Source organism: Lemur catta, chromosome 9, assembly GCF_020740605.2.
Source record: "Lemur catta isolate mLemCat1 chromosome 9, mLemCat1.pri, whole genome shotgun sequence".
Lineage (NCBI taxonomy): Eukaryota > Metazoa > Chordata > Mammalia > Primates > Lemuridae > Lemur > Lemur catta.
The window spans coordinates 81,817,500-81,889,588 of record NC_059136.1 but is presented as its reverse complement, the minus strand read 5'-3'; the positions used below and the strand labels follow the sequence as shown (position 1 = coordinate 81,889,588).

Below are 72,089 nucleotides of genomic sequence, written 5' to 3'. Positions count from 1 at the left end.
CTCTTAAGAGGATTTAGTATTCTAACTTGTTTTTACCATATTCTTCCATATTTTTATTTTCAAATAATGAATATTTTAACATTAATACATTAAGTTACTTGTTACAGAATGAATGTAATGATCTTTTAAAATATTTATTCAATTATCAAGCTAGTATATCTTTAGAAGTCACCATTCTATAATAACTATTTCAAATTCTGTTAGGACAACATATTTTTATCTGTTCTTACTCAGTTTACTCCTAAGTAAGAACAAAACATACACTGCCCTGAAACTATTTTTAGTTTAGTAAAAGTGAATTTTCCACTTGTAGAGTGAATTATTACAAAGCAATTTATGAAGCATTATTTTAATATTTAGTAGTCACTGTCCTCTTTTTTACTGTGGTAAAATATTAATGTATAGAACATAAAATTTACCATTTTAACCACTTTTTTAAGAGACAAGTTCTCTCTATGTTGCCCAAGTTGGCCTTGGACTCCTGGGTTCAAGTGATCCTCCCACCTCAGCCTCCTGAGTTAGTTGGGACTACAAGGTGTGCACCACCATGGTGGGCTCATTTTAACTATTTTTAAGTGTATAATTCAGTGGCATTAAGTACATTCACAGTTATACAACTGTCACCACTATTCATTTCCTGAACTTTTTTTTTTTATCATTCCAAACAGAAACTGTGTACCCATTAAACCCAGTAACTTCCTGTTCCCTTTTCTCCCAGCCCCTTGTAACCTCTGTTCTACTTTCTGTCTCTATGAATTTGACTACTTTGGGTACCTCATATAAGTGGAATCATACAGTATTTGTCCTTTTTGTGTCTGGCTTATTTCACTTACAATGTTTTCAAGGTTCATCCATCTTGCAGTATGTATCAGAATTTCACTCCTTTTTATGGCTAATATTGCACTGAAGGTATATACCACATTTTGTTTACCCATTAATCTGTTGATGGACACTTGGGTTATTTACACCTTTTGGCTATTGTGAATAATGCTGATATGAATATTTGTGTACAGATATCAGTTCAAGTAACTGCTTTCAATTCTTTTAGAGTAGAATTATTGGATTATATGGCAATTCTGTGTTTAACTTTTTTAGGAACCTCACTATCCCTTTTAAAACTTTATTAAAAGTATCATTCCTTTTGTTCAGTATTAGAGTCATCCCAAGTCATGATATTTTTAAAAAAGTGTTAATATATAAACAGGTTATGTTCAGATGTTCACATCAATAAGTATTTAAAGACAACTAACTGTGTTCCAGATACAGTGCTAACCATTGATGTCATAAAGGTAAATAAGATAAGATCCCTAATTTTAAGGGACTCTTATAGTTCCTAAATCTAAGGAAAATTCAGTCATTAGTAATAGTCTCAAGTCTGCTGTAAAACTTGATGAACTTTATTTGAGTTAAGAAGCAGAAATAAGTTTTTCCATACTTTTGTTATCCTTTTAACAAAAATATGGAGACACTATTGAAATTATGAACTTTATGTTGCATACTTTTGGTTGATCTCATCTTGTAATCAGATCCTGAATAATTTTGTGATTAGAGGATGTAAAAAGGGATTTAATTGTATAGTAATTCCTGCCATTTACATGATCTGAATAAAAAGGAATCTCAGCCTGTGATCTCTGGAAATAGGTTAGAAGAGGGAAAAATTGTAGGCTATAAGGTAAACTAAGGGGTTCCTGCTGGGATAGTCTCTGCCTAGAATTTCAGTGAGAGCCCAATACATCTAGGGGTAGAACAAGGTTTGCCACTTCCTTAGACACATGATGATTAATTTTGAAAAATGTCCTGAGCCAGTGGCCTTGCTTACTTTGTGCACATGTTTATGGGCCCTTCTGGGCTTTTGCAAGACAGGGCAGGGATCCCTGCTAACATTCTTTAAGATAACTCCAGGGTATATGTGAGTTCATATTCTGTTGCTTTCAGCATTTCTACAGAGTTGGGCATGATGTCAAGACCCCCCTATAGGCTTCACCTGAAATAGAATTTGAAAAGTTATGGGTGGCTGCTCTGGCCCTTGGGAGGTCTCAGTAATGTTATTCTTCTATTTATAATACATCATTTTCATAAATAATACACATATTCAATTTATAGGTGTTTGAATTTTTTTCTCCATTTGCTGGTGATGTTCAGAATAAGTGTTTCAACTTTCTGATCTAAAAGGAAATTTCAGATTAAAAAGCAGATGTAGAACTCATTTCTGAAAGAAAAATTCTTTTATTCCTTGTCATGATAGATATAAGAACAGTGAATTGTCTCTGTCCCCAATTTGAAGTAGAAATGCAAACGGTGGTGTTGCCCCTATTCAAATTAATATTCAAGTATATTGGAGGAGGGGGACTTATACCCTGGCCTTGTGCTGGTCCTTGGGTATTACTCACTCATAACTGGTGAGCTAGATTTAGTGGACTCCATCCCTTGGCAATATATTGACATTTGCTCCTGGAGTCTGCAAATGATGTAATTACTGACAGAACTGTAGACTCAGAATTTTTAGGACCTGGTGGTCCAACTTGTCTGGCATGGCTTTACCTTGACTCCCACTGATGCTGCATCTGTGCCAAGTCTCCACCATATACTGCAGAAGGCACTGGGTCCTATAGCCTATATGAGTTCTCCTTGCTCCTCATGATAAAAGGCCCTGTGTTATGACTGCCGTCTTGGTACCTTCTCATTCTTTCCTCCGGGTCATGTGGAAAACTTTGAGTTTACTCTATCAAATGAGAGATTAAGAATGATAATTAGGCCCTCTTTCTGTTTGGCTATCTTTTTCTGTCCTCTTTACTCTTCTAGGGTTATACCATATTAGCACAGGTTTGCCTTGTACAGCAGTTTTGTTCTTGAGTCCTAATAGGCAAAAAAAGCCCTTCTATTCTCAACATTCCTTTCATCTTATCTAAAAGTTTCATCTTTCTGGGACTTCAGCTTGGAATGGGTAGATCAGGAAATGTACTTGTTTCCTTTGCGGTTTCCCCTCTCTGTCTTCCTTTCTCTCCCCAAAATTCACCAGCAAAGGAAGGAATAGCCACTTCTTGCTGTCTTGTCTGGACCTGTTCCATATAAAAATCTGTGATCAAGTTGGCCACATCTGTCTCTTCATTCGTTAAAGATGGAGATAAAGGAATTTAGAAAATCCTTTCCTCTTATACAAAGGCCAACATTGAAGACTATTTTCTATTCCAGTTGACTTGAAAATTTTACTTTGTGGTCCAAGTGATTACTAACTTTTATTTCTCTTTATATTAATATGGTAACAATCCTTATCTCTTCACCTCACTTCCTAAGGAAGGTGGATACCTTAGGATGTCTATAAAGAATGTAAAAGAGGAAAGCTTATTAATATACTTTAAAAAATTATGCTTGTTACCTATAGATCAAGTGACTGTTTTAGTCAACCTGGCTTGTGTATGATATTGATTGAAGAAAGGGTTGGTCTAGTTCAGATGAAAATGTGGCCTATGCTCTTTGCTAGCGTTGTAATAGCTGAAATGTTTCTTACCTCTGTCCACTAATGATCTCTTGTGGATTGACCTTTCGAGAACCCATTCTCACTTGTCAAGCCCTGTTTCTTGCAATCTGGGTAAAGCAGTTGGTCTGATCCTGTTGTAGTATGAATCTGCCAGGGGGTGGCAAAAAAAGAATTATAGATATTGACAAGATCTTTATAAGAATTACTTTTGAAAAATTAATTAAAATTGGTTTATTAAAAAAACCCGTGAAGATTTTCTACTTGAGATTTAGATAAATAAAACATATAAAAGAAAAACGTTTTGTCTGTCATGTATAATGCACTGTATTTTTATAGCTAGACCTTATATAATAAGGTGGTCCAGCCAAGTACCAAATTTATATTTCACATGAGAAATTAATACCATAACACCATGAGAATTTCTTATCTTCACATAATTAAAATGTGTTTTCTCTACAAGACAATAAACAACTTGAGACCAGGATTGTGTCTTACTCACTTTTGTATCTGGAATCTAACATGATAATTGGAACATTGTAAATGCTTAAAATATGTTTGCTATCTGTCTAGATATTTGCTGATCTCTGAACAGATTTATGAAAGAGAACACAAAGGAAATGATGTACATCTCTTTTTAGTGTTGTATGCTTGGGATAATACTTTATGACAAAGGAGCCTAATGATTTGAATTTCAACTTGTGTTTACCCTACAATGATTTTGAATGGCCCAATTAAATAATAGACAGGGACAGCTGGGAGAGAAACAGATTTCTTGGCAATCCAATCTAGTTTAAAACACCATGAAATGCCTTGGTTATTACATCTTCCACTAGTTAACAAGCCAGGAATCTTATAACATTGTGACACTGACAAGAGTTGAAAAATGTATGCTGTGCAAGGTTTCATTTTGATGCACTGTAGTACTCTTGACTGTGATATCTCATAGTCATATAATTATACTGAAATAACATGGCAACTTTTTTATTATTACTGTTATGTACAAATGTTAAAAAATTTAAAAAGACCCTTTGAGAAGATGAACAGCAAAATCAGTCCTTTGATTTCTAGTTTTCTGGTGATTTCTAGTTATGGGTTGTAAGTCTTTGCTTTTTAGGTCTTGAAAATGTTTCAGCCTTCCCAATTTTCTAACCAGGCATAAAGTAAAGGGGAGTGTTTGGTATAAAAGTTTAAAGGATTTTAATGGCAAAGATAAAATGTTATTGGTTTCAGTTGAATAGTGTTTTGAAAATTATTATTTTTAAATGCTATTTTCCATTGGCTTAAAGAGAAATCAATATATCATGAAAATATTAAACTAAAAGGTTATTTGTGCATGTAATAGAAATGTATATTTGTGATAAACATACTACGTAGTCATTGTACTATAACATGAGTCTTATTACTTTGTAAAAGGCCCCAATATTATGATTACTAAGTGCTCAGAAATGTTCTTTCAGTGATTATAAACAGATCTGACCAATAGATATAGTGAGGTAAGTAGTTTATAAGTGTCTTTGAGGGATTTTTAGCTTGGGTTGCCCAACCAAAAGAGGACATTTGGCATGTTTATTGATGTGGGTGTGTAGGGCAGCAGGGCTATGGCCTAATTCAGTTGGAGGATGTGCATTAACAAATTGGCTCTGTCAATGATGGATTATGCCTGAAAGAAGTTAGTTTGAATGCAGTCTGCTGGCCATGGTCATAGAGCAGCACAGCTTTTTTTCTTCCTCCCATCAGGCTGACTTTTCTCTTGGCTGAGCACATAACAAGCTCCACATGCAAAATTGGATGATCCTGGTTGTTGTAAAGTGGCCTCAACTTGTGTATTTTGGGAAAGGGGAGAAGCCCTTGGATTAATGTTTTTGTGTTAATTTTTTGGAATGTGTGGATCAGACTCGGGGAAGGAAATTGATAGCATCATGGTGAAATGTTGGCATACCATTTCTAAATTCCATTTGTCAGTTAAAAAGGGGAAGTGTTCAAGGTCAAAAACAGTGTTTTATTTGCTACCTACAATAGAAATGAATCAACAAAATGAGTATGTCATTGTAATATTTGGAATCGAAGCCCAGTGTGAAGTAAGGGCATTTAATTTGTTCTGAAACCACTTGGTTGCAATGGACTCCTCATTTTTGTAATCTTTGTTAGGTTAAGTAAGAAGTCAGAGCTTGCCTGTTAGAATAGGGATATTTTCATGTAGAGTAAAAGTATGGAGATTTAAAATCTAGAGCACTGATCCCTAGAAATGGTTTTATAACATTCTCTTTAATATAATAATACTTTTATGTGATAATACTTCTTGATTTTTCTTTGCACAAGTCACCTTTAACAGAACATTTCTTCATTACTGTTATACCTCTAATTTCATGCATGATGGAAAATTCTCAACTGATGATTTGCTAGATTTCACTTTTAGTACCAATAAGACCTTATGTTTCTAAGAGAAATAGCATATGAACTGTGTGATCAATGCATTTATTACTGAATGGGCTAAAATATGCTTCGGTAATAAAGAATGCCTAAATCTCAGTGACTTAACATGACAAAGGCTTAATTTTTACTCACACTACATGTCCAAAAATGATTAGCAGGACCTCTGTCATATACACCCAGGGGCACTGGTCAACAGAGATTCTATTTTGATAGATACTTTCTTATTAATAATCCTGTGGAAAAGGGAACATGTTAAATTATGCACTGGCTCTTAAAACTTCTACCCTGCAGTAATACACTTCATTCACATTTTATTGGAATGTGAATGAAGCAAGTCAACATTTGCCTACCCTTGGGTCTTAAAGGTTTTCTCTTTTGTTTTCTTCTGGAAGCTCTATAATTTTAACTTTTAGGTCTATGAACCATTTTGGGTGATTTTTTTTTTTTTTTTGTGTGTGTGTGTAATAAGACATAAGGGTTTAGTTTCATTTTTTCCTGTATGGATTGCTAGTTGTTTCAGCACAATTTGTTAAAAGGACTCTCCTTTCCCCCATTGAATTACCTTGATACCTTTGTAAAAAAAGGATTGGCCCTATATGCATGGGTCCATTACTGGGTTGTCTATTTTTTTGTTTGTTTGTTTTATGGGTGGTCTATTCTGTTCTTTTTTTTCTACCTATTTTTCCTTAGGCCAATGTATACTGTTCTGATTAATGTAGCTATATTGAAATAAATAGTGTAAGTTCTGTAACTTTGTTATTTTTCTAAATTGTTTTCACTGTTTTATGTCTTTTATATTTCATTACAAATATGATAATCAACTTGTCAGCCTTTAAAAAAAGCCCGAAGGGATTTTGATTAGGAAGGCTTTGAATCTTTGGATCCATTTTGAGAGGGGAGAGTTTACACCTTAACACTGTTGAGTTTCCCAGTATCTCCTCATTTATATAGATCTTTAATTTTTCTTAGCCATGTTTTATAGTTTTCAATGTATGTATTTTATTAAATTTATCCTTATTTTATGCTATTGTAAAATTTCCAAATTTTCTAAATTTCATCTTCTAATTGTTCATGTGAGGAGATATAAATACAACTGAGTTTTATATATTGATCTTCTATTCTGCAAAATTCCTGAATTCACTTCTTAATTCTAGTAGCTTTTTTGTAGATTTCTTGGTATTTTCTAATTTAGTTTTTTTAATTGATAATGGGGCTATTCATATTTTTTCTCTCTTCTAGAATAAGTTTTGGTGATGTCTTTCAAGGAATTTACTCATGCCATTTAAATAATCAAAAACATTTTAAAAATAGTCTCTTCTTTTACATGCCTATAGAATCTTAGTGATTTTTCTTTTTTTAATCATAATACTAATAATTGTCTTATCTGTCTCTTTTTGAGCTAGAGTTTTTTTTTTAATTTTATTGAATTTTCAAAGACCTGGCTTATACTTCATTGATTTGTCTCCTATTTGTCTCTATTTTATGGCATTCCACTTTCATCTTTATTATTTTTTTCTACTGCTTATTAATACTTTGGATTTAATTTTCTCTTTTTTCCTAGTTCCTTAGGTTAGATGAGTAGATAATACACTTTTTAACCTTTCTTCTTTTCTAATATAAGCATTTAAAGGTATAAATTTCCCTCTAAACATTGCTTTGGGTGATCCAACCAATTTTGACATGTTGTGTTCTCATTTTTCTTTAATAAAATATTTCCTAAATTCCTTGTGATTTTTTAAAATTTTTAATTATTATGGGTATATAATAGTTGTATATCTTTATAGGGTACATGTGATGTTTTGATATAGGCATACAAAGTGAATTAATCAAATCAGGGTAATTGGGGTATCCATCACCTCAGGCATTTAACATTTCTTTGTGATAGGAACATTCCAATTCCACTCTTTTTGTTATTTTTAAACTATACCCTATTTTATTGCTGATGATATTCACTTTGCTGTGCTATCAAATATTGTTCATTTTATCTAACCATATTTTTGCACCCATTAACCACCCCCACTTTATCCCTCTCTCCATTCTGTCCTTCCTAGCCTCTTGGTAACCATCATTTTGTTCTATGTCCCAGTAAGATCAATTGTTTTTAATATTTAGCTCCCACATATGAATGAGAACATGCAAGATTTGTCTTTCTGAGCTTGGCTTATTTCACTTAACATAATATCCTCTAGTTCCATCCATGTTGTTTCAAATGGCATGATTTCATTCTTTTTTTGTAGCTATATAATATTCAGTTGTGTATATGTACCAAAATTAGCAGCAAGGTTTAATGTTACTATTCCAGCAATATTGGATCATTTGAGGCAAATTGGCAAGGTAAAGAAGCTGGATAGATGGGTTCCACATAATTTAAAGGAGCGTCAGAAGAGAATTGGTCCAGAAGCTTGCCTTTCTTTGTTGTCACAACATAAAGGTGAACACTTTCTATACCATACTGTTACATGTGATAAAAAATGGATTCTTTTTGACAATTACAAGCATTCAGCACGATGGTTGAATGAAGATGAAGTGCTGAAACACAGTTCAAAACTGAATAAATTTGTTTATTCCTGTAGTGTAAAAATCCATGCTTCTGGATTCAGCGAACTCTTGGAAAGCATTTTCTACATGTTGCTGGTTGTGGAAGCATTTTCCCTGCAAAAAGTTTATTGAGATGCTTGAAGAAGTGGTAGTCGGTTGGTGAGAGGTCAGGTGAATATGGTGGATGAGGTAAACCTTCATAGCCCAGTTCAACTTTTGAAGCATTGGTTGTGTGATGTGCAGTTGGGTGTTGTTCATGAAGAATTGGGCCCTTTCTCTTGATTGATGGCGGCTGCAGATGTTGTAGTTTTTGGTGCATCTCATTGATTTGCTGAGCATACTTCTTAGATGTAATGTTTTCACCAGGATTCAGAAAGCTATAGTAGATCAGACTGGCAGCAGACCACCAAATGGTGACCATGACCTTTTTTTGGGTGCAAGTTTAGCTTTGGGAAGTGCTTCGCAGTGTCTTCTCAGTCCAGCCACAGCTGGTTGTGGCTGGTTGTCACATAAAATCCACTTTTTGTTGCACATCACAGTCCGATTGAGAAATGGCTCATTGCGTACAAGAAGAGAAGATGACACTTCAAAACGACAATTTTTTTGATTTTTGGTTAGCTCATTAGGCACCCACTTATCGAGTTTTTTCACCTTTCCAATTTGCTTCAAATGCCGAATGACTGTGCAATGGTCGACCTTGAGTTCTTCGGTAACTTCTTGTGTAATTATAAGAGGGTCAGCTTCAATGATTGCTCTCAGTTGGTCATTGTCAACTACCGATGGCCAGCCACTGCGCTCCTCATCTTCAAGGCTCTCCTCTCCTTTGCAAAACTTTTTGAAACACCACTGCATTATAGGTTCATTAGCTGTTACTGGGCCAAATGCATTGTTAATGTTGAGAGTTGTCTCCGCTGCTTTATGACCCATTTTGAACTCGAATAAGAAAGTCACTCAGATTTGCTTTTTGTCTAACATCATTTCCGTAGTCTAAAATAAATATAATATAAACAGCAAGTAATAAGTCATTCATTAGCACAAAAAATACCATAAGAAATGTGCATTAAAATTATGTATAACATAGCCACATTTATTCAAGAATATATTCCATTATCAAACAGCAAATTTCAACAATGCTAAAGCTGCAATTACTTTTGCACCAACCTGATGCAACATAGATCTCTTACTTATCACAGGATACCTTGAAATAATGTTATGCTCCTTCTTGGATAATATAAAAATCTTACAAAAGTATAATTCCATTTTTCATTTCCATCCATTGAATTATTATTTCCATTCATTTTAGTTTTACATGATTACAAATCCTAAAATACATTATTATTTTTGCCTTAAATGGTCAATTATCTTTAAAGAACTTAAATAAGAAAACTCCTTTTATATTTACCCCAATATTTATCAGTTCCAGGGATCTCCATTATTATGTGTTCATCTATGTTTTTGTCTCTTATTGTTTTCCTTTTTTCCAAAGAATTTTCTTTAATATATCTTGTATTGCAGGTCTTTCTCCAAGCTGTTCCCTTCATTTAAAAATACCCAGACTTCCAGTTCCAAAATGACACTGTAGAAGCAAGCTGGCTTCATTCCCACCTTCCAGAAAACCCCAAAGAAATACTGTCACCAGAAATACTCCAGAACTCAAATATGAGGACGAGACAGTTCTGAGAGCCACAGGAAAGTGAAAAAGACTCCAAGAAGACTATAAGAGAATTGGACTTCCACATCTGTGAAACCCCTCCTCCCATTCTGTCCAGCACCAAGCACATGGAAAATTTCTCCCCAACTCACTGTTTCTATACTGGAAAAAGTGAGCTTGAGGTGTACAACCAGTTTCTCCACCATATTGGGTTCTCTGGCAGGAGACCTATCCCTGTATTAACTTATGGGAAGCATTGTGAGTGTCTGAAGGGAGAAATATCCCTGAGGACAGGTAGAGACTAAGCGGGGAGGCAGAACTACTATCCCCAGCTCTGGAAACTCTGCTCTATGACTCAGACAAAGGAGACACCAAATAACAGTGGCTATTTAGCAGCACCATGCTGTAGGAGGTTCATCTCAGAGGTCCCCTGGGCACAAACCTCTAGCCAGACTTCCCACACTGCTGGGATATCCCAGAAAACAATCCTTAAAAGAAATAAAGAAAACAATATGTTTTACAATAGCTACAAAGAGTATAAAATACCTAGGACTTAATTTAACCAAAGAAGTAAAAGATCTATACAAGGAAAACTATAAAACATTGATGAAAGAAATTGAAGAGGACACACACACACACAAAATGGAGAGATATTCCATGCTCATGGATTGGAAGAACTAATATTGTTAAAATGACAATATTACCCAAAGCAATTTATGGATTCAATTCAATCCTATCAAACTCCTAATGACATTCTTCACAGGAATAGAAAAAAATCCTAAAATTTATATGGAACCACAAAAGACCCCAAATAACCAAAGTAGTCCAGAACAAAGAGAACAAAGCTGGAGGCATCACACTAGCTGACTACAAAATTTACTGCAAAGCTATAGTAAACAAATCAGCATGGTACTGGTATAAACACACACACATAGATCAATGGAACAGAATAGAGAACCCAGATATAAATCCATGCATTTACAGCCAACTAATCTTCAACAAAGGTGCCAAGAATATACAATGGGGAAAGGACAGTCTTTTCAAAAAATGGTGCTGGGAAAACTGGATAACTATATACAGAAGAATAAAACTAGGTCCCTATCTCTCACCATACATAAAAATAAAATCAAAATGGATAATAAATTTAAATATATGATGCCAAACTATAAAACTACTAGAAGAAAACATTAGGGAAGCACTTCTGGACATTTGTTTGGAAAAACATTTTTTTTTTTTTTTTGGTAAGAACGGAAAAGCACAGGCAACCAAAGCAAAAATAGACAACTGGGATCACATCAAGCTAAAAAGCCTGCACAGCAAAGGAAACAAACAACAAAGTGAAGAGACAGCCCACAGAAAAGGAGAAAATACTTACAAACTATCTATCTGACAAGGGATTAATAACCAGAACATATAAGGAGCTCAAACAGCTCAATAGAAAACAAAACAAATAATCTGATTAAAAATGGGCAGAAGATCTGAACAGACATTTCTTAAAACGAGACATACAAATAGCTAGCAGGTATATGAAAAAATGTTCAATATCACTAATCATCAGGGAAACACAAATCAAAACCACAATGAGATATCATCTCACTCCAGTTAGAATACCTATTAGCCATAGTTGTGACAGAGACCATATGTGGTGATCTCATTGCTTCCCACTACTGTTTAGTGTACTAAAAAATGCAGTGATGCAGTTATAACTTGATAGCATTTTGCTTACCGCGTATCACTGTACATTACATTATATTTACTTTTTTATTACCAGTGCATTCCTGTCATGTCAAAGCAAGAAAAGAGGAGAAAAAGTGGGCCTTGAATATCATGCTTTTAAGGTTCAGTGGAGTTTAGATTATTTTGTTAACAAATTAGATGGTAAAGCATTGTGTTTATTATACAATCACATTATAACTGTGCTGAAAGAATGCATCATACATTGACATTATCAGATTATTCATCACAATATTCCAAATACATAGGAAAGCAACTGTGAGAAAAATTAGAAAATTCAATATGGAATATCTTATTACAGCAAAATTTCTTTCCAAAAGTAAAAAATGAGACTGTAGCCAAAGTAAGTTTCTGAGAGGTTCATTTGTTAGCCAAACAAGGATTACTGATGGCAAATTAATTAAATCATGTTTGATTGCAGCAACTAAAGACATGTGTTCTTTTCGTGAATTGAAGACATTGGGAGCAACACCAGTAGTCAATAAAAAAATAAGATAAATGATTTCAAGTGGTTTTCCTTGGCTTTTGATGAGTCGAGACATACTACTGATATTGCTTAATTGCTGATATTCCAAATTGTTGAAGAATTAATATTAAGTTTGAAATTATAAAGTATTAGCCCCATGAATAATCTGCCTACAACAACTACAGGTGAGAATACCTTCAAATAAGTTGAGACAACACTATCAGTACAATCTGAAGCGGTATCTTCTAAAATGTGTTATAATTGATGGCGATGAAAAATGTGTGGAGCAGGAAAGTCTTGGTTGAACAAATTAACCAAGCTTTTGAAAATGAAAAGTGTTTAAAGCTTTGGTTATTCAGCAGGTACTTGGCAGAGAATATTTGAATTGATGATGTGTTATTGAAATAGTAGTATAACAGTTGAGTTCATTCACTCTTGTGGACTTAACCATTGTCAGTTCTGTGAACTTTTGTCGGAAACAGAATGTCCTAACTTGTCCTTCCACACAGCAGTTCAATGACTTAGTGGTGGTAACATTTTAATGTCATTTTTTGAGTTCAGGGCCAAGATTGGATTTCAAGAGAAGAACCTCCTTGAATCGCTACTATTAAACATCAAATGACTTTGGAAATTAGCTTTAGCTACACCTTAACAAAGTTTCTTAATGAATTCAACCTAAAATTACAAGGAAAACAGCATTTACATGAGAAACTTATACTGACGCAAAGTCATTTTGATTTTTGTTGTTTATTTTATTTTATTTTTTTAAAATTTTGGTTATATTTCTTTTTTTTTATTTCAGCTTATTATGGGGGTACAAAAACTCAGGTTATATATATTACCCATGTCCGGCCCATCCCCCTGAATCAGAGCCTCAAGTATGTCCATTCCCCAGACACTGCACCTGGTACTCACCATGTAGTCATACCTCCATCCCCTCCCCCCACCTCCCACCTCCCTGAGTCAGCACCCTCAAACATGGCCATTCCCCAGACAGTGCGCAACGCACTCATCATGTAGGCCTACACCCATCCCCTCCCCCACCCTCCTCCTCAGTCTGATATCCAGTTGGCATCATTCCCCAATGTGCATTTAGGTGATGATCAGGGAAACCAATTTTCTGGTGAGTACATGTGATGCTTGTTTTTCCATTCTTGGGATACTTCACTTAATATAATGGGTTCCAACTCTCTCCAGGAGAACCAAAGAGATGTCATATCACCGTTATTTCTTATAGCTGAGTAATACTCCATGGTATACATATGCCACAATTTACTAATCCATTCATGAATTGATGGGCATTTGGGTTGTTTCCACATCTTTGCTATTGTGAATTGTGCTGCTATAAACATTCAGGTGCAGGTGTCTTTTTTATAGAATGACTTTTGTTCTTCTGGGTAGATGCCCAATAATGGGATTTCTGGATCGAATGGTAGGTCTACTTGAATCTGTTTAAGGTATCTCCATATTGTTTTCCATAGGGGTTGCACTAGTTTACAGTCCCACCAGCAGTGTATGAGTGTTCCTGTCTCTCCGCATCCACGCCAACATGTATTGTTTTGGGACTTTTTGATAAAGGCCGTTCTCACTGGGGTTAAGTGGTATCTCATTGTGGTTTTGATTTGCATTTCCCTGATGATTAGAGATGTTGAACATTTTTTCATATGTTTGTTAGCCATTTTTATATCTTCTTTTGAAAAATTTCTATTCATGTCCTTTGCCCACTTTTTGATAGGATTGTTCAATTTTTTCTTACTGATTTTCCTGAGTTCTAAATATATTCTTGTTATCAGTCATTTATCTGATGTGTAGTATGTGAAAATTTTTTCCCATTCTGTAGGTTGTCTGTTTACTCTCATGACTGTTTCTTTGGCTGTGCAGAAGCTTTTTAATTTGATCAGGTCCCATTTATTTATTTTTGTTGTTCCTGTGATTACCTTAGGGGTCTTCTTCATAAATTCTTTGCCTAGGCCAATGTCTATAAGAGTCTTTACTACATTTTCTTCTAGGATTCTAATGGTTTCCCACCTAATGTTTAAGTCTGTTATCCACCGTGATTTGATTTTTGTGAGAGGTGAAATCTGTGGGTCCTGTTTTAGTCTTCTACATGTGGCTATCCAGTTTTCCCAGCACCATTTGTTAAATAAGGAATCTTTTCCCCAGAGTATGTTTTTGTCTGCTTTGTCAAAGATTAGATGGCTATATGAGGATGGTTTTATATTTGGATTTTCTGTTCTGTTCCACTGGTCTGTGTCCCTGCACTTGTGCCAATACCAAGCAGTTTTAATAATCACAGCTTTGTAGTATAGTTTGAAGTCTGGCAAATTAATACCTCCCATTTTGATTTTGTTGCTTAAAATTGCTTTTGCTAAACGGGGTCTTCTCTGGTTCCATACAAAGTGTAAAATTATTCTTTCTATATCTGTGAAAAATGATGTCGGTAATTTAATAGGGATTGCATTGAATCTGTAGATAACTTTGGGCAGTATAGACATTTTAACAATGTTGATTCTTCTGATCCACGAGCATGGTATGGTTTTCCACCTATTTACATGTTCTGTGATTTCCTTCCTCAGTGTTTCATAGTTCTCCCTATAGAGGTCCTTTACCTCCTTAGTTAAATATATTCCTAGGTATTTTATTTTCTTTGTTGCTATTTTGAAGGGTATTGAGTCCTTAATTTGGTTCTCCTTTTGACTGTTATTGGCATATATGAATGCCTCTGATTTGTGTGCATTGATTTTGTATCCTGAGACTTTACTGAATTCATTGATCAATTCCAGAAGTCTCTTCGTTGAATCTTTGGGGTTTTCTAGATATAACATCATATCATCAGCAAAGAGTGAGAGTTTGATCTCTTCTTTCCCTATTTGGACTCCCTTGATTCTGCTCTCTTGCCTGATAGCTCTCGCAAGGACTTCCAATACTATGTTGAAAAGTAATGGGGACAGTGGGCAGCCTTGTCTGGTTCCAGTTCGAAGTGGGAATGCTTTCAATTTTTCCCCATTCAGTATGATGTTGGCTGTGGGTTTGTCATGTATGGCTTGTATCATTTTTAGATAGGCCCCATCTATGCCTATTTTGTTAAGTGTTCTTATCATAAAAGGGTGTTGAATTTTGTCAAATGCTTTTCTGCATCTATTGAGAGGATCATATGATCTTTATTTTTGCTTCTATTTATGTGGTGAATTACATTTATAGATTTGCATATGTTAAACCATCCCTGCATCTCTGGGATGAAGCCCACTTGGTCATGATGGATTATTTTTTTGATAAGCACTTGGATTCGATTTGCTAGGATTTTATTGAGAATTTTTGCATCTATATTCATAAGGGATATTGGTCTGTAGTTTTCTTTTTTTGTTGCATCCTTTCCTGGTTTTGGTATTAAAATTATGTTGGCTCGGTAAAATGTGTTGGGGAGAATTCCATCCTTCTCGATATTGGAGAATAGTTTATGTAGGATGGGCACCCGTTCTTCTTTGTAGGTATGGTAAAATTCAGGTATGAACCTATCTGGTCCAGGGCTTTTCTTTTTGGGAAGGTTTTTTATTGCTGTTTTGATTTCAGATCTAGATATTAGTCTATTCAGGAATTCTATTTCTTCCTGGTTGAGTCTGGGAAGGCTGTGTGTTTCTAAAAATTTGTCCATTTCCTCCCCATTTTCCAATTTGTGTGCATAAAGATTTTTGTAAAATTCATAGATGATGTCATATATGTCTGTGGCATCGGTCGTGATTTCTCCTTTCATGTTCCTGATGGAGGTTATTAGAGTTTTTTCTTTTCTGCTCTTGGTTAGCCTAGCCAGAGGTGTTTCAATCTTGTTTATTCTTTCAAAGAACCAACTTTTTGTTTTATTAATTTCCCTTATGGTTTGTTTGTTGTCCTTTTCATTCAGTTCTGATTTGATCTTAATAATTTCTCTCCTTCTGCTGGGTTTGGGGTCAGTCTGTTCTTCCTTCTCCAGCTCTTTCAGTCTATTCATTAGATTGTCTATTTGTAAGTTTTCTGTCTTTTTGATATAGGCATTTATGGAAATAAATTTTCCTCTCAGGACTGCTTTAGCTGTGTCCCACAGATTTTGATAAGTTGTGTCTCCTTTGTCGTTTAATTCAAAGAATCTTTTGATTTCCATCTTGATTTCTTCATTTATAAAATATTCATTCAGGAGAAGGTTGTTTAGCTTCCATGACTTTGAGTAGGAATGAGAATTTCTGTTAGGGTTCATTATTACTTTTATTCCGCTGTGATCTGAGAAGATGCATGATATAATTTCTATTTTTTAAAATTTTTTAAGACATGCTTAATGTCCTAGAATATGGTCAATCTTGGAGAATGTCCCATGAGCTGATGAGAAGAAATTATATTCAGTGGATTTTGGGTAGAATGTCCTGTAGATGTCAGTCAGGCCCATTTGTTCTAGCATTCTTTTTAAGTCCATTATTTCTTTGTTTATTTTTTTGTTTGGAGGATCTGTCCTGTACCATCAGCGGCGTGTTAAAGTCTCCGACTATTAACGTGTTGTTATCTATCATTTTGTTCAAATCAAGTAGGGTTTGCTTTATGAATCTGGGTGCACCTAAGTTGGGTGCATATATATTAAGTATAGTTATGTCTTCTTGTTGTATTGTAACCTTCACCAGTATATAGTAACCATCTTTGTCTTTCATTACTTTTATTGATTTAAAAACTAAGTTATCGGAGATTAAAACTACCACGCCAGGTTTCTTTTGGCTTCCATTTGCTTGAAATATCGATTTCCACCCTTTTATTTTCAGTCTAAATGCATTCTTGCAGGTTAGATGAGTTTCCTGAAGACAGCAGATACTTGGCTTGTATTTTTTTAATCATTGGGCCAGTCTGTCTCTTGAGTGGGGAATTCAATCCATTCACATTTAATGAGAGAATTGATAAGTGAGACTGATTTCTGTTCCTTATGTTGGGTTGAATTTCTTTATTCTGTTTTCTCACTTGAGCCATTGTGATAACTGGGTTTTCGTCTTCTCTTGAGTAGTTTTATATTCGTGGGTCTTTCTTGTGCTGATCCGTGTATAGCTCTGTTTTGAGTACTTTTTGGAAAGCTGGTCTTGTCTTGGTGAATTCTCTGAGTTTTTGTTTATCTGAGAATGTCTTAATTTCACCTTCATATATAAAGCTGAGCTTAGCTGGGTATAGGATTCTAGGCTGGGCATTATTCTGTTTCAGAAGGATGAGAATGGGGCCCCAGTCTATTCTTGCTTGTAAGGTTTCAGTTGAGAAATCTGGCATAATTTGGATGGATTTTCCTTTGTATGTTACTTGTTTCTTTCTCCTTACAGCTTGAAGGAGGGCCTCTTTAGTGGAAATTTTGGTCAGTTGGATAACTGCATGACGTGGTGTCTTCCTCTTTGGTATGAATCTCCCAGGGGTTCTTTGAGCTTCTTGAACCTGTATATCTAGAGTTTTGTCAAGGCCTGGGAAATTTTCCTCAATTATGTCTTCAAATAGCTCATCCAACCCTTGCTTATTGTCTTCTTCAGGAATGCCAATAACTCTCACATTAGGCTTCTTCACATAATCCCACATTTCTTGTAGACTCTGGTCTTTTCTCTTATTTCTTTGCTCCATCTCTGTGACTGACTTATTTAATTGGAAAGTGTTATCTTTGATCTCTGGGATTCTTTCTTCTGTTTGATCTACCCTGCTCTTGAGACTTTCCACTGTGTTTTGTAGCTCCCTGAATAAATTCTTCATTTCCAGGAGTTCAGTTTGATTTTTCTTCAATATTTCGATTTCTTTAGTGAATTTTTCTTCCAAGTCCTGGATCCTTTTTGTGGTTTCTTTGTGTTGGTTATCCATTTTTTCTTGCATAATATTCAGCTTATTTATGATCCATGTTTGTAATTCTTCCTGTGACATGTTGCTATTTCGAGTCTGGTTTGTGTCAATTGGTAGAGAACTAGTAATCCTCTTTGAAGGCAAGGTTTCAGTTTGATTCTTTATACTCCCAGAGATCTTTTGCTGAGCCCTTCCCATCTGGATCAATCCTTAGGTCCCTTCTTTCTGCTTTAGCCTGAATATAGGCATGCCGTGCGCGCTGATCTTGGGCTGTGCAGCAGCCCAGGTAAGCTGCCTCCTCTGTGGCTAGGGGGAGCCCTTCGCATATTGTTCAGGATGTTGCTATCTCAGCTGAGGGGCTGCCCCTGTTGGGTCCAGCCCCAGAGAATTAATTTGACCCCAAACCGGTTTGAGAGTCCTGTCACTGGGCTGTTCTAATTGCAGACAGAAAGCGACTTTTTCCTTGCCTCTTCCTCTCCCGAGGTGATTTCTGCCTCTCTCTGCACGAAAGACAGTGGCTAGGGGGAGGGGGAAATTCCCTTGTTCGCCCAGTGCCCCGGCTGCTGCAGCTCCCGGGGGTGATGTTCCGCCCCACCCCAATGTCCACAAGGTCCACGCTCCACTCCCTTGTGACTGGGGAAGCACTCAGTGTTCACGCAAAGGCGGAGTTCCTAGTGGGGGTCCACAGACTAGGGGATGGAGCTGCCCAGGGAGCTGCCCGGTTCCCAATTGCTCCGCAGCGGCTAGGCTGTGGACCCTGACAATGGCGGCTGCCCACTTGCCGGTCGCTGGTGCTGGGGGCGAATGTTCAGGGTCCGGCAGGGACAGGGGGAGCCAGGATTGAGGGAGCCCAGCCGCCTGCATAAAGGAGACAGTTCTGTGTCCCCCAGGTGTCTTTCACTGCAGCCCAGCCAAACCCTCTCCCGCCAGTTGCAGTCCTCCCACAGGGCTCCGGGGTCCAAAATGCCTCCTGCTATTGTCTCCTCTCCACAGAGCCCCGCGTCTCCCATGGTGATTCCGCACCGGCTTCAGGCAGATCCCTAATTGAGTGGGAGTGGAGGTCAGTGGGGAAATAGGCCACTTTCCTGTGGGGCTGAACCCCCCTCACTCGCTGGTAAGGCGGGTACAGCCGTCCCACGTTCCCCTCTCTATTGTCCGTCCAGCACTCTCCAGATTTTCACGATCTGATTTCCCGCTCACCTCAGTCTTTTCTTGCTCTCTGTGTCCCACGCTGATTCTCCGTGGATTCACACCGCTGTTCTTGCGGGGGAGCGATCCTCTAGCGTTGTGGCAGACTGAGATCCCTGCCTTCCTCTCCGGGAGCACGAATCCAGGAGGTCACCACCACTCCCCCATCTTTCTCTCCAATTTCGATTTTTGTTGTTTGAATTGCAAGTAATGTCAAACTGCCTTGTACTTTTCCTGAGATGCGTAAGTTAAAACTAAAATATCTTCATTCCTACAGAAATTTGTAGCAGATTTATTTTCCAGGATTTTTTGGAACATGATGCAAATGCAAAGGAGATTCCCTATTTCAAAATCCATTTAACCGTGCAACTGAGGAGCTTCCACCTTAGCTTCACATGGAAGTAATTACTCTGTGATGTAATGATATGCTAAAAAGAAAACATTGAAAGAACCTAAAAGAATTTTATAAATGGCTTCCAAGTGATAAATATACTCAATTAAAATCATATGATTGTGGATTGATATCAATCAGTATTTGGCAATGCTTATTTGTGTGAAAAGACATTTTCAGTGATAAAATCTATAAAATCTCATCACAGATCAGCATTAACAGATGTACATTTGCAATTAATCTTTTAAAATTTATTTTTTTGTATTGAGATATAATTCACATATAACATTCATCATTTTAAAGTGTAAAATTCAGTGTTTTTACTATTTTCACAAGGTTATACAACCCTCACCACTATCTAATTCCAGAACATTACATCGGATCCAAAAGAAACCCCATACCTGTTATCAATCACTAATTTTCCCCTTTCCCTATACACTGGCAACCATTAATCTACTTTGTATCTCTGTGGATTTGTTTATTCTGAACATTTTAAATAATTGGAATCATATACTATGTGGCCTTTTGTGTCTGGCTTTTCATTTATTATGTTTTCAAGGTTCATCCATGGTATGGAATGTATCAGTACTTCATTCCTTCTTACTATTGGATAACTTTCCATTGTATGGATGTACCGTATTTTGTTTATCCATTCATCAGTTGATGGAAATTTGAGTTGTTTCCACATTTTACTATTATGAATAATGTCCCTATAAACATTCATGTACAAGGTTTTTGTATGAACACCTATTTTCAATTCTTTTTTTTTTTTTTTTTTTTTTTTGAGACAGAGTCTTGCTCTGTTACCTGGGCTAGAGTGCCATGGTGTCAGCCTAGCTCACAGCAACCGCAAACTCCTGGGCCCAAGTGATCCCCTGCCTCAGCCTCCTGAGTAGCAGGGACTACAGGTGCACACCACGACGCTGGCTAATTTTTCTATTTTTAGTAGAGATGGAGTTTTGTTCTTTCTTAGGCTGGTCCCAAACTCCTGATCCTTGGCCTCCCAGACTGCTAGGATTACAGGCATGAGACACCATGCTGGGTCCTATTTTCAATTCTTTTGGGTATGTGGAGTGGAATTGCTGGGTGCTAAAAAAATTATAGCCATCCTAGTTGGCATAAAGTAGTATCTCATTGCAGTTTTGATTTGCATTTCTTCAACAACTAAAGATGTTCAGCACCTTTTCATGTGCTTATTTGCCACTTGTATATCTTTTTTTTGGAAAAATACCGTTTGAATCCTTTCTACATTTTAAATTGGGTTATTTGTCTTTTTATTGTTGAGTTGTGAGTGAAAAATACACACTCCCTACCACTGGCTTTTAATGTTTACCAGAACAGGTGTCTTTTGAACTTAGTGACATAGATAAAAACAAGCTGAAAGAAATACAAAGTACAAAGGGTATTCTTAAGAAACTTCTTTTGTGTAGATGGTCATAAGTCTTAAAACCAGTTTAAACTGTTTTAAGCTGCCTTAGATGCCTTTAGTACCCTTTAGTTAATTGTAATACTAAAAAATCCCCACCTAATGGCAAGTATTGCATATGCTTAGCCTGTATGGTATGTAAATATGTGATTTAAGAAAGGAAATTAAGGGTTGCCAGAAAGGAATTTAAGGCTCCTTAAGTAGGTAGTCAGTGTAGATTTTACTCTCTGAACTCTTGCTGCCACCCAGGAGTCAGTGCCAGGAGGATTCCTATCTCAACTAGGAATGAGAGCCCTGTGTAAGTAACCTCTAATAAACTCATCTAACCTGCCAAACTGGATTTGTCTCAGTCATTTCTTTGGTCTCTCTGGCACCATCTCAGTTTGGAGGGCAGTTTTTCTTCACTGTCCTGGGATTTTCTGGAAACAAGTTTTAAAGGTTTATTATGCATTCTGGATACTAGACCCTTATCGGATATATGACTTGCAATATTTTCTTCCATTTTGTGGATAGTCTCTTCACTTTCTTTTTTTTTCCTTTTTAGTTGACATGTATTAGTAATAATTGTACATATTTATGGGATTCAGAGTGATATTTTCATACATGTATACAATGTGTAATGGTCAAATTGGGGTATTTAGCATATCCACCACCTCAAACATTTATCATTTCTTTGTATTGGTGATCTAAATAATGTGTACACATGGGCATAGAATGTGAAATGACAGACATTGGAAACTCAGAAGGGTAGGACAGCAGGAGGAGGGTGGGTGAGGAGAAATTACTTAATGGGTACAATGTACATTATTTGGGTGATGGATACACTAAAAGCCCAGACTTCACCGCTATGCAATATGCCCATATAACAAAATTGTACTTATACCTGTTAAATTTATACTAATAAAAAAGAGGAAAATATTGCTCTTCTAGCTATTTGAGAATGTACAATAAATTGTTGTTACTTATAGTTACCCCATAGTGCTATAGAACAGTAGAACTTATTCCTCCTATCTAGCTGTACTTTTGTATTTGTTAACCAACTTCTGGCTATCCCATTCTTCCCCCATCCTTCCTTACTTCTAGTAACTACTATTCTACTCTCTACTTCTATGAGAGCAACTTTTTTTAGCTTCCAGATATGCGTGAGAACATGTTGTATTTTTATTACTGTGCCTAGCTTATTTGGCTCTACATAACATCCTCTAGCTCACCGATGTTGCCAAGAATGACAGAATTTTGTTCTTTTTAATGGTTTAAATAGTATTCCACTGTGTGTATATACCTCATTTTCTTCATTCATTCATCTACTGATGAATACTTAGGCCGATTCATATCTTGGAAATTGTGAATAGTGCTTCAATAAACATGGGTGTGCAGTTATCTCTTTGATATAGTGATTCCCTTTCCTTTGGATATATACCCAGTAGTTGGGTTGCTGGATCATATGGTAGTTCTATTTTTAGTTTTTTGAGGAACCTCCATACTGTTTTTTATAATGGCTATACTAATTTACATTCTCACCAACAGTGAATCAGAGTAACCTTTTTTCCCAATCCTTGCCAGCATTTGTTATTTTTTTCTTTTTGATCATAGCTATTCTAATGGGGGTGAGATGATATCTCATTGTGGTTTTGATTTGTGTTTCCCTGATGATTAGTAATGTTGAGCATTTTTTAATATACATGTTGGCCATTTGTATGTGTTCTTTTGGGAGTTGTCTAATCAGCTCATTTGCCAGAAGAGTACACTCTTGATAATCATTTAGAATAATCTTTCCCCAAAAGTATGTTCTGCCAAAAAATGATTAGTTCCTTATAATATTTATGAGGGTTACTGGGGAAAATTGGTCATAACCAAATAAATCAAGGGAGCATTGGGTTAAACAAACTTAAAGGTATTTTATTGCAGGATCATTCAGTCCTTTGTATGCAAATGTGCTTCCTGGTACATCAAGAATGTTGGCAATGGGGATATAATATGCGGTATTACCCACCTCATTTGACTGTGGAATTTTCTTTTCATTGAATTACTTACAGCAGTTGTGTTCTACAACATACACTATTGGTTTAGGAAAATTTAAAAAAAGCCCTTGGTATGTAGTTTAAATTTTATAAGACACACTTACACACACAAGTATGATTGTAAATTATAAGCTTTAGATTCCTGCTTCCAAATACCTTGAGGAAAGTCTGTCTTTACTGGCTTCAGGTCCTGAAGAAGCTGTCACTATTACCTGGACTCAGGTTGAACTTAGAAGCCTGATGGAAAGCATGTAGGATTGAACCAGGACAGCTCCAATCGTAGACTCTTTGAGTGACCTTGAATTACTTGCTTTGCCATTCTGGGGTCTTTGCCTCTGCAGAATGCCTTCTTGCCTACATTTTACTTTTATTGTATTTAGTTTTGAATTATAAATTGACAATTTATAATTGTATGAGTTAATGGGTACAAAGTGATGTTATAACTTATGAATATAATGTGGAATAATTTAATCAAGCTAGTTAACATATCCATCACCTCAAATATTTAACATTTTTTGTGATGAGAACATTTGAAATTTACTCTTAGTTTTGAAATGTACAATACTCTATTATTTACTATATTCAGCATACTGTGCAATAGAACTAAAAAAATATTCCTTCTGTCTGAGATTTTGTACACTTTGTCTGTCATCTCCCCATCCCTCCCCCTCCCCCTCCCCCCAGCTTCTGTAACCACCACTCTACTCTCTGATTCTATGAGTTCAATTTTTTTAGATTCCATGCATAAGTGTGTATATGAAGTATTTGTCTTTCTGTGCTTGGCTTATTTCACTTAGCATAATGTTCTCCAATTCCATCCATGTTGTCGTGAATGATAGAATTGCCTTCTTTTTATTAAGACTGACTAGTATTCCATTGTGTACGCATACCACATTTTCTTTATCAATTTATCTGTTGATGGATGCTTGGATGGAGTCCATAACTTGGTTATTGTGAGTAGTGCCGCAATGAACACAGGGGTGCAGACATCTTTTTGACAAATTGACTTCAAATCTTTTGGGTAAATACCCAAGAGTGGGACTGCTGTATCACATTGTAATTATATTTTTAGCTTTCTGAGTATCTCTATAGAGTTTTCGATAACGGCTATACTAATTTACATTCCCACCAACAGTGGAATGTTGAAACACCAAGGGTTCCCTTTTCTTCACAACCTTGCCAACATTTGCAATCTTTCATCTTTTTTATAATAGCCATTCTGACAGGTATGAGATGATATCTTATTGTCCTTTTAATTTGCATTTTATTAGTGATATTGAGCATTTAAAATAAATCGGTTAGACATTTATATGCCTTGTTTTGAGAAATGTCTACTTATGTCCCTTGCCCATTTTTTAATTGAGTTTTTTGTTTTCTTGTTACTGAGTTCTTTGAGCTCTTTGTATATTTTAGATATGAACTCCTTACTGATTGCATGGCTTGCAAATATTTTCTCCCAATTTGTAGGTTGTCTCTGCACACTGTTAATTGTTTTCTTGGCTGTGCAGAAACTTTTTATTTTAATGTAATCTCATTTGTCTGTTTTTGCTTTTCTTGTCTGTGCTTTTTGGGTCAAATCCAAAAAATCATTGCTCAGACCATTTTTGTGTAGTTTTTCTCCTATGTTTTCTTCTGCTACTTTTATAGTCTAACATAATTCTTTAATCCATTTTGAGTTGAGTTTTGTATATGGTGTGAGATAAGTGTCCAGTTTCATCCATCTGCATGTGACTATCCAGTATTCTCAGCACTGTCATTTTCCCATTATGTATTCTTGGTACTTTTGAAAATCAATTGACTGTACATGCATGGTTCATCTCTCAATTTCTTATTCTGTTCCATTGGTTGATGGATCTATTTTTTTTTTTGCCAATATCATACTGTTTTAATTACTATATAGCTTTGTGGTATAGTTTGAAATCAGATCGTATGATACCTCAGGCTTTGTTCTTCTTGCTCATGATTGCCTTGGCTATTTGAGGATTTTTGTGGTTCCATATGAATTTTAGGATTGTTTTTTCTATTTCTATGAAAAATGACATTGAAGTTTTGATAGGGATTGCATTGAATCTGTAGATCACTGGATAGTATGAACATTTTAATAATATTAATGTTTTCAATCCAGGAATATGGTATATCTTTTATTTGTCATCTTTAATTGTTTTCATCAATGTCTTATTGTTTTTAGTGTACAGATCTTTTACCCTTTTGGTTAAAATTATTCCTAAGTATTTTACTTTTTCTTGTAGCTTTGTAAGAGGGATTGTTCTCTTGATTTCTTTTTCAGATAGCTCATTGTTAGTGCCACTGCTTTTTGTGTGTTAATTTTGTATCCTGCAACTTTACTATATTTGTTTATTAGTTCTAAACATTTTTTGTTGGAATCTTTAGGGTTTTCTATATATAAGATCATGTTGTCAACACACAGTGACAATTTTGCTTTTTCTTTTTCTATTTGGATGCATTTTATTCCTTTCTTTTGCTCTGGAAAGGACTTCCAATACTATGTGACTAGAGGTGGTAAGAATGGGCATCTTGTTTTGTTCCATCCAGATCTTAGAGGAAGGGCTTTTAATTTTTCACCATTGAGTATAATGTTAGCTGTGGGATTCTCATATATGGCCTTTATTGTGTTGAGGTAAATTCTTCTATACTTAATTTGGTAAAAATTTTTATTATGAAAGGATATTAAATTTTGTCAAATGCTTTTTGTGCATCTAATGAGATGATCATATGATTTTTGTGCTTCATTCTGTTAATGTGATGTGTCACATTTATTGATTAGTGTATGTTGAACCATCCTTGCATACCAGGGATAAATCCTGCCTGATCATGGTGGATGATTCTTTTAATGTGTTGTTGAATTTGGTTTGCTAGTATTTTGTTGAAGATTTTTGCATCTGTTTTCAACAAGGATATTGGCCTGTAAATTTTTCCTTGTAATGTCTTTGTCTGGCTTTGGTATCACAGTAATACTGGATTCATAAAGAGTTTGGTAGTATTCCCTCCACTTTGATTTTTTGGTAGAGTTTGAGAATAATTGATTTTTTTTTCTTTAAATGTTTGGTAGAATTTGGCAGTGAAGCCATTAGGTCCTGGGTTTTTCTTTGATGAGAGACTTTTTATTACTGATTCAATCTCTTTACTCATTGATCTGTTCAGTTGCCGTTTCTTCATGATTCATTCCTGGTAGGTGATATGTGTCTAAGAATTTATCTATTTCTTGTAGGTTATCCAATTTGTTGATATATAATTTTTATACCCTCTTATGATCCTTTGTATTTCTGTGGTATCAATTGTAATGTCTCTTCTTTTACATCTGATTTTATTCATTGAAGTCTCTTTTTTTTCTTAGTCTAGCTAGGGTTCATCAATTTTGTTTATCTTTTAAAAATAAACTTTTAGTTTTGTCAATTCTTTTTTAAAAATTGCTTTTCTAGTCTGTATTTCATTTATTAATATTTCTTCTCTGATCTTTATTATTTCCTTCCTTCTGTTCACTTCAGGCTTAGTTTTTTTCCCCTTGTTCCTTAAGGTATAATGTTAGGTTGTTTATTTGAGATCTTTCTTCTTTTTAATGTTATTATTTATTGCCACAATCTTTCCTCTTAGAACTGCTTATTTTGTATCCCAGAAGTTTTGGTATGTTGTATATCTATGCCTTTTATTTTTTAGTCTGAAGACATTTTTAATTTCCCTTTTAATTTCTTCATTACTCAATAGTTGTTTAGGAGCATGTTGTTTAATTTTCATGTATTTATAAATTTTCCAAAATTCCTCTTGGTATTGATTTCTAGTTTCATACCATTGTAGTCAGAAAAAAATGCTTGATATAAGTTCAGTCTTACATTTGCTGAGACTTTTTTTGTGCTCCAATATTTGATCTATCCTGGAGCATATTCCATGTGTACTTCAGAAGAATGTGTATTCTGCTGTGGTTGGATGGAATATTTTATATATGTTTGTTAGGTCGTTTTGGTGTAAAGTGTTGTTCAAGCCCAATATTCCTTATTAATTTTCTGTCTGGATGATCTGTTCATTATTAAAAGTGGGATATTGAAGTCCCCTATTATTATTGTACTATATCTCTCCCTTCAAATCTTTTAATATTTATTTTATATATTAATATTAGGTTCTCTGATGTTGGATGCATATTTATTTATAATTGTTATTCTCTTTTTAATGAACTGAACTCTTTATTATCATATAAATCCTTTGTCTCTTTTTACAGTTTTTCACTTGAAGTTTATTATATCTGATATAAGTGTAGCTATCTCTGCTCTCTTTTGGTTTCCATTTGCATGGAATATCTTTTTCTACTTCTTCACTTTCAGTCTACTTGTGTCTTAAAAGTAATTCTCTTACAGGCAGCATATAGTTGGGTCTTTTTTATTTTAATGCATTCAGTCACTCTGTGTCTTTTTACTAGAGATTTTAATCCATTTACATTCAGGGTAATTATTGATAGATAAGAAATTGCTATTGCCATTTTATTAGTTGTTTGTTGGTTGTTTTGTAGGAATTTTATTTCTTTCTTCCAGTCTGACTGTTTTCCTTCATGGTTTGATAGTTTTCTGTAGTGGTATGCTTTGAATCATCCCTATTTTTGTTCTTTGCTTCTACTAAAGATTTTTGCTTTGTGGTTACCATGATGCCTGCATTGTAGAATATGGTTGGAATATTCTGAAACAAAGGTATTAACTATATTCTTAAAAAATTAAGCAATCTTGGAAATCTTTTAAGTTTATAACTAATCCTGAAGTAAAGTTTGTGTAGGTAAGGAAATAGGAGAGAGAAATTTAATGCTGCACAGGTGATTACTATTAGCCTGATGACATCTTTTATCTCCATGGTGCTGCCAAATGTTTTCACTGAAAACTAGTTCTGCTACTTATCTACATATAGGCAACAATAAAATTTTTTTTAAAGAAATAATAATGATGATACTAATTACCTATTTGAATCTTCAAATGAGTGGCTCTAAAAGTAACCATGGAGAAATTTTTAGGGAATAATGCTGAAACATATGTTTTTCCCAAAAGACTACCCTAAATGTGGTGGGAGATTCAGTTAAGAAGAATTATTTACTTTAAAATTTAAGCACAAGACAGGTGTAGAAATTTCAAAGTAGATACTAGTTAAGTGTTGGGAGGAGGAATTACGACTAGAAACCTAGGACCTGAGGAGAGTGAGTGAGATTTTAATATCTATGTGCTTTATGACAGCCCTGAGTATACAGCCCAATACACTACAATAACATGAGAGGCAAGAACATAAGCTCATAATAATAATAGTGTTTTGTTTCTCTAGTTGCTGAGCACTTTAAAAAAGCTATTAGACATTTACAGAAGGCAACAAACCATGGCTCAGCTCCATTTTGTGCAAACAGCAGAGAACTCAGTATTTACAAAGATAAACCAGGTTTATGGTTTTATCTAAGCACAATTTGCTTTACAAAATGTAGCACTAGGTATCTAAGTGATACATATTGACCAACTTTATTCAATACTATTTGGGAAAAGGCTAAGCCAATTTGTCTAGCTTAAATATTTTTAGTAAAGAGATATTATTAAGGTATTTGTCCAAGAGTGAAATCAAACATTTTAGGTGTCCTGAAAACAAGCAAATAAAAAAAAATTAGGGGGCTTACATTCATGACATAGTCTCATTTGTGACTATCTGTAACTTAACTTTCACCTTATTTGAGTTGACTGAAGAAAAAAAAATCTCATATTTTGAAGGTCTAAACTTCAAACAATTCGAGTGATAAACAATCTCATTGATTTCAGTTATCTTTAGTAGTTACACAGTGGTAAGACTGGCTGGCCAGAGTTGAAATCTTGACTCCTCCACTGATCAGCTCTGTGTGATTAAATGTTTATGCCATGGTTTCTTGCAATAAGAGTAGCATCTATGCCACAAGTTAGTTCCACGAGCCGAGACAGTGTACATGAATTGTGCATAGATTTATGCCTGATGTTTATTAAATGTTAGTTGTTAGCTCATAAGCTCGCAAGCACAGTGGTAACTGTCAGTTGTTACTATTTTTCCAGTTTTATGTTGAAGTTTTAGAACATTGTTGAGATTCATGCTATGCAGTGCAAGTACAGTGTTCCATGCTTGCTACCCTTGGGCAAATGGGCCAATAAAATTGCATGCAATGTTCAAACCAACATTCGAGCCAGCAGAGTTACACTGAATTATTGGAAGACTTGGTAGTCATGCTTAACCAGCACAGAAGTTCATAAATCAAACATCTAAGTCTGTACTGAATCATTTATACTTATGTTACATGATAATTATAAAAGCAAATAGATAGTATAGTTTCTAAAGAATGATTTGTTAAAAATTAAATATCTATGGTTTATGAAGCCATATTTCCATTTAGCTGATGTATAAAACTGCTAGAGAATTTTTAGTTGGGTAGAGTTTCCTTACTGCATAGTGGGAAGAATCAAACTCCAACAGGTAAATGAGAATGTTATAAGATAATATTTATCAAGAAGTTTTAACTTATCTCATAAAATGTCCTAAAAATTACATTTTTCCAAGTGGGCTGGAAGGCCTGGATATGATACCGTGTGTATAATATACACATAAGGCTGGGTCATGTGTGAAACAGACTAAAATGTGAAGACTAAGGTCTGTAATCTGCTGCATGCTTGCTGATTGACTGCTGGACTAATCCTTTTTTCCTCTATCATATATGTGAAACTACAATAAAGTTCCTTAGAACAATGAGAATTTAATTTCATTTTTCAGAAATGTAATTTAACTAAACTAATTTAGGTTATTAATGACCTCATAACTACTAGAGTGGTCCTTTTCTATTTCTTGCTGATTTCATTCACAACAAATAAACAATAAGAGAAGGGTAATTTCTAACTTAGGTCTGAAGGGGAAATGTCTATGCTGTATATACTAAGTATAAGAAAAATAAAAGATCAAGTGCGATTTCTAAAAAGTTAATTCAATTCTGTAGAATTAAGGCCTAGAAGACTACCAGGAATATGCTATAATACAATGATTGTTGATTTACCTACGTCCTCATACCTGGAGGAAGCTTTGGGGAAAAAATATGTATGTATGTGAGGCTGGGTTCAACTTTATCTGCAAAAAGAACTTCCCTAACTGCAGGATCATCAGTCAGTCTCAGGGAACAGAAAACCCTTATTCAAACCTAGAATTCATTTCTTTGTTGATATTGTAACCAAACCAGACCAATCTGGGTCAACTGTTATGTAACAAAGTTGTTTCTCAGTTGCCCTGGACAGCTGGGTTGAACCTGAGCATGCCCAGATGAACCAAGCATGCAACCATAGGTGGAACCTAAGTGCTTGGGCTGGATTGAGAAGACTGAATTAAGAAGCATACATTGCACATCGCACTCATCACGTAGGTATACACCCATCCCCTCCCCCCACCCACATCCCCCCCAGTCAGAACTTCAAGCGTGTCCATTCTCCAGACAGTGTGCATCGCACTCATCAAGTAGGTATACACCCATCCCCTCCCCCCAGCCCCCACCTCTGTCCGATACCCAAGGGGCGGGGATGCATGTATACCTACATGATGAGTGCGATGTCCACTGTCTAGGGAATGGACACGCTTGAAGCTCAGACTCGGGGGGATGGGGGGGCATGGGCAATATATATAACCTGAACTTTTGTACTCCCATAATAAGCTGAAATAAAAAAAAAGAAGAAGCATACATTGTATGGCAAACAGATTAAGCCCATGGCATGGTCTAGTCAGAGCAAGCCTCCAGGTATCAATCACCCCATTGCAAGATCCAATCAGATCACACCTCATTACTGTATGCTTATAAACCAAACCCAGTCCCCAGCTCCAGGAGACAGATTTGAGCATTTTCATTTGTCTCCTTAACAACTGACTTTCAATAAAGCTTATCTTTTCTCAATGGCTGGTGCCGTGATGTTGGCTTCTGTGCCCATCAGACAGTGATCCCATCGATTGTTCAGTAACAATATTATGGGAAGTTGAGTCAACTCAGTCTCAATGCAGAAACACTGACACAAAAAAATGAGATGGAGATGGGAGATAACCATTACCAAAAGGAAATCTCTTTTCTGAAATAAGAGAAATACTGTGCAGTGATTTTCATTGAAATTTATGGAACACATCTCTAAATGTTGGCCATTGTGCAGAAAGCTCAGGCTTATCTCATTCTATTATGTAGCATCTTAATTTTTCATGACCTGTAGGTTATATGTTTATGAATACTAAAACAAAGAATTTAAAAAGCAAAGTCATCTTGTGGATTGTAGCTTTAGTAATCACTGCTCTCCTTGTTTTACTGCATTTTAGTGAGCATCAACATTCTAATTACAGTCCAGCATCTCTTGTTTAGCGGGCAATGCCAATCATACCCCATTACATACCGCTGTGGAGTAAGGCTCCAATAGGGGCTGCTGCAATCAACACCTTAATTTTCCACTCACACTCCATCCACATCAGCGCTCTAGTTGCCAGAAGTAAGAGCAGTTGTACTTGCTGTACTTATTAATTCAGCTATCCCTTGACATTTCTTCCTTTTACTTTTTATGCCTAATGGCACAAACTCTACTAAGTGAAACACGTTTGGCTTGTGATTTTTAAAAATTGATTACTTCAGCTGTTTCTTATGCAGGATCTGCACTTTCATCTGAAATAGTACTCTTACATGTCATACTGAGGTTAAAAATTCCCAAGAGGACACCTGTACACTACTATGATTTGATATGACAGGATGGCCAATGTGGGGGAACAAGTTGAAAGCAGGTCCAGAACTTCACTCCTTTATCTGATAGTTTGGCTTTAAAAGAATTGGAAATTAATTTCTTCTTGTTATCTCCAATTGCCTAAAAAAATCGTAGTTTTTGTACTCATTACTTCTCATTTCAGAGAAGCTTAGTTGTAATGGGTTCCTACGCTGAAATGCTCTGACTCCCCTTTAACTCTGCAAATATCTGTTTTTGAGAGGAAAGTTTACATTGATTACACTGTATCTGCATCTTTCCCTGCATGCACAAGAGTTCCAATGTCTGGTGCCTTGTACATGAAATGCATGAAATGGGGAAAGGACATTTCTATTTTTACATGCTAATATATAGCACAGGACCAACCTCTCCTACCCTGGAGTCTCCAGTATATCCTCCTGCATCCCAATCTTTATCCTCAACAATCTTTTTTTTCCTTAAGACACAATTGTCTTAGTCCTTTTGGGCTAATATATCAAAATGCCATAAACTGGGCAGCTTATATACAAGAGAAATTTATTGTTCCTAGTTCTGGAGGCTGAGATGTCCAAGCTCTAGGTGCCAACAGAGTGTGTGGGGTCTGGTGAGGGCTTGCTTCTTTCTATAATAGATAGTACCTTCTTGCTGTGTCCTCATATGGTGGAAGGGGTGAATAGCTCATTTGGGCCTCTCTTTTTAGGGCACTAAATACCATTTATGAGGGTTCTGCCATCATGACCTAATCACCTCCCAAATGTCCCACCTCCTAAGACCATCATTTTGGAGGGTAGGATTTTAACATAAATTTGGCCTATTTTTCTTAGTAGTACACAAAATATGGATTAAAAATGATTGCTATGATTTTAATATTTGTCTCCTGCCAAATTCATGCTGGAATTTAATTGCCATTGTAACAATATTAAGAGGTGTGACCTTTAAGAGGTGATTAGGCCATGAGGGCTCTGCCCACATGAATGTATTAAAGTTACCATGAGAGTAGGTTCTTTATAAATGGGCAAACTTGACCCCTCTCTCTTTCCCTTTCTCTTTTTGCCCCTCTCCCTCTCCTTCTTCTTCTCCTCTTTGCCCTTCTGTCATGGGATGATGCAGCAAGAAGACCCTCATCAGGTGCCAGCTTCTTCATCTTGGATTCCCAGCCTCTAGAACCATGTGCCAATAAATTTCTGCTCATTATAATTTACCCAGTCTGTGGTATTCTGTTATAGCAGCAGCATAAAAGGGACTAAGACACTAATGAATTCTCAGCTTGTATGAAATTCAGTAAAAATTACTAGCATTTATTGAGGGCTTACTATGCCCCAGTTAGTATTTTAAGTGATTTATCCCCCTCATTTATCAACTCCACTAGAATCCCATGAATAAGCAGGGACCATTCTTAGCCCCGTTTTACAGAAACTGAATCTCAGAGGGGTGAAGGGCCTTGGTAAGTGGCAAAGCCAGGCTTCAAGAACATGTCTGTTTGATGGAGCTCCTGTTCTTCACTATGTTCCACCACACCCTGTTCTCCATCCAAGCCTGACCTCCGGAGAGGATCGGTTATTTGATCTTCAATGTTCTTTCTTCCAAGGGGCTTTGCAAGTTAGAAATAAAAGGTTAATTCTAATTATAGAATACTGATTATTATGCGCAGCAAAATAGTTTATGAAGTACTTAAATATATTCAATAAAACAAAAAAAATTTAAAAAGAAAAGAATCTAAAGATGAGGAGAGCATCCTGGATTATCTAGGTGGGCCCTGAATCCAATGATGTATCCTCATAAAAGAGACACAGAGAAGAAACACATAGATGGAGTAGGAGAAGGCAGTGTCACCATGGATGGAGAGATTGGGTTGATGAATCCGCTAGCCACAAGAAGTGGGATAAGGCTAGCCATAAAATCCCCCTAGAGCCTCTGGAGGGAGTGTGGCACTGCTGACGCCTTCATGTCACATATCTGGCCTCTTTAGAACTGCAAATTTCTATTGTTTTAAACCACCAAATTTGTGGTAAATTTTTTTTATTTCAGCATATTACAAGGACACGAATGTTTAGGTTACATATATTGTCTTTGCCCCACCCGAGTCAGAGCTTGAAATGTGTCCATCCCCCAGATGATGCACACCGCACCCATTAGGTGTGAATATACCTATCCCTCCCTCCCCCCTCCCACCTGCCCAACACCTGATGAACGTTACTACTATGTGTGCACGTAAGTGTCCATCAGTTAATACCAATTTGATGGTAAGTAACTGTGGTGCTTGTTTTTCCATCCTTGTAATACTTCATTTAGCAGAATGGGCTCCAGCTCTATCCAGGATAATACAAGGGGTGCTAGATCACCATTGGCTGAGTAGAACTCCATGGTATACATATACCACATTTTATTAATCCACTCATGTATTGATGGGCACTTGGGTTGTTTCCACATCTTTGCAATTATGAATTTTGCTGCTATAAACATTCTAGTGCAGATGTCTTTTTCATAGAATGTCTTTTTTTCCTTTAGGTAGATGGGATTACTGGCTCAAATGGTAGTTCTACTTGTAGTTCTTTGAGGTGTCTCCATATTACTTTCCACAGAGGTTGTACTAGTTTGCAGTCCCACCAACAGTGTTTGAGTGTTCCTATCTCTCAACATCCATGCCAACAGTTATTGTTTTGGGACTTTTTGATAAAGGCCATTCTCACTGGAGTTAAGTGCTATCTCATTGTGGTTTTGATTTGCATTTCCCTGATGACTAGAGATGTTGAGCATTTTTTCATATGTTTTTGGCCATTAGTCTTCTTTTGAAAATTTCTGTTCATGTCCTTTTGCCTGCTTTTTGATAGGGTTGTTTGATTTTTTTCTTGCTGATTTTCCTGAGTTCTATATAGATTCTAGTTATCAGCCCTTTATCAGATGTGTAGCATGTGAATTGTCTGTGCAGAAGCTTTTTAATTTGATCAGGTCCCATTTATTTATTTTTGTTGTTGCTATAATTGCCTTTGGGGTATTCTTCATAAATTATTTTCCTACGCCAATGTTTATAAGAGTTTTTCCAACATTTTCTTCTAGAATTCTTGTAGTTTTATGCCTTAGACTTAAGTCAGTTATCCACCGTGAGTTGATTTTTGTGAGAGGTGAAAAGTGTGGATCCTGCTTCAGTCTTCTACATGTGGCTGTCCAATTTTCCCACCACGATTTATTGAATAAGGATTCTTTCCCCCAGTGTATGTTTTTGTTTGTTTTGTCAAAGATTAGATGGCTATATGTGGGTGATTTTATATCTGGGTTCTCAGTTGTGGTCCATTGGTCTATGACTCCTCTTGTGCCAGTACCATGCTGCTTTAGTTACTGTAGCCTTGCAGTATAGCTTGAAGTCTGATAAATTGATGCCTCCCAATTTGTCTTTTTGCTTAAGATTGCTTTTGATATACAGGGTCTTCTCTGTTCCATACGAAGCACAGAATTATTTTTTCTAGATCTGTGAAAAATGATGTTGGTATTTTAGTAGGGATTGCATTGAATCTGTAGATCACTTTGGGTAGTATAGACATTTTGACAATGTTGATTCTGCTGACCCATGAGCATGGTATGGTTTTCCACCTGTTTAGGTCCTCTGCTATTTCCTTCCTCAGTGTTTGATAGTTCTCCCTGTAGAGGTATTTAACCTCCTTAGTTAAATATATTCCTAGATATTTTATTTTCTTTGTTGCTATTGTGAAGGGTATTGAGTCTTTGATTTGGTTCTCACTTTGACTGTTGTTGGCATATAGGAATGCTACTGATTTCTGCACATTAATTTTGTAACCTGAGACTTTGCTGAATTTGTTTATCAATTCCAGTAGTCTCATGGAAGAATCTTTGGGGTTTTCTAGATATAAGATCATATCATCAGCAAAGAGTGATGGTTGGCTTCTTCTGCCCCCATTTGGATGCCCTTGATTTACTTCTCTTGTCTGATTGCTTTGGCTAGGACTTCCAGCACTAAATTGAATAGAAGTGGTGATAGTGGGCAATCTTGTCTGGTTCCAGTCCTAAGTGGGAATGTTTTCAATTTTTCCCCATTCAGTATGATGTTGGCTATGGGTTTGTCATATATGGCTTGTATTATTTTTAGGTATGGTCCATTTATGCCTATTTTGTTAAGCGTTCTTATCATAAAAGGGTGCTGAATTTTTTCAAATGCTTTTTCTGCCTCTATTGAGAAGATCATATGGTCTTTGTTTTTACTTCTATTTTCTTGATCTTTTGGCTAAGATCAAATGTAGTATCTGTTCTTATCAGTTTAATGTTACTTTTATTGAGCGTAAATAAAGTACTTACTCCATTTTCACTAATGTCACTCTGCAATCAATTTTGATGTTAGGAAATACTTTGAGATCCAATTGAGCAAAATATTATCCTCCTCCTAAGAGTTCCATTTTTGTTATCCTAGACCAGTATTGAAAAAAATTGTACTCAGTTATTATCATTGTTATATTTTGAATTTCTTGAAAAATTTGTGGAAATTTGTCTGTCTTGTTATATAATACACATAAAATATCCTCAATTTTTCTCACTTATTAGTTTTGATGAGCACGTAGGTTGATTCCCTATCTTTGTAATTGTGAATTGTGCTGTAATAAACATTCTGATGCAGGTGTCTTTTTTTGTAAAATGACTTCTTTTCCTTTGGGTAGATACCCAGTAGTGTGATTGCTGGATCGAATGGTAGGTCTACTTTTAGTTCCTTCAGGAATCTCCCTACTGTTTTCCATAGAGTTTGTACTGGCTTACATTCCCACCCACAGTATGTAAGCATTTCCTTTTCACCACATCTGCTACAACATCTATTGTTTTTTTGACTTTTTAATAATGGCCATTCTGACAGGGGTAAGGTTGTATCTCATTGTGGTTTTAATTTGCATTTCCCTGATGATTAGTGATATTGAGTATATTTTCGTCTGTTTGTTGGCCATTTTTGTCTATCTTCTTTAGAAAAAAAATCTGTTTATGTATTTTGCCCACTTTTTGATGGGGTTATTTGTTTTTTCTTACTGATTTGTTTGAGTTCTTTTTAGATTTGAGATATGAGTCCTTTTTCAGATGTATAGTTTATGAATGTTTTCTCCCATTGTAGGTTGTCTATTTAGTCTGTTGATTATTCATTCAATGTGCAGAAACTTTTTAGTTTAATTAAGTCTCATTTATTTGTTTTTGTTGCTGTTGTTTTGCTTTTGGGGTCTTAGTCATAAATTGCTTGCCTGGGACAATGTCCAGAAGAGTTTTTCCTACATTCTTTTCTAGAATTTTTATGATTTCAGGTCTTTAATTCATCTTGAGTTAATTTTTGTATCTAGTGAGAGATAGCGATCCAATTGCATTCCTCTGCATGTGGCTATTCAATTTTGGGAACAATTTTTAAACTGAAGGGGTGTGCTCTTAGTGTCTTTTTTTCTTTTCTTGTACTGTTTTCTTGAAATACATGGGATGGCGGGAGCTGCAACAGTTACCTTGTACCCTAAGGTAACCCTGAAAATGGAAGAAATATGCTGAGGTTGGCAGAATGTAACTGTGCAACCCTACAGCAACTACTCACTGCCTATTTCTGCACTTCACTTATGGACTTCATTTATAGGAACAAAAATTAAATTATATCTTGTTTAAGCAACTGTTATTTTGGGGTTTTATGTTAGATGTAGCTGACTTAGTCTTGATTCATACAGACAGAGATAATATTGATAAATATAACTTAGGTATTACAAAGACACTTTCTGAGACTGACCAAATGAATCAACTTCTATCTCTTTGGCCTTCTGTTTTCTCTCTCCCTTGCCAGATTTTCTTCCACTTGACTGCTAACTATTGGAGTTTCTCAGGTTTTAGTCTTAGGCCCTCTTCTCTTCTCTGAATGCTTTCTCCATAAGTAATATCATCCATTCCAAAGACTTTATATAAATTCTCTATGTTGGTGATTCTCAAATTTATATCTTTAGCATAGAATCCTTGTACATACAGGCATATCTTAAAGATATTATGGGTTCAGTTCCACAGTACTGCAATAAAGTGAATGTTGCACTAAAGCAAGTCACATAAATTTTTTGGTTTCTCAGTACATGTAAGTTATGTTTTCATTATATTATACACTATTAAGTGTACAATAGCATTATGTATATAACACAATGTATATACCTTAATTAAAATACTTTATTGCTAAAACTGCTAACGATCTGCTGAGCCTTTAGCAATCATTATCTTTTTGCTGGTGTAAGGTCTTGCATCAATATTGATGGCTGCTGACTGAACAATATTGGTGATTGCTGAACAGTGGGATGGCTATGGCAATTCTTAGAATTAGACAACAATGAAGTTTGCCACATCAATTGACTCTTGCTTTCAGGAAAGATTTCTCTGTTGCATGCAATGCTGTTTGATAACATATTACCCACAGTAGAACTTCTTTAAAAATTGGAGTTAATACTCTCAAACCCTGACACTGTTTTATCAACTAAGTTTATATAATATTCTAAATCCTTTGTCATTTCAACAATGTTTGCAGCACCTCTACCAGGAGTACATTCCATCTCAAGAAACCACTTTCTTTGCTCATCCCTGAGACACAACTTCTCATCTGTTGAGTTTGATCATGAGATTGCAGCAATTCAGTCACATGTCAGGCTCCACTTCTAATTCTAGCTCTCTTCCGATTTCCACCACATCTGCAGTTACTTTCTCCACTGAAGTCCTGAACCCCTCAAAGTCATCCATCCAAATTCTTCCAAACACCTGTTAATGTTGATATTTTGACCTCCTCCCATGAATCACAAATATTCTTAATGCCATCTGGCATGGTGACTCTTTTCCAGAAAGTTTTCAATGTACTTTGCCTAGATCCATTAGAGGAATCACTATCTATGGCAGCTATAACCTTACAAAATCTATTTATTAAATTATAAGACTTGAAAGCGGAAATTATTTATTGATCAGAATGGGCGTTGTATTAGCAGGGATGATGAAAACAACATTTATCTTCTTGTACATCTCCATCAGAGCTCTTGGGTGACCAGGTGCATTGCCAATGAGCAGTAATATTTTGAAAAGAATATTTTTTCTGAGCAGTAGGTCTCAACCATAGGCTTAAAATACTCATAAACCATGCTAAATAGATGTGCTGTCATCCAGGCTTTGTTGTTCCATTTCTCGAGCACAGACACAGTAGATTTAGCATAATTCTTAAGGGCTCTAGGATTTTTGGAATGGTAAATGAGCACTGGCTTCAACTTAAAGTCACCAGCTTCATTAGTCCCTAACAACAGAATCAGCCCATCCTTTGAAACTTTGAAGCCAGGCATTGACTTTTCCTCTCTAGCTATGACAGTTCTAGATGGCATCCTTTTCCAATATAAGTCTGTTTCGTCTACATTGAAAATCTGTTGTTTATTGTAGCCACCTTCATCAATGATCTTAGATAGATCATCTGGATAACTTGCTATAGCTTCTACATTAACATATTCTGCTTCACCTTATACTTTTATGTTATAGAGTTGGATTCTTTCCTTAAACCTCATGAACTAACCTCTGCTAGCTTCCAACTTTTCTTCTGCATCTTCCTCATCTCTGTCAGCCTTCATAGAATTTAAGAGAGTTAGGGTCTTGCTCTGGATTGGGCTTTGGTTTAATGGAATGTTGTGGCTGGTTTGGCCTTCTAACCAGATCCCTAAAACTTTGTCCATATCAGCAATAAGGCTGTTTTGTTTTCTTACTATTCATGTGTTCACTGGAGTAGCTCTTTTAATTTCCATTAAGAACTTTTCCTTTGCATTTATAACTTGGCTGTTTGGTGCAAGAGGTCTAGCTTTCAGCCTGTCTCAGCTTTCCATATGTCATCCTCACTAAGCTTAATTATTTCTAGCTTTTGATTTAAAATGAGAGTCATGCAACTCTTTCTTTTTCTTGAACACTTAGAGGCCATTATAAAGTTATTAACTGGCCTAATTTCCTCACTCAGGGAATAGGGAGGCCTGAAGAGAGGGAGAGAGATGGGGTAGCTGATCAGTGAAGCGTTATTTACACGCAATATTTATGGATTACATTCATTGTCTTATATAGGCACAGTTTGTGGCACCCCAAAACAATGACAATAGTAACATCACAGAACACCATAACACATACAATAATAATATAAATGTTTGAAATATTGAGAGAATCACCAAAACGTGATGCAGAGACATGAAGTGAGCACATGCTGTTCAAAAAAAATGGTGCTGATAGTTTTTGTCAATTCAGGGTTACCACAAACTTTCAATTTGTATCAACAATAAAAAATCAATATCTGCAAAGCAGAATACAAAGAGGCACAATAAAATGAGGTATGCCTGTATATAACTGCCTCCTTGATATCTCCTCTTGGATGTTTCATAAACACTTCAAAGTTAATATACCATAAACTAAATTTTGAATCCTTATTCCCACCTCCCCAGCCTACTGATTCCTTTTCTTCCTTCAATCTTCTTCTAAGTAAATGGCACCATCATTCAACCCAGAAACCTGGGAATCATCTGTGATTGTTTCCTCTTCCTCAACCTTCACCCACCTCATTCAATTTGTTGGTATGACTTGCAATGTTTATCTCTAAAATGTATCTTGAATCTGCCTACATTTCTCCATCCACTGCCATTATCTTAGCCAAACCACCATCATTTCTTGTATAAATGACAACAATGGCATCCAATTGTATTTTTTCTCCCTGTCTTATTTTCTTCCAATCTATTTGCACACACCAGTGAGAGTAAATGGACTTTTAAAAATGTAAATAGGTTTAGATCAGTCCTCAGCTGAAAACACTTGATTGTTTTCCCATTATATTTACAAATAAAATCAGAAATTTTGTGCCATGGACTACAAGATCTTCCATGTTCTACTCTCTGACACCTTTCAAAACCCAGTGTTCTGCCCTTTGCCTATTGTACTCCATCCATTACGGTCTTCTTGCAGATTTTTAAGCCTTAGCACTTCTGCTCAGGTCATTAGTTTGGGGTACTTTTTTTCTGTAAATTTCCACTTGATTATCTCTTTTTTTTTTTTTTTTTTTTTGAGACAGAGTCTCACTCTGTTGCCCGGGCTAGAGTGCCATGGCATCAGCCTAGCTCACAGCAACCTCAAACTCCTGGGCTCAAGGGATCCTCGTGCCTCAGCCTCCTGAGTAGCTGGGACTGCCGGCATGTGCCACTATGCCTGGCTAATTTTTCTATATATATTTTTAGCTGTGCATACAATTTCTTTCTATTTTTAGTAGAGACATGGTCTCCCTCTTGCTCAGGCTGGTCCTGAACTCCTGAGTTCAAACAATTTGCCCACCTTGGCCTCCCAGAGTGCTAGGATTACAGGCGTGAGCCACCGTGCCTAGCCTTGATTACCTCTTTTCATCCTTCAAGTTTTAGCTTAAATCCTTAGAAAGTCCTTCTATGTAATAACTATTTTGCATCCAGGCATTCTTACTTCCTATTAGAATGCCTTGTTTATTTATTTTTATCTTTTGCAGCACTTCTCTTACCTTATAATATCATTTTACTTGTTTTCTTATTTACCTGTTTATTGACCATCTCTTGCTTAGACTATAAACTTCATGAGTGAGGATATTATGACTTTTATTGTAATATAACTAACACTTAAACTATGACTGTTTACCACCATATAACTAGTACCCGGCAGTATTTGTTAAATGAATGAGTGAATGACTATATTTGAATGTCCTAAGGAATCTGGATAAATCTATGAAATCTAGGGGCAGATGGCCATATGTATCATAGTATAGTATTAGACAACATTTACACTGGGTTGTGTAAAATACATTTTATGACCTGGGGCTTTTGTTTATACTAAATCGATAGAAATGTAACTGGTGGTTGAGTAGTCTTAGAGACTGTGGCATTTTGACATAGCTCTGCTAAGTCATTACTAGAGAATTGGGTTACACACTGGCCTATTTACAGTGTGGTTGCAGTTTGGCAAGACCAAGTCCATGGCCAGCCATCTGGGTCTCAGGTCCTTCTTTAGCTCTGGAATGGTGAGACAAAAGCACTCCTGTCTTTCTAAAGCTGATGAAGAACAGACTTCTTCCCTAGACAGGGGCCGAATGGTAATGTGCCTCCAAGGACTGCACTGAATAAACCTTTAGAGCAAGGTGCAGTCAAAGCTGGTTAAAATCACACCATTTCATAACAGTGCTTACAGGCAGAGACATACACCAGGAAGCTGTGAAGAAAGAGCCGGCTGCACAAGGAACAGCAGTTTGATCTGGTTCTCTCACCCCTTTCAGCTGTTTGTTTAGCACTGCATGGAAACAGATTTCCTGGTTTGTCTGTTAAACCTCCAGCTTCCCCTTTGTGTCTAACTTATTGATAAGATGCCTGCAGATGTCTCACAGTTTTCCATTCTGAGATTGAAAGTTGAGATCACATTTCTGTTTCTCTGTTGTTTCCTTCAAGTAAAAGATTTAGTGACATTTTAGGAAAAGTTGAGAAAGAGAAAATCATACCTCCTAGAAATTTTCAGTATGTTACCATCATACAAAAAGTTTCCATTCTCGCTTTGATGGATGAGACTGTGTTTCCAGGAAGCTGTCAGTATTCAGTTTTTCATGAGTGGTGAGGAAAAGATTGTTGCTCCTGGAATTTAAAGCAGGGTTGAAAGTAAGAGTTTGTCACTTAACAATTTGAAGACTTCAGGCAAGTCACTCAACATCACTGAGCCTCAATTTCCTTATGTAAAATAACAGCCGCTCTACCTACCTCATAGGGTTGTTTTAAAAATCAAATAAAACAATGGATGTGAAGGTACTTTGCACCCCCTTGAGCTCTTTGCAAATGTCAAGTGCTATTGTCCTTGCCAAGGCTTTTCTCTCCCTTTCCGTAAAGAAAATGTTAACATTTTCCAAACATTAGTTTATCATTTTTCTAGGGCCACACTTGTTTGCAGACAGAACAGGTGTCAGGCTCTATGACGAGATTTGGAGGAAAGTAGAGAAGAAACCCTAGAGTCTTTTAAGTGACCTAGTCTGCCAGCCCTCAAAAAGAGAGTCTGGCTCGTATAAAACCTGCTGCCTTGTCATGCCTCTTCTAGCAAGGCCCTGTTGGAAGAACAGACTTCTGATAGAAAGCAATGGTGGGGTTCAGAACATCTTACTCCAAAATGCCATATTGGCATTTGAGAAAACAGCAGAAGCAGGAGGGCCACTCTCTGACCTTCTCCCATTCTTTTCTCCTGAAGCAGGTCAGAAGACCCTTATTCAAGAAGTACCCTCCCTGTACTCAGAGGAATCTAACATCCTTACCTATGAAGGCACAAGGACCCAGGGAAAAATCTGAACAAATAGGCCTTGCTAAGTTCCCCTCAGTTTATTAACATTAGCTCATACCCTTTTGTCCAATCATACTTCTCTAACCTGTCCACTCTTCATCAAACCTAAGCGTAAAAATACAGAAGTTTATTTGGTTCCTTGAGTCTTTATTTCTGAAGGCTTCTATGCCATGTATAAGTTATATTAAATAAATTTGTTTGGTTTTCTCTTGTTAATTTGTCTTTATTATAGGGGCCTTAGCCACGAACCTAGTGACGATGAGAAAAGAAATCTTTTCTCCCCTATAGCATATATTCATAAGAATATTGTTAGTATGTATTTACTAAAGGAGACTATAGATACGTTGATTTAGTAGTTTTAATCCATTACTTTGTTGTAAAAGAAAATAGAAGCACCTTTAACAAACATCAACCTGATTAAAAATCAGTTTAATTATATTGCATAACATTTTTTTATCCAAGCAACGATATTTTTATTGAAAGCAATCTTTCTTCCCTATCTAAATTTCATCTGGACTGTGAGCTAAAATAAAATCTTAAGGGTTCCTTCCCCCACTGGCTGACTGAATGGACCCCCTCTTGGCCAAGGGGATATTCTAAAACTAAATTGCCTGCCATGAGGAGGGAGGTCAGACATGTCTCATCATGCCCCACTCCCTTCTTAGAGATATCCTTGTAACAGGCCAAAGTGTATGCAAGACAAACCTGCAGGTCCTCAATTTACACAACAAATACATGTCTGGTGGCTTGTCTCTGATTAAGAAGAGCTCCTTACCTTGGTCTCTGAGAATTCCTATTAAAAAAAAACAAAAAACAAAAAAACCCACAAGAGCTCCTTATCTTAAAACATTCCAAGCCCTTAGACAAAGCTTCATGTCTTTAACCAATTACAAGTCAAAGAATCTTTAAACCCACCTATAACCTATAATCCCCTGGTGTGCCCCCCACCGCATGGCCCAACTTTTCGGGCCAGACCAATGTATGCCTCCCACATATTATGACTTTACCTGTAACCCCTGTCTCCCTGAAATGTATAAAACCAAACTGTAACCCAACCACAGTGAGTCCACTTGTTCAAGGCTTCTTGGGCGTGACTCTGGGTCATGGTCCTCAAATTTGGCTCAGAATAAATCTCTTTAAAATTATTTTACAGAGTTAGGCTTCTTTTCTGTTAACAGGAGATTTTTAGTGGCTTAATTATAGATCTTGTCCATTTATCATAATTGTCATAGAAGCAGATTTTGTCAAAATAATTTCAGATAGTTCAGGAAGAACAGGAATATTTATGGTTATGAGTAATATAAACAGAAAATGAAGGACTTTTTTCTTTGTATCTGAATCTGCTAATTTCTTCAAAACTATTGATATTACTCTACTTATATTTACCCAAAAACATAGAAATATAATAGGTTCAAATTTTGGCAGCAGGGATGTAGATAAGATAATCACTTTAGCTTAGTGACTTCCTAGGACAGTGAAATGAGCTCTTGGGTACCCAGTGAAAGTTGGTTCTGAGCAGCAAGTTTAGCTTTAGCAGCAAGCGTGGCTTGTTTCCACCCATCCCTGCCCCTGCCAGATTTAAGACTTTACCTACTCTGAAAATGCACACAGAGCAGACTGGGATGGTCAAGTTCCTGAAAAACTCTTTGGTAGGAAAATTCATAGTTATAGAATATAAGACATTATCAGATAAACACAGAGATTAAACTTTTAGGAACCTATGAAAGTTCTTATAATCTTAAAGTCAGGAAAATAAAACAATGAACACAGGACATGAAATAAAGAGAACAGTCAGTAATATTTTAGCCATTTGATATAATATCCCTTTACAATTAATTTCCATCTATTACAGCTTGCTTCTTAGAAAATTTTCAGGATCTCTGCTAGAGTTTCATTGAGATGAAAAAATGTTCAGTTTGCCTTATGGGAGATAACATGTATATGAAGGAACTACTTCTTATGTATCTGATGCCCTGTCTGAATGCCTTTATGGTCCAGATTTGTTGACTCTGTCCCCAGATTCCATTGTGGTCCTATAAATACATCATAACTTAGATATTTGACATTGATCTAGCTTTGGGTACATATTTACATATTTGGCATAACTAAATAGATATTTCCAAAATTATATCCTCAGCCCAAGATTCTACAGCTATGGCTCTGATTGCTGCGATTTGCATGAAAGCATGCCACCAGCTGTTATGTATAATGCAACTTCCTCTCTCCTTACAGAAGGAGAAGTGCAATTCAAGGTTACTTTTCCTGAGCTTTCTTTATTTTTGGAGAGGGACAAATGCAAAAATTTATATTTTGCTCTGCTGTACACTCTATCTTTTCTATTCCCAGCCACTAGATCCTTTTTATTTTATTATCTCTAATAGGAATGGCATACAATTTTTGCACTCAGGAACTCAAATTCTCATGGCTGCTAAAAATGTATGCAGGAGACCAAAACTTCTGGTGAGAGAAAATTGCTGTTGGAAAAGGATTCTAGTACTCAGGTAAAGTTAATATATATTTAGTATTTTTGATTGTTTTCAAGTTTCAATGAGGTGAGTTTATGAGATTGTTCCCTGAGAGAAATTTTGGATGAGGATGGGGTAGGGGTGGGCATGGGGGTTGGGGGATAAAGAGGAACAAGAAGATCTGTGTCCTTGATCAGGTGGACAGGGGTTTATACAAAGGAGTTGAGGATAATATTGAAGATGGGCACTAGGAACATTGAAGATAAACTTTGTCCATTTCACTATTTTGCCTAAAGTAGAAATAAAGTCTCCATTCTCAAAGAACTTGAAATCTAGTTTTTGTAGCAATCCCTGGAATATATTATCAAAACAATTTGTAGTCTTTTGAGAATTTCTTAATGAAAAAAGGTCACAATAAATTTTTGGAGTAGACTGGCTTAAATATAATCCTGTGCAGAGAATACTGTGAAAAAAAGTTATCTGCTATGATTCTGAGATAGTGACTAAGTAAATAATGTTAGGAGAAAACAAGTCATTTTCAGCCATTGGGTCTTTTAGAAAAATAATATCTGAGCACTTGATTAACTTCATCTCTATATTACCTGTTTTACATGTTAGCCTGGCACGTAGGAAGTAGACTATATTTTTCTGTAGTATAAATTAAGGCCTATGTTTGCTATTTCCCTTCTTTTCATTAGGTTTAATAGCTCTGTCCTTTATCCATGACTGACCCTGCTTATTTAGATCTCCCTATTTCCTGGCCTAATAATCTTATTCCCAAATTTTCTCATTATCACCTTGAGCAAAATGCCTTTTACTGCTTCAAGAGATCAGATAGACCCAAAGAATAGGTCTATGGAAAAGACTAACCAAGAACTATGTAGAGTTGATAATCTTGCTGTTTGCCTACTGAGGAATTAAGAGAAGTTGAACAGTAAATCTATCTAATAGAAGTTGTATTTTTTCTCTTTCTCTCAAAAATTCTATGTAGGAACCATGGCAGGCATTTATACCCTAGGAACATTAAGAAGGGGAAAAATAGTGACTAGTAAATATCTATGATTATATGAAGAAAGCTATTTTATAGTCTTCTTGAGTTGTGGTATATGGTCTTAGATTTTGGTGGGGTTGATTTAAATAAAATCACTTCCCGAGAGATGCAACTTGGATATAGGGACTCATTAGGGCAAGGAGTACTAAATAGTATTAACAGAGAAGTTAATAATAACATCAAAGAGATCTTGCAAGATCTTAATGTTTTCTCATTCCTGAAAGTCAGGTAAAAATGTTCAGTATGGCTTTAGTGGGAAGAGTATTTTATTTTAAGCCAAATCAAATTGCATATTCATCATGATTCTCTGGTTCTTTGTGTGGACTCTCTGAAGCATGGAAGTCTGATCTTCTCCTGAAGTTTTTCTAGAAGTTCTCTTCCTCTGAGTTATTTGGTGAATGATAATTTTTAATCTGTAGCCCCTCCCCTCCTGGAACTGATCATATCTTTAAACTTTCCTCTTCCCACTGGAGTTCTCAGTTGGACTTGATAGGTTTTTCTCATCCTTACTTCGTTAAGCGGTGTGTTCAGATATCCTGGAAAGTTTGTTGGCCTGAATTCTCCTTTAAGTCCCATTATTTGGGAATGTTTATTTCCTCTTTTTATGCCTCCCTTCATAGTTTTCCTAGATATAATAAAACATTTTAAATTCATACAATTCTTTTGCAGAATTCTGACAAGGCATCCTTTTTTGGAAAAATTATCTGTCTACTTAAAAGGACATTTCCTTGAAGGATTGGCTTAGTTGTCTCTTCAGCTCCTGGAAACACCAAGTTTTTGTAGTTCTTTCACAGGACCACCCTGAAGAGCTTTTTTAACGAGAATCCAGTCACTTCTGTGCCTCCCAAATTGTCTGTGAATGTCATTGCTGTCATCTAGAATTTTAATAGATAAGCCATAGGGAAATCTATTAGACACCTGGATACTTAAGAATCCTTTGAAAATTGATCATTCATTTGTGGGATCTATGGACATGGTCTATTAACTATCCAACTTCCTTCCTCTTTCCTCCAACCCTTCAATGACCATGCTTAAAAATGGAATTTGCCGCAAAGAGATTTAAAAAATGAACTATACTTCCTTCACAATGGTATAATTTGTTCTTTTGTTCATGTAAAGTATATATTTATAATTTATTTTATGATTGATTTAAAACTAAGGTATATAGTAGAATAAACTAATTCATAAGGAAAAATTAAAATCAGAGGCCTCAAAATAGTAGATAAATTCATGTTGTTAAAGTGAGGTTCTGTTACTCACATATTATTCTGGGTCTTTGTTTTCCAAGGAAAGACTATGTGTTGGCTATGTTTTGGGCCAAAATATTTGTACAGCAAATTTTCAGGTATTGAGTTTTAACTCTGGCTTCAAAAGTTTTGACTGGTTCTCAGTATTACCTCCTAGGTGTGGACTGTAAAAATCAAGAGATGAAATAATCAGTTTTTGATGTGTCAAAATCTGTGTAAAAGGTCTATTTGCCTGTGTTCTATTATAGCAAAATCAAACATTGACTTCTTTTGGCTTGTTCTACTATTTTTTTTTTATTCTTAAGCATCCTTCATCTAACAACATAATTAGATAACTTAAATTTTGTCTTTTTTTGATGGGAGACATCAGTTTGGCCCAATTTAAGTCAGACAAAATGGCTTAAATGGTTCTTGTCTTTAAATTATGAGAAATTCAGAGGCATTACCATCTTCTACACGTATAAAGTTATTTATATTGATTTATGTTACTTCCTTTAAGAATTGTAATAGCTTGGGTTGATTTATTTTGCAGGCTTTCCATTTCCCATATATAGAAGATCTTTTTCTGTTACAGTTAATTTGGGAAACTCTTCAGGTAACACTGTTATATTATTCTCAAATATTGTCAGGGTAAAAATGGAGCTTTGCTATTTAATATGTTTATATAAGTAATGACTAACTCATTTTAAAATAAAAATGCTCTCTGTATATCAATAAAAATGAATAAATTAATTTGTAATGATGCATTCACATCCTATCCTAAATGTAGTTTAAAAAGAAAAATAATTCCTAGAAGTGATTTTTTTGAAGACCATTTTTTAAAAAAGAGGTTAACAAATAAAATAATGCAGGCTACAGGCTCATAATGTGTCAGTTCTTTAGTGATCCCTCAACTTTTAAAATTTGTTGGACATAAAAGCGGTGCTAATCTGATTAGTAACTGTGATTGAGTAAATCTACTGTAAAAATGGACTGTGTTCTGGTTTTTAACATGATACCATGAAGTCATTTGAGAACTGCCTCTGTGGAACATAAAAGTCTCTTTGATGAAATATTTATTCCATGATTAAAACCTATATTTATATATATAGTGGTATATATATATAAGTACACATATACACATACACATACACATATATGTGTATATATGATTTGTGTTATTTTCATAAATAGTTATAAATTTTAGTTCCTAGAAAACTGATAGGCAGGAAAGAAAAACAGTATGACACAAACAAATGCCAATTCTGGATGTGAATATGGTTACCAAAAGTTAAGACCCAAAACTATTTAGTGCTCTTTTTAGCTTCCACTCTGCCCTCTTCTTGCCTCCAGACACACATATAGAGAGAACTAATATCTGAAAGACTGTTGTATGTAGGCATTTTACATATGATACCTCATTTAACTGGAAGAATAAGGGGAAGCTTGGAAAGCTTTGTGATGTTGAAAAATCTGTTAACTATATTGTGAGACCTTGGAAATATTCCTCAAGCCTTCTATCTCACCTGTAGCATATTTTTGTATGTCACTTTAGCAGTCACAGATACTTCTTTTAAAGCAGAGAAGTTCATTCCTTGGCACCCACATACACTGCAATTAGACTTTTTACAAAGTGCCAAAAATCTCTGACAGTTTAAATAAAGTCCAAAGAAATGTCAGCACTGCTTATGAATGTACTTATTGGGAAAAGAGTGGTCATTTCCAAAGTGTGAATATGTATGAAAATATACTAAGAAAGGAAATGTTTTAACCAAAACAAAACAAAACAAAACTAAAAACTGCTTAATTTATAGTTTATATGGAATTTAAATGAAACTTTCCATTTTTATCACAGTAGATATCTGTTAAAATTTTAAATTAGATGATCTAATTTAATTTTTTAATATATCCAGTAAACACTTTATTTATAAATAAATGACTTTTTACTTTTATAATGCTTTTTATACAAGAATTTCATTATTGACAATGTCATAGAATATGAGTATGGACATCATGTCAGACACATAATAGATGAGATGGGCACAATTGGCCCAACAAAGTTAGGATTTTGTTTCAACTTGACTGCTTGGTATTTTTCTTTAGTTTCATAACAAATTTTGAAATAATCAACCAAGTTTGTTGCCCTTTTAAGGATTTCAAACAGCACATTGTTTAGTTTGTGGTGGAGTACTCTATCTTCAAACATGAAGTTTAATGGAAAGTATTCAAATAGGCTTGTATTATATGATTTAAAATGCAGATTCCAAGAAAACTTAGATTTTAGATTCATGATTTAACTGTGGGCATGGAGAATGGCACAAGAGTTCCAAGGTTTGGGTGGGGGCAGTGGGTTGAACCCCCAATCATTCAGTTTAATGTACAAGAAGGACTTGTGGTAAGAAAATAGTGCTTAGGAGAGCATAGGATATCACAACCCTAAAGGTTAAATTACCCCAAACTGTTTTATCCATTGGGTCATTAATAGTCTTGAGAATAAAGTCCATGTTCCCATTCTAAGATGTTTACAGGCATTAATTTGTCCACCTCTACCTGTTACTCCCCTAATAATTTTCAGTTACCAAGTTTTAGAAGAATTTAAACTGCTTTTGTTGCCAGAGAAATTCAATCTGTTTTCCTCCGAAAAAGGAAAATTCTCCTGTTGAAAATCATGATAACTTTTACCAACAAAATAAGTGGTACATATGACATTTCTTTGGCCTTTATTGTCCCATATGCTTGTGTTGCAGTTTATCCCATAAATGAAAAGAGTGGACTTTGTTGTCCAAGTGGCTGAACTCAAAGCCTAGTTTCTCTACTTACTAAATGTGTGACCTTTGTGAGTTAATCTTTCTCTGCCTCAGTTTCTTATTTGGGATAAAGAAAATAATAAGACTTTTGTATACATTAAACAGGAAAATATAGGTAAGGTACTTAAAACAACAAGCACTAAGTAAGTGCTGGCTATGACTATTATTGTTGTTACATACTTTTATTCCTATGAACTTCTGGGGGTTCTCAGGACCTCACTCTGGTTTGGGAAGTGGAATTTCTGGGTCAAGGATTTTGACTATTGTAAAGCCTCTTGATACATATTATTAAACTGTTTTTCCAAAAAGATTTTACCAATTTATGTTTCCGAAGCACTTACGAAAGTTCTCATTTCACTTGGGCCAGCACATCATGATAGTAATTTTGAATCTTTGCTAAGTAATGCTCAAACCTGATGCTATATTATTGCTTTAATTTTTACTTCCCTGATGACTAAGTAAGTTGCTTTTTTTACATGAGTTTATTTATTTGTAAAAGTGCTAATGTTCCTGTCCTATTTATCTTTGAGGTGTTATTGTTTTGCTCATATATTTTTATGAAGCCATTATTTATTAAGGCTATTCATCTTTGTTGTAAATATTTCTTCCTTTTAATTTTATATTTCTTATGTACAAACATTTTAAATGATTATGCAAGCGAAATCTGTTGATCTTTTTTTGTGATTTCTTTCACTGAAAAGCCACCATACTTAAGATTTATTACCTACTGCTTGTTCTCAGTCTTGATTAGTGTAGTAAGGAGAATTGTTTACTCATCAGTTTCGAGGACTTTGAGTCACTTGTGTGAGCTTATGAAGTCACTTTGTCTTACTGTAAATAAAATTTATCATCAAAAATCATAGCAAAAGTTTTATAATAAATATAAATTATTAATAAACCAATTAGGTACCCAGTATCTGCTGATATAACACATTATGGTTTACAAAGCATTTCTAATGTGCATTCTATAATTCTATTTCACTCCTCACAACTACCTTTGAAGTAGAATAAGATGGGCATTATTATTGTCTTATATGCAAAGACCCAGATCTCAGAAAGAGTATGGCTTTTCTAAGGTTATACAATTAGTAAATTGTAGGGTTTGAACTTGAATCCAGATCCTCCAATTCTAAATCCACGCTTCACTTGTGGTATCACCTTGTCTTCATGTTTTAAACCAAATAACTTTTTAAGAACCTAAGTTCTTTGAGTTTTAAAATTCCAAATCCACTGTTCCAGACATTCTGCTAGAGAAGGGGAAAGGAAATAATGTTTGTTGAGCCAATATTTATATTTAAAATGTGTTGTTTACATTTAAGTTTCTCCCTTGATTAAAATACCCTTTAATTCTTTTTCATGTTTCCCTTTTGCAGTGAGTGTATAATGTCCTGTTAGTAAAGACTTCTCCTTCATCTCTTTTCCATGTTATAAACTCTCTTTTTGTCTGCAGGGCTCTGCATTTTTATTTTACAATATGTGCTGATATTTTGCAAATTAGGCACACTTCTGTCCTTTTTTACTTTTTTCAAAGATGAAATCTATGTTCATATCTCATAAATGTTTAGACTGGGATGCTTTCCACAATCATTGTCTCCTTTTATTCTCAAAATAGTGTATGAGGTAGATAATATTATATTCTCCATTTTAGGGGTAGTGGACAAACTTAGTCTAGTGAATATTGCTGCAGTGCCATGATTGGAACCCAGGTATTTTCCTGCTGCATCCTACTGCCTCCTGGCAGGAATGACTGAAATTCTTTTCACCTGTTATGATCCTGAAAGCAATTTTTCTTATGTGTCTGAGCAGCTGTAAATGTACTTCTTGGTTCCTATCCCGTAAACCTAATTCCATCTCAGGGTCATTCTGCACAGCTTGACTTACACATAAAAATTAACTTTTAAGAGGTTTACTTTAGCTTGATAGCCATCTATTCACTGATCTAGAAAGCAGGTATCCTGAGTGCAATTTCCTTTTTATAAATGAATACACTGCCCTACTCTTCTGTGAGCTCATTCTTACAGAGTATCACATTTGCATTATTGTTCCAGACTAGATGAGGGCATACTGACCTACAGCTCTCAAACCTTCCTGGTCTTCAAATTTCCACAAACAACTGGGTCTGGACATTCATGGGATCTGGACATTGAATTTTTTTCTCTTTTGGAAAAAAGTAAAAGAGAAATGGAAAGTATGTGGCAAAATTACACACAAGTAGCTTTTGGAGTGGAAAAAAAGATTTGTAGAAAAATATGAAAGAAGCAGAATTTCTACAACACAGACAAAAGATGACAGAGAGGGGAAGTCTTTACTTACAGGATTAATATTAAAAAGGAAGTCTGCTGAAGAGAGAATGAGTTAAAAGCTGATTTATTTGTAGCAGGGTTTTTAACATGAAGAAAGTATGTATGCAAGTGCTGAAATACTGTGTAATCACTGAAATATCCTCATCAGTATTACTAGATAACCCTTATTAACTGTTACTGTATGCTGCACAGTTAAGCCATTTAGTCCTCAAAACAATCCTGTTAGTAAGGTACAATTGTTATCCTTGTTTTACAAATGAGATTTAGAGAAGTCAATAACTTGCCCAAGCTCACAGAACTGGTAAGCAGTGAAACTGATACACAGCCCTAATAATGCTTATCATGATCTGTAATTATCGACTTACTTACTGTCCATCTCCTCCACCAGAATGTAAGCCCCACAAGGGAAAGACAATGTCTGTCTTTTCACTGCTGTATCTCCAGGACTGGATCAGGGCTTGACACTTAGTTTGTTTAGTAGGTATTTATCAAATGAATAAAATGGATGGATAAGTTAACAAAATCCAGTATAACCCCAGAACCATACTATAATACTTCTGCAATAATGGATTTTTAGTAAAAAATTTCTCACTGGTTTGTCATGTCTTCCTTCAAACACCTGTGTACACTTTTTCTGAAGCTTTTATAGATTCAGGGGAGAAGGTTAGCTAATCAATAGAAGATTCCCACATCCTCATGCTCCCCCCGACGACTCCACCCAGAATAATGAGCTTACCTCCGTCTGGAGACGGTGGAAAGAAAATTTAGTATTTAACCAATTTGAGTCAGTTGTAGTTTCTGAGAATTATAATTTATAGCAATTGTCCTCTATAATTTTCATGGAATTCAGATGAATGAACAGATGACAGAGTGTTGTAACAATGACCAAGGCAGACATAGTCCTTGCCCACATAGAGCTTATTGTCTACTTAGTATTTTTGAGATTTATGTCATATTCCTCATTAAATTGTGGATTTAACAATTTAATTCACTATTTACATAGGACATATTTTTCAAAAACTTTATGTATCAGAAATGAAAGGTAAAATATGTGTAGATATTACTCTGAGGTTTGAGACTTGTTAGATGGTAAAAAAAAATGATAAGAAATATGATGTACTTTGTAGAAGGTACAGCCCCCAACCTCTATCCCAGTGGGGATGGCTGTGCATTAGAAACATCTGAGGAGTTTTAAAAAATACTCACGCCCAAGGCCTACCTCAGACCAATCACATCAGAATCTCTGGGCTGGGCCCTGACATCTGTATTTTTAAAAATGTAAGTTTAACTATTTTTACTATGACATGGATTTGAATCCCTTCACTGTGCCTTTTCCTCTCAATGTACTTCCTTTTTTTCTATATTCTTTACAATGCTTGGTGCCCCTCAGAAGAACATAGAAGTCAATACATAGTCTCATTAGCATAAAGCAGAGGACTTTTAAAAAACTTCTTTCCCTTATGGTAGACAATATATTTCTTTAAATGCAATCTAAAATTTGAAAATTATCATATAATACCTAAGACATACAAAAAGATTTGAAGAATAATGCAATGGGTATCCATAGACTCACCACCAGATTTAAGGTATGGAATGTTCCCAAATGTAATTGAAACTCTGTGTAGCTCCCTCAAATGTACTTGCTCTCCGAAGTAACCCTGTATTTCTTTCTCTCTCACATTTTATTATATACTTATATATTTCTAAGCAATATGTAGTATCATTTTGCATTTAAAAATTTTGAAACTTTATGAAAATTTCATCTGATTATATGTATGCTTTTAAAACTTCCTGTTATGTTTGAGAGATTTGAATATTTTGATATATGAAGCTTTTGTTCATTCATTTTCACTGCTACATTATATCCCATTATAGTAACTATACCAATATTTATTCTTTCTTTGTTGATGGACATATAGGTTGTTTCCATTTATTTTAATGTAGTCCAAATTCATATTAGCTTTTGAATAACCAACTCACACTGTTGATTCATTTTTTACATGTGTTGCTGTTAATCTATGATTTACCCATCCTGCTGTAGTTAATTTTCTGAACAATTTTAAGGCAAAGCCTTATATTTTATGCCAGTTATATTTCATGTTGTTTAAATTCCTGAGATAGATTTTTTTATTTGAAAATCTATCTTGTTAGCTTCATCTAAACGTTTAGCTTATAAAAGTGTTCTTTGGATTGTAATTTGGTCACTTGGTATTGTAATTACCAGAAAAAGGTATAAGAAAACCTTCTATATATTCATTTAAAGCACTGAAAAGAATTATATTAAATAGGACAAGACCACTTTACAATGAAACAGAGTCCATATTTTTCCATGCTAAAGTTTGGATTTACCAAGGATAAAAGCAAAAACAATGAATTTATTGTTTATAATTAGATACAAGTAGCTAAAACTTATATACTGCTTTAAACCAGCACAGTTCAAGAAAGATTCTGAGACTAAAATTGCACTCTGGATTCTCTCTCAGGTACCACCATTGACTCATTGAGCTGGATTAGTTAATCAGATAAAAGAGTTAGAATCCAGATATATGGCTTAAAGACAAAATTGTGCTGTGTTTTTCACCTTAGAGTTAATCCTAATATGATCATATTAATTTTATTTTTTTAACTGTGTCTATGGCTGGAATTTAAGGGTCTTACATCTGTCAACCACAAGGAGGAGCTATGGCCTAATAAGGAAGAAGCTTGCTTCTCGGGATTGAGAGTGGCAGCTCAAAGATCTGGTAAAGGCCATAGCTTTGAAAATGATCTGTCTCAAAAATGACATTAATATAGGAAACTTTAAATGTGTAATCTAGTCTTTATTTTCCATTGGAAAGGAAACAAGACAATTATACATAATCCAAATAAAACTCTTTCTACTAAGAAAAATGTGAGTTTCCTATTCTTTTTCAATTAGTTAACTATTTGGAACAGATCAATTGGCTAATTCCTTAATTCTTCACCCAAAACCATAAGGTTTAGAGTGGAAAGGAATCTCCACTCCAAAGGTGTACCTCTTTGCTTTTAGGTGTTCAGCTATAAAGATTTTAAGAAATGCAGTGTGGATTCAATAATCATTTATTGAATGAGTGAATTAATGACTATGAAAACCTACTGGCCAGACAGGTTAATCAAGTTGACCAAGGCAAACAATTCAGTCCATGAGGAAAAGATCTAGGAAGAGGAGTGATCAAACAAATCCCAGGTTTCTATTTTCTTGGACTATACTTCTTACACAAAATCATACGGTCCTTCCTGTCTTCCTTGCTTAAATACAGTCTAAATGTAAGTTAAATAACTATTGTTAGTCATAGTTCAAAGATGCAGTATTCGACCTTGGAGAATTGTGACCCTCCAACCACTGAACATATATAAACTGAGGTGGTCATGATCTATTGTTTTGAGAGGTTGTAGAGGAGATTCCTGCATTAGATACAATTTTAGAATAGATGATCTCAAACATTCTTACAATGCTAATATTTTCACTTATTTTGTTTCATTTTTTCCTATTCTATTCATTCATTTGAAGAAAAACATTTTATTGTGGAAAATTTTAAATATAAGCAAAAGGTTAAAGAATTTTACTGGGAATACCCATATACCCACCACATGGATTCTACTATTGACATTTTGCTATATTTGTCCTATCACATATCTATCCATTTCTCTATCCATCTTATTTTTTGGTACATTTCAAAATAAATTGTAGACATCAGATGCTTCTCCCTAACCACTTAAGCATTTATGTCAGTAAAGTTCAGTATTTATTTAATTTTTTAAGATGGAATTTTCATGCAAAAATGTAAAAATCTCTGGTTTTTTTTTTTTTTTTTTTTTTTGAGACAGAGTCTTACTCTGTCACCTGGGCTAGTGTGCCGTGGCATCAGCCTGGCTCATAGCAACCTCAAACTCCTGGGCTCAAGCCATCCTCTTGCCTCAGCTTCCTGAGTAGCTGGGACTACAGGCCTGCACCACCACACCTGGCTAATTTTTACTATTTTTAGTAGTGACCCCTCTTGCTTCGGCTGATCTCAAAGTCCTGAGCTCAGGCGATTCTCCCACCTTGGCCTCCCAGAGTTCTAGGATTACAGGCGTGAGCCACCATGCCCGGCCAAACGTGTACAAATCTTAAGGAAACACTGCTGAGCTTTGACAAATGAAGACACCTGTAAAACCTAAACTTCTCTTAAGATATGGAGCATTACTGTCATGCTAGAAGATTCCCTCTTGTTCTGGCCCCCTATCCAGAAGAAACCGCTGTTCTGTGTTTCTTTTTTTCCTCTTCAGGTTAGTTTGCCTATTGTAGAACTTCCTATAAATGAAAGTACACTATGTATTTTTGTGTCTGCCTTCTCTTAGCATACTGTTTTTGAGACTCATCAGTGTTGCATGTACCAGTAGTTTGTTCCTTTTATTTTTAACTAGTATTCCATTACATTAATGTATTACTAGTATTCCATTACAGTTTTTAAAAAAATTTAAATCCATTTGATTGATGGATATTTGGATTGTTTTTGGTTCTTAGTTGTTATAAATAAAGCTGCTATAAACATTTTTGCACCAGTATTTTTAAAGGACATATGTTTTCATATCTCTTGGGTAAATACCTGTGTATGGAATTGCTGGGTCATAGGTGGATGGATATATATTTGGTTTTATAAGTATTCTTTTATTTTTTAAAAAATAAATATTTATTAGATCCCTACAATGTGTCAGGCACCATGCAATGCACTGAGGATAAGCTGTGAAGACTAAATTACTGTCTCAATATATATCATATTTTTTCCCCTACTGGTTCAATATATTATTTTATAGTTTTATTTTTATGAAATTGATCAAGTACATTTTCTAAATTATTTTGTGATTTTTATTTTAAAATAACTGACCTAATTAGGTACTACTCCCACTACTACGCAGAATCAAGACCACAGATTCTAGAGCAGGAATACCGGGGTCAAAATCCCAATTCTACCACTTTCAGGTCTGGAGCAGGTTACTCAACCTCTTTGTGCCCCAGTTGCCTTCTATTATAATTGCTTGTACATACCTCTAAAACCACTTATTTAATTGTATTGCAATTATTTACATACAGGTTTGTTTCCATTAGATTATGAGCTTCTTTAATCAGAGTCCATATCTCACTCATACATGTAGTTATCAGTACAGCATAATATTAATACATAGAAAATAGCAAGTGCTCAGTGAGTGAGTGGGGAATAAATGGCTTACCATAACTTTTTGGGTTTAAGACAGTTTCCAACAGGGCTCTGTAAGAATAGAAATTTCCTTATATAGGAAACCCTGTAAACACATGTTATCACATTATTGTGGGTTTTCCTATTAGATTATTAGTGTATAAAGCTGTGAGTTGAAGAGATAGGACAGAGTACATGGAAATTTTTTAGACGTGGAGTATGGGACAAAGGGGTGCTCTGGAAGCAGGCCAGTGAGCCTGAGCCCTGGCAAAAGGCTGAAAGGACACGATGTATAGAGGTAAGGGACTGAAAGGGGAGGAAGTAGAACAAAAACAATGAACATAGCAAACTGTACAGTTTAGCTAAGTCTTGGTTGTGCTGGTCTCAACCCTGGTTTGGAGGCAACAAGAGCACCTCTTGAATTATTGTTACTCTTGGATTTCACTGGAGCCTATAAACTGAGAGAGAAGCAAGGTTCTCTTAGGGTTACTAGGCAGGCCATGGAAGATGTACATTCCTTCTCTTTGTTTCTATACTTCAACATTTAACTAATTAGAAGCAGAGAATGTAAGGATGGTGAAAACAATTATCAACTACCGTTGATGTTGAATAAAATGTCTTGAGGTTTTTAACCAGTATCACCTGTTTAAAAGTTCATGATCCTTTACTGTTACTGAAAATTCCTTCCTAGTGAGGGCTTGAAATCTCCTTGAATATCATTGCCGAGACAAAAGTTTAGTCATTTGGTGTTACCGTTAGTGACAAAAATTTTTGTTCCTTTAGCTCTAGGACTTACAAGCTGCTGGAAAGACCAGCTGATCTAGGGCTAGGCATGATTATGGTTAATATGTTTCAAGAGATGATTGTTGAATAGATTCTTAAATAATAGTAACAATAGTTACTATTGAGTGCTTCCTATGTGCCATATCCGGTACAGAACAATTTTATATTCATTATCTCTTTTTATCCCTACAATCCTCCTGCGTAATAAGTATTATTGCACTCATGTTACAGATGGTAAAGGTGAGGCTCAGAGAAGGCAAAGAGAGAGAATGTATACATGTGCTGTATGTACTTAATGCATTTTATGATGTCATTTATTTAGGCAGGTATCATTACCTTCCATTTTACAGGCAAGGAAACAGACTGTAGAAGACTCAGGGAAAGAGTATTACTGAATACTTAGAATGTGTCAGGCATTTTGTTAAGTGCATTTCCAGCATTGTTTTATGTCATAGCCTCATAACAACCCCGTCAGATAGATATCATTATCCCTACATCACAAACGGGAAAACCGAGGCTCAGAGATGTTAAGACCTTGGCCCAAATTCGTGCATTCAATGAACAGAACCAAAACAGACCTGGGAGTCAAAAGCAGTCACATCTTTCCCTGAAGTTCATGTTACCTCAAAGATATGTTCTCTGATACTTAATTCGTCCAAGGTTACCAAGTTAGCAAGTAGAGTGGGATTTCGGATTCAAAATGTAGATGTTTTTTCTACTACACCCCGTCCCTTGCTCTTGTGGTTTTAGTTTGTTTTATCATGTCCTCTGCAAAGGTAGAGAAAACTGGTCAAGGGTTTGCTCTTTATGAGACATTTTCAAATCCATGTGATTAAGCAACTGTGTATGCTCCTTGTCTCTAGACTAAATAATTTGATAGCAAATCCTTTAACCTTCATTTATAGATCATGTTTTCAGCTCTTTAATATTTTTGCTTATCCTTGACAGTTTTGTACCTTCTGTTACCTCCTGTTACTAGGTAAAATAACACAAACTGGCCTATTCTGAGGGGCTGTTTCCTGATACAGAAGTCCTGCAATGTTCTTAACAAAAAGAGAATGAAGAATACAATGTGGGTGAAATAATATACCCTAATTCCATATTGATTACATTTATATGACTTGGAGGTATACTGGGAAAATAGTGAGGGAAATTTCACAGTCCTAAAACCCATATTGTTTCCTGAAGGACTGAATTTTGTCTGCACAACTGTACCTAGAATATAAAGCAGGTAGGCTTCCAGGGGATTTCACTAAAGAGGGGAACTTTAACCTCCTGAATCTGCACATTTGTGCCTGGAGGCTAGTGTTTCTTTATACCACATGAAAAATACATTCTCCAAGAGATTAGTATTCTCAGAGATTTTTAGACTTGATCTTTAAATATGTGCTCGATACACCAATGCACTACATTTCTATCTTTTTACCAAGCATAGGAGTCACCATCACTTTTATTAAAGTGTGTTAATAATTGCTTAAACAGAAAGACAATTTTATCTCCAGGATTTTAGTGAATTGCTTGAACAAAAACAAATCTTTGCAAAATGTGTTTCTCATCTATTTCTTTTTTCTCTTTTGTTTTCTGAGATACCTTGCACAACTTCCTCAGAAAAATTTTATATTTATCTAATCAACAGAGAAGACAGTCTAATTTTAACAGTGAAAAAGAAACCACCACTTGCTGAATAATAGCATATGCTCTGGGGTAAGGCACAGTCCCTAGATTTTAAGGGTATTTGTCCCTGAGAAGAGAGCTACCAGCAGATGGCAATACCCTTTCATGGAATCTCCTTCCAGACAAATGGCAAGTGCCTAAAGTAAACTGATACCCGGGTGAAGTCACATGCCATTTCAGAGAAATCTGATAGCTTTGGCAGGGTAGGAGCCCATTTAACATTCTCTCAGCTATTATCTCATCTCTCCATTCCATCTGACAGTTCTCCAACTCAGCATTTTGTATACACCATTCTAAAGGTCATCCATGGCTACTAGTGTGGGTGCTTTGAATGTGGTCCCTGAGTTTGGTATTAGGAGCAGACGTTTTTAAGTAACTTGTGTTGACTGCTCTCAGCAGTGACCTTGATGGGGATATTTGCTGTATTCACCTCCATGATTTCCTGGCCTTGGCTGACCAATGTTTTGGGATGCTAAGGATTGAATTACAAGAACAGAATATGCTGTTGGTGTTTTATTTAAATAAGAAATTTGGAGATTTCCCTATAACAAAATGTTGTAGTTTTGAATTTGGTTTGTTGGTTTAACCCTTCTTTTTCCTCCTTTTTTTCTCTATTTTTTTCTCATTGATGTATATGTATCAAGATCGTTTTGGTGGCAAGAGAAAACCCATCTCACACTGGTTTAAAAAATAAGGATATTTGTTATTTTCTGTAATAGGAAATCCTGAGATAAAGCAATCTCAGGGTTGGTTAATTCAGTGGCTAAATAATGTTATCGGACACAAATTCTTCTATATCTTCACTTTGCATTTATAGCATTGGCTCCATCTGTAAGCTTCTTATGATCATAATATGGCATCATCCAAGAGAAAAAACTCACCCTGTCCCCTAAAACCTCTGAGAGGCCTGTGCATCATTGAATCAATTATTGGCAAAGGGAGAAGAATTAGAATGATTGACTAAGATTAATCATTTGGAGTAAAATGGAGGGTAAGGAGAAATTCACAATGTTTACTACAATATCTATGGAACTTGTTTATACCTCAAATATGCTATTGAGTTGATTTTTACACTTTTTAGTCCCTAAAAGTTTTGATGAACAAGGTGTTGAAAGAAATAGTTATTTCTAACTGCCAGATTAAAAGTGAGATATCTTTTATGAAAGTAAAAAATTTTGACTCTAAATTCACAGGGTTTTGGGCAGGTTAGTTAGTAAAAAAAGGTGTATTAGAATGTCTATGCTTTATAACAATTACCTGAGGCATTATTTGCACTGTGAAAAGCAGGCTTTTGTTTTAATAACATTAAGACATAAGAGAATAACCTCATGTTTTTTAAAGAAAAAATTCTTATCTATGAGTAGTTTTTTTTTTTTTTTTTGAGACACAGTTTTGCTCTGCTACCTGAGCTAGAGTGCAGTGGCGTCATCATAGTTCACTGTAACCTCAGACTCCTGGGCTCAACCAATCACCCTGCCTTAGCCTCCTGAGTAGCTGGGACTACAGGTATGTGCCATCACACCGGGCTGATTTTTCTATTTTTTTGTAGAGGTGGGGTTTTGCTATGTTTCTCAGGCTAGTCTCAAACTCCTGATCTTAAGCAATCCTTCCATCTCGGCCTCCCAAAATGCTAGGATTACAGGCATGAGCCACCATGCGTGGCCTTGAATGGTATTTTTTAAGTTTAATAAAATCATAGCATTCCATCTTTATTTTCTAGGCCTCAGTTTCCAACTCTATAAAAGGACTGGATGATTTCTCAGCTTTTTTTTTTTTATTTGACTTCATTCATTTATTTATTTTTTTGAGTTCAGCCCAGAAATGTCAGTTTTATCCATGTTTTCCTTTCATTAAAAATTTTTTATTTTAGAATATTATGGGGGTACAAACACTTTGGTTACATAAATTGCCTTTGCACTGCGCAAGAGGCGTGCCCGTCTCCCAGACAGTGCACATTGCATCCATTAGGTGTGGATTTACCCATCCTCCCCTCCACCTCCTGATTTCTCAGCTTTTAATAAGGATAGAATTCAAAATAAATATTTCTGCTCATTTGAGTACCTACTTTAATAATGAAATAATTCATCAGATTTCTGTGAACTTTTTGTTTAATTATACAAATCACAATTTGGTTTTATAGTGTATCATATTCAAGATTAATAATCTGAGATTAATACAATAATTTATTTGGCAACAATTTCAAACCTGCATAAAAATTGCAAAAGCAGCACAAAATACTCTCGCATATTCTTCATCTAGAGATTGTGTTCAAGTTTCACCAATTGCCTCATTGATGTCCTTATAGTGTAAGGACCCAGGATCACATACTACAACCAGTTGTCAGGTGTCTCCAGGTTCTTTAAATCTGGAAAGGTTCCTCAGTCTTTCCTTGCATTTTATATCCTTGACATACATGTTTTAGGGTCACAGCTCTGTCACTTTCTAGAAATGTCACTCAAATTGAGTTTTCAAATGTTTCCTCATGTTCAGGTTATGCAATTTTTGGCAGAAATATCACAGAAGTGATGGCATGTTCTCCTTGCAGTCCAACTGGGTGACATGTGATGTCAGTTTGCCCCTTTACTGGTGGTATAAATTCTGACTACTTGATTAACATAGTGTCTTTCAGGATTCTCCATTGTAAAGTTGCTTCTTCTCTGTTTGCAATTAAATAAGTATTTTGTGTGGAAATACTTTGAAACTATATAAAACCATATAAATATTTGTTCCTCATTCCTCTCTTACCTACTACTTTTAGCACCCGATGTTTCTTGATTGAATTAATTATTACTGTGATGGTTTTCAAGTGGTGCTTTTTCTTTTTTTTTAATGTAATATCTTTTAATAATTGATAAAATAGTAAAAAAAAAGCCTATAAGCAATTAAAAAGCCCATAAATATTGGGAAATACTACGGGGAATATCAGAAGCTCCTTTTTGAACATTTTAAGGTTAAAAAAAAGCCTCATCTTTTTCAGACTATTTCAATTAAACACTCATTTTTTCCCATAAAATCTTGGTAATTTTGAATAACTCTTGTTTTCTTTTTATTTTAAAATATATATGCAAATATTAAGACTTTTATTCTGCCTGGTGTTTTCTGAGTTTCTAAAGTCTGTGGTTTGGTGTCTTATTGATTTTGGGAAATTATTTCTTCTGTCTTGTTCTCTCTCTTCACCTTTTGGAATTTCAAACACGTGTATGAAAGGCTGCTTGATATTGTTCCCCAGATTTCAGATGTTCTGTTTTGTTTGTTTATGTTCATTCTTTTGTTCTCTTTGTGTTTCAGTTTGGATAATTTCTATTCATCTATCTTAAAGTTCACTTATTCTTTTCTTACCTATATTGAGTCTAATGAAGAAAATGTCAAAGAAATTCTTTATCTTTGCTACCAGCCTTTCCATTTCTGGCTCTCTTTATATTTATTAGTTGGTATTATACTGTAAGCAGAGCTTCCTTTTTCTCTCCTTTTACTTATTCATTCATTTATTTAGGTCAGTGTGGACTCATGGGTTCCTATGTTATTGTCATTATTATTTTGATGTTCAAGTTGTCTCAGATTTGGCCACAAGGAGCCCCTTTAAGCTGGCTTCTGTGTCCTTTTGACATATCTTCACCATTCTTTTAGCATTTCTTTACCATTTGGCACCAAAATATGTTTCAGGCTCATTTTTTACTTTCCTTGCTCAGCCCTGTATTGAGCCATTTCTCCAAGAAGTCCTAGTTGCTTTGAGTGTAGAGTGGAATTTAGAAACCAGGGTTTGGGTGCCAGATGTTGGATTCATTGCTATTTGTTGTTGCTGTTCTCAGGCCAGAGCTAAGAAATATACAAAAATACACAAAGTCCTTTACATCTATGTTTATTCATACATATATATGGATAGATAGATTCTAAAACCAAGAGTTCATATTGATAAGTCTACTTCCAAATCAATACCATAAAGTTCATCTCAATCATTGAGAAACCTGGCTCTCATTATCATCAATATATTTACTAATTTACTGAATCCTTTTTATGCAGCTAACTGCTTACTTTGTCAGGCTGTCCTTGCTTCCTTACTCCAACACTATCTTCACAAGGGCTACCATTTACTGGCTGCAACAGGGCTGCTCCTGCCACCTGACTCCCACACCATCTTCAAGAAGCCACATTTCTGAACTTCTCAGGGTGCCTTTTCTCCCCAGCTCCAAAATCATCCTCCTGCAGGCCACCATTACTGTATACACAATGACTTTTGGACTGGAGAAGAAGAGAACGAAGGAAGGAAAACAGGAAGAAGAATTGAGACCTAAGAAATCATGAATTAAAATAAATAACAGAGATTTTAACTATAATTAAGTTGTGGTGCATGTCCATGATTTATTTATTCTTCGCTAGTTTAAGTTTCATATTAAAATATACCTTAAAAGAACATTAGCATAATTTGTTCTCCAAAAGAGAAATATACAGGCTTAAAATACTATAAAAATAATAAAATGATTGAATATAACCTGGATTTGGTATATGAAGTCATACAAGTCCTAATATAGCTGGTAAGTGTAGCCTTCTACTATGAATATCTCAAAAGTTAAGTACAGCATGGATTTAAGCTTAACTTGCCTGAGTTTCTTGTTGTATTACTGTTAAGTTACTTAAACTTTATATTTCTTAGTTTCCTCATGTGTAAACTGTGAATCATAATAGTATTTGCCTTCTAGAATAATGTGGAGGATTAAATGAGTTGATTAATATAAAGTTTTTAGAATAATGTCTGATATTTAGTAAGTACTATCGTAATGGTAGTTATTATTGTTTTACTATCATTATTTGTATTTCTGTATCCCCTTTTTGCACAAATCTTTGTCATTTGAGTTTTTTCCATCATATCTCTAACTTCTTTAAAAGTTACTCTAGAGGGAAGGGCTTCAAGATGGCTGACTAGAGGCATCCCACACTGGCTCCTCCACAAAGAAGAACCAGAATAGCAAGTAGATAGTCACACTTCAGATGGAGCATCTAAGAGAGAACACTGGAATTAGAGAAGTGACAGGAGACACCTGAAGCACAGAAGAGGAATGGAGAGGGAAGCAAGACAGCCAGCTGGGCCAGGAGACTGGAGAGGCTCCCCAGTGTGTATGTGGGATAAGCAAGAGAGCCCCAGCAGTCCACATTCCCACTGTGGACTCCTGCAACCATTGCCATAGGAGAGCCCCTTCTGGGCCCTGAGAATTGCATAGGGATCTGTCTGGAGATTATATGAGGACATTGCTTCAGAGAGAGAGCTCAGGCCGGGTCACACGCATACCACCAGTCCTAAGCAGCTGTAGCAGTGCCATTCTGAGAGCCCACCTCCCACCAAACGGAATCCTGACCTGGGGCCCAACAGCCCCTACATCTCCAAATCCCTGGAGCTGCACTGATATCTCCCTGGAGGACTGCAGGAGTGTGATGCCATTGAGACCCAGCGAGCAGCCAGGGCCCAAGCACTCTAGCACACATAGTATCTTGCACCCTGAGGAATGGGTTGTGCAGTGCACTGGGGGAGGTGCCCCCAGGACAAAGGGAATCAAAATACATGCTCCCTAGTGCCTGAGAACTGCCTACCATGGAGGGCTACCCCAGATAGAAATCCTGCCCTTCACTCCCAGCAGCAGGGCTGCTGTGCACATGCCCTGAGGACAGGCTCTGTTGCTGCCTACAGTAGTCTGCTGCTACTGCTTTTGAGGGCTGAAGCACTTGCCACTGGCAGGGGGCCCACCCAGCCTGCTGCTAAAGTCACGGTCAGCACTCACCTGCATATGCCACCTGGGGGACTAAGGATGGACTTACCTGCCCCATAGGAGCCATTGCCAACACCAAAGTGCCACTTTGAAGCTCAAAGTTTGTCCTGCCTTGGTTACTGCCATTTTCCATGCCACCCACACTACCCAGGAGACTGAGGAACCACCTACTGCCTGACCCCCTACTGTCATTGCTGGCACCTGACTGAACAATCTGCCTGGAGGTTCAAGAATTGACCTGTTTGGGCCTGCTAACACCAGTGCCTGTGTACACTGAATGCGGGTCCAAGGACAGGCATGCTCAACCCACTGCTGTCACCACTAGGGCCTATGACTGGCCCACCTGGTGTCCCCTTCCCCAGCAAAATATCACCACTGCTTCCACTGACAACTGTACCCTAAGCCACTGAGGAAATCACAGACACCACTGACATTGTTTACAGCCGAAAAAACCATATGGAGACTACACTATTTCTCGTACCCAGAATCAAAGCTAAAATGTCCTACCTGACCAACACCATAAATATATCTTCAGAAAAAGTTTTCCCATATGAAAACCAAAAATTTAGAAGTGACTGTTACACCAGAGGCACAGATATCAACATAAGGATAAAAGAAACATGAAAAAACAAGGAAATATGATACTTACAATGGAACACAATAATTCCCAGGCAACAGATTCCAATGAAAAAGAAATTTACAAAATTTTGGAAAAAATTCAAAATAATGATATTAAGGAAACTCAGTGATATACAACAGAACACAGGTAAAAAATACAAGGAAATAAGAAAAACTATTTAGGATATGAATGAAAAATTCACCAGAGAGATATCACGAAAAAGAACCAAACAGAAATCCTGGGACTCAAGAATTCAGTGAATGAAATTAAAAATTCATTTGAGAGCTTTAACGATAGACTGGAGCAAACAGAAGAAAGAATTTCAGAACGTAAGGATAGGTCTTTTGAATTAACCAAGTGAGACCAAAAAACAAACAAACAAACAAAAAAACCCCTCAAAAAACCAAAAAGCAAAAAAAAAAAAAAAAAAAAAAAACAACAACAAAAAAAACACCAAAAAAAAAAAAAAAGAATAAAAAAGAATGAACAAAGTCTACATGATATATGAGAGATCACAAAGCAACTGAATATACAAATTTTAGGTGTTCAAGAAGGTAAAAATGTTACTGAGTCATCAATGGGCTCACTGTCCAATGCATATGGAAGCCAATACCAAGGCACTGGCCTTTGGTAAAAGAAAAGCTTTATTGCAAGTCATCTGACAAGGAGACAGGAGGAAAAGCTCAAATCTGTCTTTCCAAGCTGGGGGCTGGGTTGGATTTTATAAGCATCGGGGAATAAAGTGTGATCTGATTGGATCTTGCAATGGGTTATGCCAGGAGGCTTGCTCTGACAGGGCCATGCCATGGAGTGATGCCATGGCTTGACATGATTGGATCCTGGATCCTGCCATGTGGTATCTGCTTCCTAATTCATTCCCTACTTCTCAGTCCAGCCCTAGCACTTAGGTTCCACCTACAGTTGCACACTTGGTTCATCTAGGCATGCTCAAGTTGTGTGGCTTTCAACTTGGGGGTCCATGGCAACTGAAAAACAACTCACAACTGTGTTACATAAAAGTTGACCCAGATTGGTCTGGTGCAGTTACAAATCCCCTCTTTTTTATGTCCATCCTCAATCTTGAGAGAAAAGGGGTAACAGTTAGCTCTTAGCAGGGTGGGTAACATTGGTGAGGATAACTGAATAGATGAGAATTTGGATAACAGCCATTTCTGTGGCCAAATCTCCTAGTGAGGATTACTCAAGTATTATTTCTCCGTCTTTGTGAGAACCAAATATGGGCCTGGAAGGTTTCTAAGAAGTCGCTTCCCAGAAGGTGGATGGGGCCAATGGAACAAGTGAAAGCAATGAATGTCAGTGTGGGGGTCCTAGTTGGAAGGGGAAAGGTAAAGATTAGGGACCACCATAAGTTTGTTTGCTACCCCAGCCATCTGGATGAACTCAGAACTACAGGGAAGGAGTGTTGAAAGCATGCTGTGGTTAAGGAGCACTAAAGAAAGGGCCTTCGGCCTTGGCAGACTGAATGCTGCACAGATCTTTGCCAGTTGGGCCTTTATTATTCCATTAGTCTGTTCCATCAGCCCAGAAGACTGAGAATGGTAAGCACAATGGAAATGTTGACAAATAGGCCAACTTAATTTGTCATGTAAAATGAGTTCTTTGATCACTATGAAGCTTAGAGAGACTACCCATGTTGGTAAATTTTTCCAATAGGGCCTTAGCCATTGCCATGGCTTTTGCCTGTCAACTAGGGAAGGCTTCAACTCAAGACAAAAACATACAAACCATAATTAATACCTACTGGTATCCTTGAGAGGTAGGGAGCTAAATAAAATCTTGTTGTCATACCTCAAAGGAACCCTTTGGTAATGGGAAATGACTCATGGAAGCATGCAATGGTTTTCCAGTCTTATGTTCTGGACAAATTTTATACAGCTACCTAGGTCATGAGCAACCCTAAAGGCAAACCTGCTGTCTATATAAATACTGGCCATTTTACCTTTGACTAAAATGCTTGTCCTGCTTTTTGGGCAGATCTGGCATCAGATAAGGTAAGTAAAGTGGCAGAATTAAGCAAGTTACATTGAGTGATGGTAAGGTGAGGTGAGGATAGGAAAAAAACCTTGTAGTTTGCTAGGTAACTGGCAGAGAGGGGTTGAGTGTGATGTGAATTGAGGAGAGCCTCAACAGACTGAGAACGTAGATTGTTAGAGGTGACCCCATAACTTTTTTCTCTGTGGCTTTTACAAAGGGAGAGACAGTATCAATGGCTTTGAGACAAGAGGCAAGACCCTGAGCAATAGGATCTAACTGCTGACCATAGTATCCTATAGGTCTAATATGTCCTCAATTCTGATCTATAATTCCCCTAGCTGGTTAGATTTAAGAAGGGGAAATCCCCTGATTGTCACTGGAGCATCCCTAGTTTTGACTGGGGGCAAAGGGCCAGGGGACATTATCAGGATTTAGTTACAGCCGAGTATTCGAGAAAGAAGAATTCAGGATTTAGTCCAGACTGCCGGCAGATGACAAGGACTTGAAAATAATGCACAGGGTTAAAATCTAATAACAGGTATACTTTTGCTTTCCTTAAGAGCATAACTTTTTCTCTCCACATTGATTATGTAGGAAATCTCAGATTTAGAACCTCTTGAGGCTAGGAAGCCAATCCAAGGTAGGCTTTAGATTTTACTTACAGTCTTAAGGTTCTTGGGCCTACCAGGAAGTGATAGTTTTTACTCACCTACTATAAACCTAGGAATTATTAAAGCCAAGCATTTTATGCATATTCTTAAATATGACATTTCAGTCTAAACTTTGGTAATACAACCAATGTTTCCAATTGTATCCTGTTTATAAAGAGACAGCATATTTTTACTGAACTTATATAAATGAAATAAGAATACTCACAATAGTTTCTCTTTGTGAACAATAGAAGATGAGTAAATCTGTGAGTAAATCTGGAGGAATCAAGGAGGGAGAAAAAGCAGATGGTTCCACTTTTGTTCACAAAACCGTACTTTACCAAATTATTGCAAACAATACAGAAGTTTATGACAGAAAATTTCCTTGAATACAGAAAATAAAACACTTAAGTCATAAAAACATTATCCTTTTCAATTACTTAATTTCATGTAATTAGTTTTGTTTTACTCAATCTTTATTAGCAATTTTAGACTTAGCCTATTGCAAATACTCCCAGAGAAGAATTTAAAACAACTATAGATGACAAAAACCCAGAACAGCCAAACATCTGATGAGAATTTACAATTGATATAGAAATCTAGGTATTTCTGTGGCATACAGCCATTAAACATAATAATCATAATCATGACTGATAATATGTATCACAGCATACCAGAATTTTAGGAATCTCTTACAATTTCACGTTTTATTAACACATTTATGCAAATATAACTTAAAGGAAGTTAAACAAAATTTCTTATTTGACAGTGCTTCTGTATTATTTACCAAATAAGCCGAATCATTTAATATCTCTACAAGATGAGAGATGTACTCTTTGAAGCTCTCCAAGGGGCCGACCTAGAAAAATCTCAAAGTTAGTTTTAGATCAAAAAAACTTCATTTAGGATATGGATCGTAGGGAAACCTGCCAAAGATGTCAAAATATTCAAAGCATTTCCTTAAGCAGAATCATAGATCACTGCTAAATATTGCTCTTTCCATCAAAGTAACAGTAACAATCAAAGGACTTCAGAAGCAATATAGAAAGTTACATGGATGTAAAAACCTTAACCCTTTTAGAGCTCAGTTTCTCCAAGCAGTTAAAACTTAATAAAAATAACATGAAGCACCGGAAATTATCTTTGTAAAACACAGAATCTTTGTTTCCTAGGCCAGTTACCTTGAGCAGGGAATACTTGGCTCTTAGTAACAGCATATGAAGTCTTGGTTACATGATATAATTCAGAAACAGCAAGAAAAGCCAAGAGTACGGAATCAAGTTATACTGGAGTACAACATTGCTTTGATTGACCTTCAAGGTAAACTTGAAACTAGGAAAACTATACAGTTCTCAGAAATAAATGTGGCAGAAATATAATAGAAACTTATTTGTAATCCGGAGAATGGTTGTTAAAGAAACAGATTTCAGAATTTAAAAATCAAAACCTCTTGCAATCTTACTAAGTGCTAATTAATACTTTTAAAAACCCTTGTTTTTTTTAACATAGGAGACCAAATTTTTAAAAATTCTGTATCAGTGCATTTTAACATCAAATTGCATTCTGTAGAAAAACTCAAAAAATTTCCTTCCAATTGTATCCAATCTGATCACATATAAAATTTGTTTCATAAAATTCATTCTCCGAGGACCTCCTACAACTTTCTTAAATCTTCAGTTTTGCCCTAAACTTCCTCTTTTTTAAGTAATCAGTCATTTTACTGTAGGACAAATATTTACCACACAAGATTTTTCCTTATACAAAATTATACATCTTTACATTCATAACTTTTTTCACATCTCTCTGTGTCTCCTATTTACTAGTTCCTTCTATTTTGTTTGTATTTCCTTCCTAATTCCATATTTTGAACCTCTCTTCAAATAACCTTCAAATTAGGCAAAATTATTCTTTCTCAATAAAGAACATATTTTATGCCTTTCTTATAATTTTTTCTTATTAACCACACCTCACTTTTGGCACACTTCATATACAGAAATATATATTAATTATAATTTTTAACTCTTAGTAACCATGGATTTTATTAAAAACCTAGGAAGCACCCAGAGCCAACATCATGCTGAATGGGGACAAGTTGAAAAAATTCCCCCTAAGAAATGGAACAAGGCAACGGTGTCCACTGACACCACTTCCATTCAACATAGTGCTGGAAGTCCTAGCCAGAGCAATCAGGCAAAAGAAAGAAATAAAGAATATCCAAACAGGTAAAGAGGAGGTCAAACTATCACTCTTCACTAATGACATGACCTTGTACCTAGAAAACCCCAAAGACTCCACTGACAGACTCCTGGAATTGATAAATAAATTCAGCAAAGTCTCAGGATACAAAAACAATGTACAC

At 35.8% G+C, this 72,089-nt stretch overlaps 1 pseudogene; it reads left to right on the top strand.

Annotated features, from left to right (window-relative positions):
- The first annotated feature begins 36,098 nt into the window (after nt 1-36,098).
- On the top strand, nt 36,099-36,276 carry LOC123645266 (annotated as a pseudogene).
- Nucleotides 36,277-72,089: the final 35,813 nt, after the last annotated feature.